This window comes from Populus nigra, chromosome 12, assembly GCF_951802175.1.
Source record: "Populus nigra chromosome 12, ddPopNigr1.1, whole genome shotgun sequence".
NCBI classification, from domain to species: Eukaryota; Viridiplantae; Streptophyta; class Magnoliopsida; order Malpighiales; family Salicaceae; genus Populus; species Populus nigra.
The window spans coordinates 14,538,993-14,604,282 of record NC_084863.1 but is presented as its reverse complement, the minus strand read 5'-3'; the positions used below and the strand labels follow the sequence as shown (position 1 = coordinate 14,604,282).

The window sequence follows — 65,290 nt, the reverse complement described above, 5'->3', positions numbered from 1 at the left end:
AAATCATTATCATCATAATTAAAAATAAATTAATTTGTTGCAATAGTTTGACTTCAATTGTTTTCCTTTGCAAAATAAAGAAAAAAAATCATTTTACTTTGAGTTTATCTTTTCTATGTATACACAAGAATGGAAATAATTAACCTCTCTAGTTGGGTTTAGGCTGCGTTTATTTTGTAACTGTTTTTATGTTTGCGGTGTAACAAACACAGTAAAGTGTTTGATAACAAACCAAATTGTGTTTTATATTGCGGGACCCATTAAAAAATTGAGTTTGAAACGTAGTTTTTATGAAGCAGTTTTTACATTTTTTAACTAAGTTTAATAAAACCTTGTTTGTTAGTTTGTTTGGAAGTGTTGTTGCAGTTGTTTTTCAAAGTGTTTTTCATGTTGAAATGCATCAAAATAATTTTTTTATTTTTTAAAAATTATTTTTGAAATCAGCGTATCAAAACGATCCAAAACATATAAAAAAATTTAATTTTTAGCAAAAAAAATTGATTTTTTTGGAAATGCGGGTTAGCCCGCGTTTCCAAATGCTCCTTGCGTTTCAAAAGCGCTTTTGAAAAAGTTTAAATTTTTTTTACTTTAAATTAATATGTTTTTTATGTTTTTGGATTATTTTTATGTGCTGATATCAAAAATAATTTTTTAAAAATAAAAAGTATTTTGATGCATTTTCAAATAAAAAACACTTTGAAAAACAACCGTATTAACCACACTTCCAAACACAATTACCAAATATTTTATATATGTTTTTTGCTATATATAAACCTCAACCATAATTTTTATCAAATACGTATCTAAATCCAACTAATCATATTTTTTTTGAAACTTTATTTTTTAAATCAAAGCCATAAAAACTACCTAAAACACATACATCCTCTTAGCGCACTTAATAAGGCTAATGTTCGTTTCTTAGCGGTTATATTTAGTATAGAGTACCAAACTACCAATATCTCTTTATTTAAGATAAACACTAATAATGCCTATCAAAAATAAATAAATAAACACTACTAATTTAATAATAAATGAAATATTCTCTTTTATATATGAGAATACACAAGTCCCTACCAAATTACTACACCAGAAAAAAGAATAAAGAGAAATATTATAGAGGATAACTCATGAATTCGAAAAGTTATACCTGTGGGGATCACTATGAAGAGGATGTGAAAGAAGTCTTATTAAAAAAAAAAAAGTGAACATGTGATTTGACTTTTTAGTTACAATTTATTTGTTGGAAAGAAATTTTTTTTTAAAAGATGATTTTTATAGAAAATAATTATTTTTTTTTATATTTGATAGTTCTATAAAAATTGAGTTAGAAAATAATTTTTAATATAAAATAATTTATTTATATTTTTTTCAAGTTTATTAAAAATATAAAAACTAAATCTAACAGAAAAAAAATTAGAGAATGATGAAATTGAAAATGTTAGCCATTTCATTTTGTTTTTGTTTTTATTTATTTTAAGTTTTGAAAAATATTTTCTAAAGAAAATAAAATTAATTTTTTTATATTTTTAAATTTAATTACTTTTTGACTAGAAAGTGAACTACTTTTCTTAATTTATCAAATAATGGAAAGTGGGAAAAGGACATATAATACAGTTGTTTTTCCGCTTTGGAAGTCCTGATATTAGGATGTTCAAATCAAATGAAGTTATGTTGTATATCAACTGCAAATTAATTAACACTAAATTATTTTGCTTTTTAATCCTTTTTTTTCTGCTTGGAATTTTTCTTGTTTTTATTTCTCAAAAAAGAAAAAAAAAGAACGAAAATCGTTGTTTTCTTTGTTAATGAAATTAAAAACCAAACATATTTAGATTTAAAGTCTAATAGTAAATAAATAAATAAGCAGGTTTAGGCCTCTGAAATATAAATATATATATATATATATATATATATATATATATATATTAAAATCATTTATTAAACATTACCCTCAAGCTTATATTTTTATGGAATTAACCAGTTATAACATCCTTTAATTAATGTAAATTTATATTTTTCTTTTTAATCGATTGTGAGGTAAAAAACTCCAATACTATTTCATAAGTATTCATTAATGTCAATTTTAAATAAGTCATGTGCGTGTGGGACTCTACGACCATAAATTTGTTCATGCATCTTTAGGAATAATCCTTGAGTGGAGCATCGCCTTCAACGATGCTATTATCATGAGCACGCTCTACTAATGGAGATTATTTCGTGCATTCTTCCATAAATGGAGATGTTATTTATTTTTTACGTCTAAAAAGTAAACTAAAAAAAAAATTAAATCTAGGTTATTGAGGTCAAATGTGGTGATGGAATATTGAACCCGAAATATTATTTATGTATGTGTATGATCATAGATGATAAACGATAATCCAAACAATTGAGAGATTGAGTTTTAACTTATATTTTTGGGTTTAATTTATATAAATTTTTAGTTGAGGTTTATTAATTTGACTTTATTTGTTGGGTTTGATTTAATTATTGTTGGGTATTTTATTTAGTGGGTCATAAGTCCAATCACTTGTTCTAGTTAAGGTTTTAGTATTTATATTCTACTTTTCTAAATATTAAATAGTTTTGATGATTAATGAAAATATTACAGACTTTGCATATTTCCAATCTTATTTCTTCTCTATTTTAGCTTTTTTTTTTCTCTAAAATTTCTTTCTCTTCTTACTTTAATTTTTTTTATTTATTGTCCCGCATCAAAATGAATGATCATGGGTTAACTATTTTTATTAAAATAATATTTTTTTTTAAATTTAACTAGATTAATCAAGTTATTAAAAATACAATTATATCTGTTAGATTTTAGTGATTCAATGTCTTTCATTATTTAATTTGAAATTTAGATCGCATAGACTTCAAATCATAAATTTTGCCGATTAAACCCCTTGTTTGACTAATTAGGGCACTTGATTAATTAATTAATACGACCAATACTTTTTTTCTTAGCTGTTGATTTAATGTAATGTCATCAATATCTCTCAATCAAAGATAGCCACTACTGATCTTAAAAAAAAAACAAAAATAAAAGATGAAATATTCATTTTTTTTTATGGTCTATAAAAATCAGATGAAATATACTCCTCCGTTTTTATTCGCTTTGAATTTTTTTTGTTTTCAATTAATTAATTATCATATAAATTATAGTTATTAAATTCAATTCAAAATCTGACTTTATTTATAATTTGAATAACTAAATCATATATCAATTCAAATTAATTATTTAATATAAAACTATGTTATTTTAGTTTTATTTGAAATTCTTGAAATTGACTTGGCTGAATTTCACACAAGTTCAAGTCATTCAGACTTAATTAAATTAATATCTAAAATAATTTAAAATAAAACTCAAGTTGAAGTTATCGATAAGTTAACCGTAAAGCTAACCCTATTTTAATAACTATAAGTTAAATTATGTATCTTATAATATTTTTAAAATAAAATAATTAAAAGCAGCCTCCACCTATATATATATATGTGATAAAATTCCACATTACATTTAATTCATAATTTCTAGTAATGGTTGTGGATGAAAATGCATGCGGAGCCATGAATCCATTATCCACCCATAAAGAAGCAAACAAAAAGTCAAATTAAAGACCCCACGCCATTATTCTATTAAGATTAAGCTTTTACATCTCTGTCTCTCTGTCACTATAAATCTCCCCACGCCGTGCTGGAAATCCACGAGTTGCTTTCTCCATGAATCATCATTTTCCTTTCATTGTTATAATTGAGTGTCTGCGAGGGTAATAATTTTTATTTTTGGGTTCATTTTAAAAATTTGTTTTGCATGAAAAGATATTTAATTAATAATTTTTTTATGATTTTGATGTATTAATATTAAAAAAATTAAAAATTATTTTGATATATTTTAAACTAAAATTATTTTTAAAAAACAACCAGCATCATACTACCTTAAATAAAAAAAATATTTTTATCCTTTTTTATGAATAAAAAAAGGAATGCAATCCTCCTTAAATAGAAAATTGATGTAATATTATTCAAAGCATAGCACTTAATTAATTACACTTTAGCCTTAACTTTGGTTAGATTCTCTTGCTAATACAGCCAGATTTGAATGATATGATGTGATCTACTCTGTCTTTTGCTAAAATAATGCCATTAATATTATAGCAAATAGTTCTAATTACTGCAAACCCAATTAGGGAAAAGCTAACCTTTTCTAATATACAAATGAGTTTTTATTTTTTAATGCTTTCCATGATAGCTAGGTTTAAGTGAAATTCCAACGTAGGTGTTTTTTTTTCTTCTCACTTTATTCCATAAATCAATAACTTGCCATGATCAAGATTTAAAATGAAATTTCTTATTTTTTTACTGCCATGAAGATTTTTTTCTTGATATAACTTTTCATAATTCAAAGTCCCAACCACTCCTATAATTTTTTTTTGACATGTTCTTAATAATGATCTTAAATTAATTTTAATAACTTTGCTTACAATTGATCAAGATTTCAAACTTGAATCTACTTGGAACGATGAACACATTTTATAAATGCCCCTCCCTTTAAAAAAAATTACATTGATGATTTTTTTAATATTATTGCTGAGTTTATATTTAAAATAAAAAATATTTTAATATATTTTTAAATAAAAAAATATTTTTAAAAAATATCATACACCATAATTGTCATTATCAAATAGATTAATTAATAGAGTCACGTAATATTATCTTAAGGATCAAATACTTTCTTGCATTAGTATAAGAGGAACACGTGCTAATAAATTAATTGAAATTAAAAAATAGAATGAATTATTTAATAGATAAAATAAAAGGTTTAGATATTGTTAGTAATTTGGAGTTAATTTGTCAACATATGAATAGGATAGTTAGCAAGATTCTTTAATGTTGACGTGATAAGGGTTGGCAGAAATGTTTTTTCACTTTAGGAAATTATTGAATTAGATAAAATCTAAGAGTAAAATAAGTTTTTTTTTTTTATTTTCATTACTTGAAAGCGGAAATTCCACCTCAAATTATTTTCAGATATTATTCTATATTCTTTGCTATATAACTTAAATATAAATTATTTTTTTATATGAAAAAAAAGCTTTTATTGATTTTTTTTATAACCAAGCTCTTGTTGATTGGCTAACTATTCAACATTTCTTGGTTAATTCTAAATAAAAAAGAAAATAAAAAGATCCTATCCTCCTTCCTACAAAAGCCAATGGACAAGTCCATCTAACTTTTTACAAAAATCCTCCCCTAAAAAAAATAAAATAAAAACTTCTCATGCTCCTAAGACCCTGAGAGAGAGAGAGAGAGATGAGAAGCGTTGATGATATAAATCTGGTATTCTGATGTCTTATCAATTATTGACTGAGGTCCATATTTCCCCCCCTCCCCTCTATCTCTCTCAAGAAACCAGTAGCTCTCTGTTCCTCGTCCAATTGGATATCTCTGACAGACAACACCCTACCTGATACACGCAGACCTCTCTAACACACATCAACATACTCTGTTTTGCTCATTTGTTTGTTTCTCTATTTTCCAGGCGCTCCTTCTCTATCTCAGCTTTTCTTTTCACTGAATGTTGATCCCTTTTTATCATTTTCTGTTATAAAGAGAAATCCATTCTTGGTTTTAGAGCTACCTTTTGCACGGAAATTATGGGTTTCTGTTAAAACAAAATAAAAAACAGAGTAGCATTTAAATTCTCATTTTCGGGTACTTTCTCTGCCTTTCTTTCCTTCAAAATCCAGTGTGTTTTCTTGCTGTTTTTGTAGATTTAACGTGTTTTTATACGTGGGCTTTGATTTAACTCGAAGAATTAACGTTTAGTTTTTCTGTTTGATTATCAAGACAGGTAATTTAGTTTCTTTAATATTGATCAAAGCAGAGTGTCTCTGTTTTCTAGTGTAAGGGTTGAGTTTACTTTAAGGAAAAAACAGGACAATATAAAACAAAGAAGTAATTACCACTTGAGAGAGAAGGTTTTAGTGTCCAACTTGAAGCATAAAACTCTTACCTGAATTTTCAGACTCCGGTGACCCGGAAAAGACTTGATCTTTTTTTATAACGTTGCCATTTCTTCCTTTTGTTGCCAGCAAAGAGTTTTTATTTATTTTTAGTTTCTGTGTGATAAAGATAAAGAAAAAAGAAAAAGGAAGTAATATTGTTTTTTTTCTTTGCCTTATATTTAGATGCCCAAACGTCAAAAATAGAATTCCCTAGCATTTCTGCTTCTTTCTTTGAATAGGGAAATCATATCCCTACAATCTCTCACTCTCTCTTCTCTTTCTTCCTTTCTCTCTATTACCTCTCCTCTGTTTTTGCTCACAGGGACAAGAGGAAAACGCTTTGACTCTGAAACTTCCTCTCTTTAAAATCATGTTTCTTGAAAAAGGGTCAATGCAATCAAACCTTGATTGCTTCCTTCATTGCACAACCCCACGAGTCCAATCTCAATTCCTCGCGAAGGTTTGTTTTTTTGCCTTTGATGAGTTCCTTCCCCCCCCCCCCCCCCCCCCCTCAAATTGAGCTGTGTTTGGTTGTTGACTAATCGTTTTGTTTGTGTTTATTTTGTGTTCTAGAGTGAGACTAGAAATCTAAACAGATTATGGCACCCATGGGAGAGAGACACAGTGGAGTATTTTACATTGGGTGATCTATGGAATTTTTATGATGAATGGAGTGCTTATGGGGCTGGAATTCCTATTGTTTTGAACAATGATGAAACTTTGGTTCAGTACTATGTGCCTTACCTTTCTGCAATCCAAATTTTCACAAGCAATTCTTCAGTCAACAGTTTCAGGTATCACTTTATTTTCTTGGTTTTATGTTCCTTTCGAAAAGAATGAAACGTATGTTATCAGATCATTGAAATGTTTCAAAATCCCAGATGCATTAGTTCATTATTTATTGAATTTTTTTGACCATCTGCTGTAACTAGTCCCCTTCTATTGTTGGAAGTTTGTAACTTACTAAATGGGATGATGAATTATGTGATAATTGAGTGTTCATCTTTAAGTTGATGAATCTGAGATAGTGTTTGGAATGGTTTTGATGGTGTTTTTAGGGAAGACACCGAGTCAGGTGATGGCGAAACGAGGGACTCCTTTAGCGATTCGTGGAGTAATGAGAGCGTGACTGACAAGGTATGTAGGTCGGATGGATGCTCATCAGAGGAAGGAGGGTCAGAGCAAGACAATCCTTGGCCTATAAATGATAGATTGGGGCGACTATATTTTGAGTACTTTGAGAGATCAACTCCTTATGGAAGAGTTCCTTTGATGGATAAGGTTAGTGTTTTTTTTTTTTTTTTGCTCTTGTGCTGATCTTACAGCTTGCTGCCTTTTTCAATCTAATGTTCTTTACTTCGATTAGCATTTTATTCAGCTTTATTTACCCAATATTCTTATGACTGATCAAGGCAAAGGAATAATCTATTGATTTGTTGAGAATCATTCCGCATCCTTTTCATGGGAGGCATCTAGTAAAGAGGCAATGCAACCTTTTGACTTTTGAACAAGAAACTATACAATTTCTTGAGCTGATAGACTCATATCTTACATTGTTAAGTTCATCATAGTGTTTCTTGAGCATATATTCACACGTTCAATCGATATTGTCTCTTTAACTTTATACTGTTGCCTGGAAGAGGAATCAAAGATACCATCAGTATAATGAGTTTTAAAATTTGGGTTGATTTTGACTATTAATGATATACTGATTCCTTCTCATTGTTTAGAAGCTTGTATTCCAATGACACCTTGTTGGCCTCTCTTGCTTACAGATTAATGGATTTGCTCGACAATTTCCGGGTTTAATGTCATTGAGAAGTGTAGATCTTTCACCAGCTAGTTGGATGGCTGTTGCTTGGTTGGTTTCTCAATCTCTCTCTTACATGAACTCACACCACAAGTAATCAAACTAATTAAGTTAATTAAAGCTTGCACAAAGGCATGATTTCCACATTTAACATGGTGCCTGGTTGCTTTTCCTGGTATTCAATTTCATGGCAAGATTCCTGATAAGCTTTAATGGATGATTCTTTTCTTATTCTTCAACCTGCTCATGTTAATGATAGCGAATCATTTATGGTCAACTATTTGCAGGTATCCAATCTATCACATTCCAATGGGAAGAACCATAAAGGACTTGTCCACATGTTTCTTGACCTACCACACCCTCTCATCATCTTTTCAAGGTACCTTTTGTAGCCCCTTTCTGATCTTTGTTTAAAAAGCAGTGCAAGTTGATCGATTAGCTTATTTTGTACGCGTTTTCGGTACACAGATATGGATGTAGAAGATGACATTGGGAGCCCAGAAAAGAAGCGAAAGGAAGGGGAAATCATCACTCTCCCTCCATTTGGTTTGGCCACTTACAAGATGCAAGGGAAGTTGTGGGTCTCAGGCAATGGCGGTCGGGACCAAGAGAGGCTAGTCTCACTTTTAAGTGTGGCAGATTCATGGCTAAAGCAACTAACGGTCCAGCACCATGACTTCGATTACTTCACGGGGATTAAGGGTGGCTAAAACCACAACTTAAAGATTTGATTTTTGGAACCTCCATTTGATATATAGGGATTGATTGATCACTAAAATCCTCCATTTTTTTGCTGGATTTCCTGCTTGATGGTATGGCATTGTGTCCGAGGAGTGAGGACTCTAGCTAGTTCTTTCTCATATAACCAAGCTCATCTTTTAGCTAGTCAGTGTTAATGTGGTTTGATCAGAAAATAGAGTATGTGAGTTGAGTCAATGCTCTGCTTTTCTTGCTGCTGTTTAAGTGGTTAAGGGACCTTCTGTGTAGAGTGATGGATGAGGTCCTTGAGGGATATAGGATTATAGGCTCATCAACTTTGATCTTCATTTGGATTGTGTAATCTTCTCTTGAATATTATGAAATCATTGGATATGAGGAAATTAATGATAATTTTGTAAGTTTAATAAGAGTAATTTTTAATTAAAAATATATTAAACTAATTTTTTTAGATTTTTTGTATTTTTAATATTAATATATCAAAATCATCTAAAAACACCTAAAATATATTATTTTATTATTTTCTTAAGTAATTTGAAAAGTAAGTTCAAGTGCAATAATAAAACAGTGTTTATTTTTGTGGTGGCACAATGCTTTTGAAGAAAAATATTTTTTTATTTTAAATTAATTTTTTTTAGATAATTTTAGTATGTTAATATCAAAAATAAATTTTAAAAAATTATTATATATATACATATAAACATTTTAAAAATATATCACAAACGATCTAACCACATACGAACATGTGTGTGAATGTGCTTTTATATTGTCAACTCTTTCTCTTGATCATCATTAATCTATGGTTTTTTTTCCATCAAGTATGACCTTATTGTGGTGTTTTCCATATCATATTCATGTCAGACGTGTTTATCATGAAATCTTAAAAAATTCATATAACTTTATACTGTTAAAAATATTTATTTTTTATTAAAATTATTTTATTAATTGATATGATAACACATGATTCATGGTTCATTAGTTAATATTTTTTTTTAATTATCATTAAATATGATAAAACTTTCATTCCTAAAAGCCTCTTCACATGGTAAATGTAAAATCATTAAATATTTTTTTTTCTGGAAAAAAAAACGAAGTTATCTTAGCGGTAATTACCGATTTATAATAAATATGAAATTCCATTCCAAGATTAGTTATAAAACCAGGGGGAAGCTAGTGTAATTTTGTGTGCTTGCATCGACTACAGCTTCCTCCTCCTCCTCCTTAATTAGGCATATATAGATCAATTATAACTCCCATTCCATGATTATGACTTCTGTAGTTGCAATTTCCAAAACCATCTAAAACACTTATGGCCCATAATCACATACCTGTACTAGTGACTTTGTGCATGCTTCTGTCTGCTGCCACTTAAGCTCACATAAGTGGACACCTAATCATGTTTGTTTGTCACTAAATTTTGAAAATTTTCTATTGGCTCAATGTATAGGATAATCGAAGACAAGGTTGGATTTAGTTAGATTCCTGCTCTTAGACTTTTAACATGGAATTTGGTAGGTAGATGTGTTTGTCTCTATTTGTTTTTGTGGCTGTGAGGTACAATTTGCATTTTAATTATTCCAATCATAAATTTAAAATTATTTAATTAATCAACACACTATAAATTGTTTCCATGCATTAAAATTTTTTTCATAAAATTTAAAAAAAAAACCATAACCACACGTTTAAACGTAATCAAGTTTCATTTAGAACTAAGATTAAGGGACCGTTTGGGAACGCGGCTGCGGCCGCGTTCCCAAAAAATTTGAAAATTTTTTGTTTTTTTTTTTTGCTAAAATTTAATATGGTTTGTACGTTTTGGATCGTTTTGATGTGCTGATGTCAAAAATGATTTTTAAAAAATGAAAAAACATCGTTGGCATGCATTTTGGCACGAAAAGTTATTTGAAAAGCACCCGCAACCACACTGCCAAACACGCTCTAAAGCTGTCGCGTTCCAACCTCAAACCCAATCCAGGCTTTGGTCTGAAAATGATTTTTTTGCTAAATGCCAGTTCCAAAACCTAACTTATGTTTTGATGGGTCCACAAACACATGGAATATTTAATCCATGCCAAATGTACTGTGAGTTTGCCATACTTGTCAAGGCATGTAAACACCAGAGATATGAATGACTGACAAATTGTAGCCTTCGTGTCCTTCAGGGCACGCTACTCAAATTCCCAGTGACCAAGAGTTACAAGTAAAGCAATTTAGAGATCACTAGGATTGCTTGTATTCTTGTTAAAAAATTGTATTAAGAGGTCGCCCTAATTATAGGAGAATCAATGGTGCTTGCGTTGTATCATCAAGTTTTCAAGCTAGTTTCTAGCTACTCTTTTTTAACAGAAAAAACAGAAACATTTAAAATAAAAAGTATATATATTTTCTATAAACATATTTGTTTTTATTTTTTCATTTCTATATTTTTTTCTGTATCTTTTATCCTGAGATGCTAACTAAATAGAACTCGAATCTCATAACTATTCACATACGCTAATAGTTTATTTCAATCTACATAAATTTAGGTATTCAAGCTTGAATACGAGGTTGTGGATGTAGTTACTTTTTAAACATATCGGAAATATGAATTTTCTTTATACATAATTCTTATTTTTTGAGTGACAAATGCAGCTAGGTGACGTTCAATCTCTCGAGGATAAAGGTCGACTTCCCCAATGCTTGCCTCACGAGAGTGGTTTTCAGCCTCACGACTAGTCAGATCATATTCATTGGGAATTACTGGTAATTAATATCATTTTCAAATACCTCATGTCCCATTTACACATGTCTGGACTCCATTCACAACCAAGAAGCTAGCTCGCTCCATGCCCACATGCACTTGCTACTCATGACTCGTCAAAAACAAGTGCTTTCCATTGACTTGTATGCTAGACGGATAGCTTCTATGTTATCCACTTTGTGATTACTAATTTGCTGTGTGAAATCATAGTTTCCTTTCACATCTTGTCTAGATAAATAGCATCAACTGATCTCAAAAGCGCAACCACCAAGCCTATGCTTATAAATAACAAGGGCTTTGGCCCCCTTGTAATGCCATCTGCCAACCACCACCAACACCATCACTAGCTTATACACATGGGTTTCTTCTACTGTCAAAAGATGGCATGGGCAGATTGGTTGTCTGTCACTTAAATTATATTTGGAAAACTAAGTCGTATAATGCATTGCCCATTATATACTTATACATCGTGCATAAATACCATAGTCCCACTTCAGCATGATGGCAATATCATGCAATGTATAGCGAATATTCTGAATAATAAAAACACTCTAACTACTTGTACATAAATCCTACAAAACTTATATACCTAATTATGAGAGTTCAAAGCTAAATAGGAAATACTAATTAAAATCTAAAAATAATAAGGAAAACAACTAAAATAGACAAAACAACAACTTTTGGGTTTAATTTTAAGAGATCTAATAATCCAATGAATCACAAAGTCGTTTCTCATATGAAAACTGCATGTAAAATCCCGTGAAAAAACTTGAGTCTGATTCAACGGTTGAATTTTTGATTTATGATTGGGGTTCCTTCCTACATGCCTTGTTAGGCTAATTCAGTGCCTTATGATTGGATGTACTCAATTTTTGTGGCTTTTGTGTGGTTGATTTGCATGCAGCAGCATCAATTGTAAAATCTTGATTGAACACTTCAGCTATGGATTGAAATATAATATTGAAAAGTTCAATTTGATAGGGTAACTACCTTCCTTCTTTATTTTACAGAATTGATCCGTATCTTTTTCCTACAAATTGGATCTTATCCCATTGATAATTCTCAAGTTGGATAAGAACAGTACTTAACAGTGTGGAAAAGCTGAAACACTTTTAAAACTTCAAATTGCCCCATAACTTAATGATGCAGCGGTGTCAATTCCATATTATATCTTTGGTGGATAATATTTTAAATCAAGGTGATTGAAGCTCTATTCTGTTGTTTTATTTTTTCTTTAATAATTAACCTGGATTCAAGCCATCAAATACTCATGTTGAAATATTTTCTTTCAATCAACACTTCTCATCCCAGCAGGCTAATTAGTGAGTGCTTTGAAAGTATGATAATGATTATTTTTTAAAATATTTTTTATTTGAAAATACATCATAGTAATATTTTTATTATTTTTAAAAATTATTTTTTAATATTAATACATTAAAACAATTTAAAAATATAAAAAATTAATTTTAAAAATTTTATTTTTTTAAATTTTACCCTATCTTTAATTGGATTTTGGGGGAAGGGTGGGCTCCAATCTCCAAATTTTAATTCTTCACCAAAAGCTAAAAAAAGTTTGATCGATGTCACATGTCACATGTTCTTACAGTTTTATTTGCTAAGAATCTTTCTTAGGTTAGGTATGTTTTGACACTGTAAGCAACCTTCTTTGTTGTCAGTCTTGCATGCGTCTTAATTACTTTTATTCATTATTATTCCTTAATTTGTGCATCTGTTTCATGCCAATTCAAGGAGTTTGAAAGCTAATAAAACTACCAAAGACAGTCAACAATATCTAGAGGTGTAAGAGATTTTGCATCATCTAAGACGTCATTAAGTACTCGCATTCTAGATATATAAAAGACTTTAGTATATTGTACGTATAATGTTTTTTTTTTCCTTTCCCAGAATGTCAAACTTGAATAAGTTTTTCTAAGAATCCTAATCACTTGACGGTTTTCGTTTTAGATCCATCTTGTCAAGGGCGATGCTAATTATCAAGATATATAATTCATAATTAATTTAGAACTTTATTCCACAAAGAATAGCATTACGCTTCTTATTTATCTTATTTTAGCTGGAAGCTATGGATAATATTCAAAATATTTGTTAAATTAGAGACTTTTTTACTCGATCAAGTTTAAATGATAAATTCCATGATTAAAACAGTGTTTAATTCATCAAATGAGAAGCTATGAAATCATGAAAAACTTCAAACTTGATTGGGTTTTTTACAGTTGTGTCCTGGACTGAAATGAGATGGGTTTAAGTGTGAACTTTTATCTTTCATCCTTATTGTTCCTAAAAAACAAGTTCTTTGTCAAAACAAAAACCATGTACGAGGAAAAAAACAACTTTTATCTTACTTTATGTAAAGTGGAGCATGGTGTTGCAGGTACGTTGGCATGTGATGTTACAGATAGCTCGTGGAGCATGAAAAGTGGTGAGTAGGGTTGCAGATATTTGGAATTACAGATAGCTCGTGGAGCATGAGGAGTGGAGTCACGCTATTGATTGAGATGTTGTTGCTGCCATTGATTTTGGTGCTCAAGTGTGGGTATAAAATGATTATTAACAATAAAAGCAGTGCTTGCTCTGTAAAAAAGAGAGAGTAAAGACAGAGAGAAAGGAGAGAGAAGGGTAGCCACTTGAGCTTGACCCAAGCGGCAGGGGTGAAATCCTCCAACCACTCAGACCTAACTGAAATCTCTTGAGCATATCAAACTCATAAAAATAATTTCAAATAAGTTGAAAACACATTAAAAAATATAATGTAAAATGAATAAAAACATATACTTATTTTGCATTATGAGAAATAAAGAATTAAATTCTTTATTTGTTATCCAACCCTCATCCATTCTTTCGGTCCCTCCACCAGTTCTGACTAAATCCTAAAAGATAAAGCAATCCATTGATCACAAACGCCCTGTAACAAATTAATAGTAAGATTGGGCTAGAGACCTCCATTACTGAGGCTTTGAGCTTTTAAGGAACGACTTAATTATAGTTTATGCACCTATCCCTCTTGTCTTCTTCTTCTTCTTCCTTTTCTTCTTTTGCTTTATTTGATGAGCTTTCATGCGTGGTTTCTCACTTCCACCAAGTGTAAGGTCCCAAATCTTTTGTGGGATTGGTAACTTTTCATCTCCATCAATTTGTATTTGTTTGGTTGCAAAATCTTTTTAGACTCTCAGTCTCTTTATCTTGATTCTTTTCTGAATCTTACCTACCAAAGTTCTTGATTGCTAGTTAAAATTTAACACAGTTTTAAAACGATATTATTTTTAAAAAAAAACTGACAATTTTTCATTGCTTAGGCTTAGACCAATGTTGTTGCTCTAGCTAGATTTAAGGTACTTTTTCCCGCAACATCATGCAATAACTTTGTTCTTGATTGCTATATGAATATGACTTCAACTCTCTAGCTTTTGACAACTTTTGACAAAACCGGCAACTGTTCAAAATGCATGAGTTTTGATCCAAAAAATTGTATCATAATCACGTAAACATGGGTTTCTTTGGACTTACGAAGCACCCTAGTTCTTTTCATTTCTTTTACGATGAAGTATGATAGGATTAACTTTCATACATGAAAATTAAATTTCTTCTATTAATCATATTTTAAACCACTCATCCACATATCTAAATTGGTTTATTTATAAAATATGTTTTTAGTTTTCCTCTTGAATTCCAAATAAAATAGTATTGGAAACAGACCCTCTAATAAACTGAACAACATGACAAAATCATTGTTATAAGACCCATCTGATAGGTTAATTTGGTGATTCGCTGCTCAAATCAGTTCAAAAAAATTATTAGTAGAAACTCTTTTCGTTTTTCCATTGAAGTTTCTTTCTCGGAGTCAAGCTCCAGATTTCTCATGTACTGTGTTCGCAAGTGATGCTTCATTGATAAATTATCCTCTTTTTAAAAATGAAGAAAATTTATTACACAGACCTACCTTACAATTCAGCTATGCACCAAATGCAATGAAAACGACTAGACACAAATGACAGCATTGATGGTGGTAGTTTGCAGCATTATAAAGGATGGTAGTTTGTTGTTAGTACTGGAAGAGTCGTTAATAAGATTTGTATTTTTGTTTTTATTATTTTGATATATTTTTAAATACTTTAAACCATAATAATTATTATATTTTTAAATATTTTTTAAAAATTATTTTTTAATTTTTATTTATAGTGCTTATGGTCTAATGATCTGAGTTACGAGTTTGAAAAATTAATGCGGGTTGATATCTATTTTATTTGCTCATTTTTCTTTAAAGATTGGTTTTATAATTTTCTTTAATTTTTTTTATATTGTGTTATCCAATCTCATAACCCGACTCAAATATTTTGCAAATCCCCCCGCACGTGTTTTATATAAAAATCTTGTTCATTTGTAATTGTTGCCTATTTATTTAAGGTCTAATTATTAAACTTAGATGGATCTATAACCCAAGTTATTTGTTATATATATATATATATAAAACACACTTGAATAAAAAATTAACCTTAATAAATAAATTTGATAAATATAACCGAGTAAATATTTCATGTTGTAAGAATAAACAATTTAATCTATATTTATCTCTTGATTTTTTTATTTTTTTAGTTATCATTAATAAATTTTTATTTAATTTATTTATATAGATAATTATCAAGTAATTTAATTATAATGCTTGCACACAGACTTTTTAATTTATAGAAAGAATTTTTTTATGTAAAATAAAGCATGCAAATCTATTTTTTTTATATAAAAAATTAAGACACACGACAAAGCGCGGACGGATTAAATGGCTAGTCTTGCGTATAAACAGGGAGTTTGAGAGCTGGGGAATACAGAGCCAAGTAAAGCCAAGGCAAGAACACTATTTTAGAGGAGAAAGAGAGGAGAGAAAGAGAGAGGAGAGAACCCAGGCTGTGTCATGTGCAGCAGCCGCAAGGGCAGTGATAGGAGAGAAAGAGAGAGGAGAGAACCCAGGCTGTGTCATGTGCAGCAGCCGCAAGGGCAGTGATAGGAGAGAAAGAGAGAGGAGAGAGAGAGAGGGGGTTGCCAATGGCCAAGGGAACAACATTTTCTTCATCCATGATAAAATTGTGATTCTCTTACATAACTACAATAGTTTCTTACACGCAAAGTCAACTTAAAAATCTTGACTAAATCACCCCCAGCAAACAAAGATGCAATAAACTACAATAAGCTAGAATATAACATATTTGTCAATTTTAGTTCTTATATAAATTGCTATATTAGTAATGCGATAAGTTAAATTAAATTCAACATTTGTATTTTTTATTATCTAAGAAGATTATTTTTATTACTACAATTAATTTATTACTACATATATATAAATATATATATATATATATATATATATGTTTTTTTATTTTCATATAAAAAAATACTTCGAAATATATTTTAAAGTTATGGAGTTCATATAGGGAGGACAAGAAGTAAAACCACAAATTTTAGATCATATAGAACTAAATCCATAATTATTTGAAATATTGGAAATATAAAATATCATAACTATAAGTGAAATTATTAGAAAAACAAAAGAAAATAAAGAAGGAAAAAAAGAGAGATAGAAGAACGGGTACTTGTCGCCCATGATTATTTCATCGGCTACAACCCAAAATAATAATAATAATAATAATAAAATGTTATTTAGAATCTGAGAATAATGATTTCCATAGATGAAAATGACACTTCTACTTTGCCTTTAGCTATAGTTTTTTTTTTTTTTTTAAAATGAAAATAGTTTCTAATTTTTATTAGTATTTTTTTGAAAAAAATTGTGTATTTTTCTATAAAAACAAGGAAATATCTCAAAAAGATTGCGAGCCATCCAATCATAATTTTAATGTGAGATCCAATATTGAATTTTATAAATCTAATGATTAATATGTATTTTTAAATTTTATTCTGACAACTTGTTTGGAGTCAATTCCATACTAGAATTGATTTGAATTCTTTTGTTTTGAATATATTTTAAAATTATGGAATTCATTTGACAAGAGTTAGTGTAAATACATTATTTATCTATGAACCTGGTGAAATCCCACCATCCACCAATACAAAAGTGAATAAATAAATAAATAAAAACAAAGACTTAGATTGGATGAATATATGCAAGTTGAAACTCAAGATGTGACTAGCATTCTCGTAACTATTAATTATTAAATCAGTCTAGCCTTGCTTAGTAAATAGAAACCGACCTTAGCTCAGTTGGTAGAGCGGAGGACTGTAGTGGGTGAAATCCTAATAGCCATCCTTAGGTCGCTGGTTCGAATCCGGCAGGTCGGAAATAGTGTTTTCTTATTTTTGTTCCTATAAAACTTGGTCTAATTGGATGCATAACAAGCTGGTCAAGGTTGGAGCCATTTCCCACATTTGTTTTCAATACGGCCCATTACCTTGCCCTGGTGGTTTAGTGTTTAGGCCCAACACACATAATATATATGTTGCAAGGTTCAAAACCCACACGGGCCATTTTCAATTTTTTTTTTTTTAATTTGAAACGTTACTCTTATCGTTAATGTTACACTCGAGGACCTTGTGACTTGCAACTTTACCTTACTGTTCAATGAATTGAATCTTAAATCAAGTAAGCTCCTTGACCAATTAGAAAAAAACTAATGAGGCACATTTTTCTATTTATTGTAATAGTATAATTATTAATTTTTCATTGGAAAAAAAAAGCAACTTTGGAGGTTATACTATCTTTTTATCCTAACACAAATGTCTTTAATATATTGTATGAGGTTATATTTGATATTTTCTATTTTAATGCACATACAATTATAAAATTAGCCTTCAAATAAATAATTCTAATGCTTTTGACTCAATAGAGTTTTTATCCTTTTAATTTTTTGAAATAGTTCAATTATTTTGATATCCTTGAAAACAAAAACAATACAATCTCTCGTAAGAGTTTTTTGATCATCTGACGTTGGTTTTGTTATAGATTTAGAGATTGCTCGGTGATATTATTATAATAATCATATATTAAATATTATTTTTAAAAACTTGATGGCACATGTTGATAGCCCCTGCATCATTCAAGCGGCACGTGTGGAGCTGTCCGACCACTAAACACCACCTTCTGTGGCGGTGTTCGGTAGACTGTAGCGTCCTGAACATGATGGTGCAGTGTATGCACCCAGGGGCGGAGCAAGAGAAAAAAATTAGGGAGGGCCAAATTCTAAATTAGGGGGGAAGAAAAAATTTTATTACTTTTATTAAATATTTATAAGGGAGGGGGCATTTTCTTGCAGGGGCCGGGGCCCCTGCCAGCCCCCCCTCCCTCCGCCACTGTATGCACCTAACGTGCCGCTGGTTTGGACATGCCGTTTTCTTCTTCTTCTCTTTCTTGAATTTTGCTCCATCTCTTGTGAAATTTTAAAATAGCCCTTGCAATTGTTTTTTCATTCACATTTGGTCACTATGCTTTTGATCACTGTTTTTTTTTTGTTGAATAAGTTATAAAATTATAAATGTTTTTGAATTTCACTCCCCTAAAATTTTTAATCTATAAATAATCTTTCAAATTATAAATATTTTTTTATTTCATTCTTCATTTTTAAATATATTAATAATCTATCAAATTACAAATGTTTTTTAATTTTACCTCCTATAATTTTTTGATTTTTCAAATTTGATTCTTAATATTTTAATTGCTATTTATTTTGTTTGATATTATTTTTCAAATGTATTTTTTTTCAAGTTTCATCCTCGGGTTTTTTCCCCTCAAAACAATAAGTGAATGAAAGATAAGAAAAAAAGATGGTGATAAATAGAACAAGTGCAAAGAATTTTTTTTTTAAAATGTTTCCAAAAAAGAAGAAGAAAAAAAGCAATTGCAAAAATAAAATAAAATTACAAAACAATTAATGAATACAGATACAAACAAAAAAAATAGTGATAAATAGATTAAGAGTAAAGAAAAGATTTTTTTATATAAAAAAATCACATATTTAATTACCATCACTACAGAGACTATCAGAGTGAAGAAATTAGAAAAACAATATGGATTTGTCATTTGTACTGTAAGTTTCCTTTTAATACAGTGTATAATTACATTAATGAGTCATAAATCTGATGATTAAACCTATGTGTATCAACACAAATATCTTTAAGATTCTCTCTGAAAGTTGACTTTAATTTATTGCTTTCATAGAATCAAGAAAATTACCAAATACACTTAATCTATAATTAAACTGAATTAATATTTGTAGTTTTTTTACTAAATTAAGTTGCATCCCTTTTCACTTAGATTTAGTTCTTAAATATGAGTAATAAATGAAGAATATGAAATTTGGCCACGTACTCTTTACTCCTTACCAACTGTGGCCTCACACCAAGAGTTCATGATCGCTTCTCAACTACTTGCTAAGATGCTATAATTGGTGACAGAAATTAAACTTAATTTAATCTTAATTCTTTCCCACAAGGAAAGGTTTAATTTTATTCCAATTTTCATTCTATAAACGCTATTAATTAAATAGAAACAAATTAAATTAAAAATTATATAAATCCTTCTTGGCCTGCTATCAATATCCTATGCTGTTCTCCGTTCTTAGACATAAGAATATCGGTTTTTTTTTTTTTTTGTCTTTTAGTATTTACTTAATTCTTCAGTTACCAAGGACACGATTTCTTCTTGCAATAAAGTCAAAAAAGAGACATATGGGAACCTTAGCAGCCCTTTTTTAGGGGGTTGACACGTGCTTTCGCATTACCTTCCATTTTAACAAACGACCAAGTACCACTCAACAATGGGGATGACAACCTCATCTTAAAAACGAGCGGATGCAAAACAGTCTCTCCTGCTGCTGCATTTTGTACACGTAAGTATAGGTAGATTTTTTTTTTTTATTAAAGTTTAACTTGGGTGTGCGGGTAGTTTGCGTGTTTCTTGATTAATCTCACGAGTTTTAAAGTTAATAACCAGGTAAACTTTCAGTGATTATCATATGAACAATCCCATAACTCGAACCTAAAACTATAAAGAAAAGAAATATTTTAATACCAAGCTTTTACTACTTGCCACTATTTAAATAGCAATTACAGGTAGATTTTGATTGTTATTGTGGTAGATTTTGCCATTACAGATTAAAAAATTATTTAAAAAATAATAAATAAATTACATTTAAGTTTATAATTAAAACAAAATATAGTGAACATACATGCTTCCACGTTAGCTGCCGTTTCTAACAACCAAGCACCTACCAATCTGCAATGGGGATGACGACATCATCAGAAACATGGGTGGATGCAAAAGCCTCTCCTGCTGCTGCCTTTCTGTACAAATAAATGTTAATTACCTTTCAGACAACCTCCTCCCTTCTTTATATCTGCTGTCCATTGTACGCACATTTATACCTCCAACCACCTAACCAACCACAGGAGTGAACTACTAAACGCCATCTCTCTCTGTGTCTCTCAATTACGCCTGACCATGTCCGATCATGTAGCAGTCTTCGCCTTCCCTTTCGGAACCCATGCCGCTCCATTACTCGCCATCATCCACCGCCTAGCCACTGCCTCTCCAAACACACACTTCTCCTTCTTCAGCACCCAACAATCCAACAGTTCCATCTTCTCCATTTACAAGAAAAAGATGAATATTATGCAGCCCAACATCAAAGCATACGAAGTGTGGGATAGTGCCCCCGAGGGCTACTTGTTTTCTGGGAATCCCCAAGAGCACATTGAGCTGTTCATGAAGTCAGCTCGTGAGAGCCTCAAGAAGGCCATGGAGGTAGCCGTGTCGGAGACGGGGAGAAAGGTGAGTTGTCTGGTGAGTGATGCCTTCTTTTGGTTCGCTTGTGAGATGGCGGAGGAGATTGGGGTGGGTTGGCTGCCGTTTTGGACTGCAGGACCTAACTCACTTTCTGCTCATGTTTACACTGATCTCATCAGGGAGACTTTTGGAGATGGAGGTACACAGTCACATAGTAATTATAATTTAATTAATTTTCTTGCCAAAATTTGTTAGATTAATATAAGGTTATATTTCATGATCTCACCTTATTTTTTTTAATTAATTTTTTTAATATAATATTAGAAATATCAAAATAAATCGCCTGCTTGTTCATATATCAATAACCCCATATTTTTATCGGGACAATTCTCTCTTTATTTTTTATCGAAACTTGGCATGGTCTATATCCCAAATCACCCGGATCTCTAGATTTAAAATAGTGATAATTTGTCACCTTAATTGTAGCCAAATTAAGAAAATTGGAAATAAGTACAAAAGCAAATGGATAATTAATAGTAATCTCAATTTCTTGGGAGAGATTAACAATGTCTTTGTGTAAATATAGGTATGGTAGGGCGCGAAGATGAAACGATAAGTTTAATTCAAGGAATGTCCAAGATTCGAATCTGTGATTTGCCAGAAGGTGTACTCTTTGGAAACACAGAATCATTCTTTTCAAACATGCTACATAAAATGGGAAAAGCGTTACCGCAAGCAGCTGCAGTCTTCATTAACTCCTTTGAAGAGCTAGATCCTGGCACAACAAAGGACTTGAAGTCTAGATTCAAAAAATTTCTCAACATTGGACCCTCCCATTTGATTTTATCACCACCACCCATGGAAGACACATATGGTTGCATGACATGGCTTGACAAGCAAAAACTTGCTTCGGTAGCATATGTTAGCTTTGGCTCCGTCACAACACCACCACCACATGAACTTGTGGCACTAGCTGAGGCCCTTGAAACAAGTGAGACGCCGTTTATTTGGTCACTTAAGGACAACTCAAAGGTACATTTGCCCCATGGATTCTTGGACAGAACCACCTCACAGGGACTTGTGGTACCATGGAGTCCTCAATTGGAAGTTTTGGCACATAGAGCAGTTGGGGTGTTTGTAACTCATTGTGGATGGAATTCATTGCTAGAGAGTATTGCCGGAGGAGTGCCTATGATTTGTAGGCCCTTTTTTGGCGATCAAAGGCTCAATGGACGCATGATAGAGGATGTGTGGGAGATTGGTCTCAAAGTTGAGGATGGAGTCTTTACAAAGCATGGGGTGTTAAATAGTTTGAATAAAATTCTTTCAAAAGACGGGGGGCAGAAAATGAGGGAGAATATAAGAGCACTTAAACAACTCGCAAAGAAAGCCATTGGACCAAATGGGAACTCTATCAATAATTTTATAGCTTTGTCAAATCTAGTGTTCAATACAAAAATCTAGTTAATATATAACTTTGTAAGAAATAGTATTTAATTTTGAGTTCGAGTGTCACATTTTCGAAGTTCAAGTAATAATTTATTTTCTCATATATTTCCCAAAGAAAAAAAGGGAAAAGTATCCTCCCATCACCTTTCACTTTTTAATTATGCTGATCCAAAAATATCCATATATATATATATATATATATATATATATATATATATATATATATATATCTTCTTTTACCTTCAATTTAGAATACCACCTTGATACTCCGTAGTTTAGCCTTCACATCATCTTTTTCCTTCAAAAGGCTTTTACAGTGGGCTCAAGCCCAGCTATTCTACAAAAGGTTTTTTAAAAAAGACACGAGTGACCACCTATTGAGATATAGTTGGCTCAAGCTTTGCTAATTGTATCTAAACACATTCCTCACAAATCTCTAGAGAGGGAAATAATACCCTATCATGTACATGTAATGGGGGTAGTGATCTTGAAGAGACTCTAGAGGTTCCTAGGGTCATTTTGTTGATATGCTCATTAGGAAGAGGCATCTGGGCAACGTACTCATCAGGTTGTTGGCGAGTCATGAATTCCAAGTCTGCGGCGAAAATGTTGCTAGGGACATCATTCTTAGGGGTATGAGGCAACCTCTCTCTCTCTCTCTCTCCCCCTTTCTCTCTCCTATGGGTCTTTGGTAAGGACAAGGGAGGGACTTTTACGAGACCTCCCCTTTTGAGCACCTCTAGTAGGAGAGCACCTCTAGTAGGGGAAGCAAATGGATCCCTACAAGAGGATCTTCTCTTCTCTCCACTAGAAAACAATGCCAATATGGCATCCCCTCAAACCTTGGGGCCTATTATAGAATGTATACTATATAGAAAATATTATAGGCACTACTCTAGTGTTGTATTCTCTACCTTGACTATTGTATATTGCCCTACACATATAAATAGAAAAGGATTGGCTAAACCAAAGGTCAAGCCTCCTAATTATTCTCAACTTGGTATCAAAGCCTTTTGCCATCAGAACTTTTCTCTTCCTCTCCACCTTGCAGCCGACCTTCTCTCTCCCTCTCCTAAATGGACTCTACTACTGCTGCCGCCGACTTCTCCCTCACCATTGATGGTGTAGCTAACACGACTAAAAGATTGATGTCTTCTCCCAAGTGCAGGAGTGTCGAAGTAATAAATAACCCGGTAAGACCGGGGTCGAACCACATGGAGGTTAACTATATAAATTATAAATAATAATAAGAACAATAACAACAACAAGTTCAAGAGAGCTTTGAGATGTGATATTGATGTAAGGATTAAACAAAGATAAAATAATAGTCAAGGTTAGAGGATCCACTAATGGTATTTCAAACAAGTATAGTATAAACTCCTTTTATTACTCAACTGGAAACCACACACAAAGAAGGTTCCAATCGTATTATAAATTGTTAACATGATTACATTAGTTATCTTATTCGAATAATGCTAATACTTGTAAATGTTGTCAGGCATTCATGATTATAACTTATGTTAACAACATATCAAGTTCCTTTCATATCACAGATGTTGGTTATACCTTACGGTTGGCCTATGAAAGTGCCAAGTATTTGTTGTACGAAGGGTTACACAACATAAATCTAGATTAACCATTTAACAAGCAAAGTATTAAATGTGAACAAGATAACAAATATAAAACATGCTAGCATCAAACATTAAGGTGCATGTTGAGTTTATATTATACTTATTCTTACACCCTTAGTGTAACCTTTTCACCTTGACATGATAAACTTAGTTAAACATAATGAAAGAGAGAAAAATAAACAAGGAAAGGAAATGAAAAGCATAAGCAAGAGATTAATATAAGCAAAACTTAAGCATTACAAAATATAAAGAGAGAGTAAGAGCATGATCTTGATCTGAACACCAAGATGCCTAAATACATGGCAAATGCCTCCTTTTATAGGCCAAAATTCAGAACTATTAATTTGTTGACTAATTGCTAAGTGGGTGGCCATATTTTGACTTAGTAACAATCCTTATCTTCTTGTCTGCCAAAAAGTCATTGATAACATCATAATTTGAACAGACTTAAATCGTGAAAGTTCTAAGAAATTGTCTTAGCTTTTTAGTAAAAAGAGTTGAGGTCATTTGGACTTCCAGAACTCGAGATATGGGTTGAACACTAAACAGTGTCTGAGCTGCAGAATAGATTTGGACTTCTCAGCTGTTGCTACAATTTGGACTTGAAAATGAACTTTTTGAATCTTGGAATCCTCATGAAAGTTTTAGGTCTATGTCTTAGCTTTCTATTCATATAAGACAGACTTAAATCATGATAAAAACTATGACAGCTGGCTTCCCAGCAAAGCTTCCATACAAAGTTTGGAAAGTTTACTTTTGCATGCCAAACTTCTTCTATATAAGTAGTTGAGAGATAGATGAGACAGAGAGAGATTGGGGATGTTTTTGGCTTTGATTTGGGATTATAATAGAAATCAACGAGAGATAAGGACAAAGTTTTCCTAGGGCAGATTGTGGGAATATGTGTTTGATTTTGGGTTAATAAAAATATTAATATTTTAAATTTTTTATATTATATTTAATTTTGGCTGAATCAATTTCAAATTTTTGAAATTGAAATTGAACTGGATAAGAATTTTTTGGATTTTATAATCACTTAATTTGATTTTTTTTCCGATTTAATTAATTTTTGAAGGTTTTTTTTTAACTGGTATGTAGTTATGTTGATTTTCATTATTTGAAACAAATGGAGACAAGAACGATGCATTTTAATATTTTGTTTCTTCGTGGTGCATTATCTGAGCCATTTTACCAATTATGAAGGCAATTTAAGAAGTGAAAGAAAATATGACCTGTAGGTTTTACTCGATCCAAATCTTGCAACGTGCATCAGTTACTCTTTTTTTACTTATCGTGACAGTTTAGCATGGTTGTTGAATTGGGATCAGTATAGCATTTTCTATCTTTATCTGTAAATTTATTAACTGAAATAGAGTGTAATTGTTGATCCAGTTTTTTTTGTTAAAAAAAGATCTCTGTCGATTTTTATGTAAATTTTATCAGCCTGTTAAATGATTATTTTTTGATTTTATTTTTTGGTGGGCAAGGATATGGCAGTGTTGGGATTCCCTGGTTAAGAATGGCTTCCTTGTAATTTTTGGATTATGCATTTTAGAAACCAGAAGCTTTGCTAAACAAAGCAGTTTCGACAGTTTTAGGTTTATGAATACTATGAAATGTGGATAACTTTTTGATGCGTTGTTAAATTGGAGATTTCTCTATCATATACTGTGAAATGTGGATAACTTTTATATTCCAGAATTGAGCAATACATGTGTGAAATCCCGGTATATTATAAATACGATGATGAATGACCGTGGAACATGATTATAAAGTCCCGATAAATCATAAATTAAATGATTGAAAACATTATTCAATGCTATTCTTGCTCATTATATGCTAATTTATTTTTTTAATTTCTTAACACTATTATTCTTACTCATTTTTATTTTTTTAATTTTAGATTGTTGAACCCATCATCATCACATTACTTATTTGCATTTAAAGTTGCCAAGTTTTTGGATTATGCATATTAGTTCTTCGGGTTTGTCAATGTAGCTTAAAATTTTTTATTAATTTTGAAAGATAACTTGATTTGTAGAAAAATTGCATGTTTATTAAATCTTGGCCTCTGTTTGCTAATAATGATTAATTTGTCTTTAAAGTGTTTTTAGTTTGTCAGTATTTCTTTGTTTAATATGATGATCTTAAATAATAAATTATTGATGAAATAAATATTTAATAGTTGGTTAAAAATATAATTATGACGTATATTTGCATGTAAACTTTATTTCTACAATATTACTTGACAATGAAAATGATTATATATTTTTTTTCAATAGAATGGTCTAGATCTCTGCCGCCAACACCGAGAAAAGAGAAATCAGCTTCATCTTTTTGTCCCGGTGACCCCTCCTTCGATTGAACTCTACTGCATGCTATTCACTTATCATGCATGATCCTCATCAAAGCAGGATATCACTAAACCACGAGGCCAGGAAAGTTGCACCATGGACAACCCTTTTTAGCAGCAGCCATGGCAGCAGAGTCGCCCAGACAACAGTCGCTCCACACCGAAACACCGACTCTCCTACTCCAGATTGCTGCCATGATTCCCTCTCCTCTAATATAGCCGCGGCACTGGTTTCAGCAACTTGATGTTCAAACACCATCAACAACTGAAGAAAAGAAGACTCAGAAAGAATGACAGAGAAAGATTGTATTATATTTCATGTTTTTTGTATTACATTCCATCACATATATATACACGAAGTGCATTGATTACAAGAATGATTTTAGCTACATCCCTGATATTTCTCCTAAGAATAATGCTGGAATCAACTCATAAATGGAAGAAGAATCATGACAGAAAAGGGAAGAAGGATCATATCAAATCATATAGATATATCTGCCAATACTCCCCCTCAAGCTGGATCAAGAAGATTGATTGATCCTAGCTTGGAAAGCATCAATTGAAATTGGGCAGATGGCAAGGCTTTAGTGAATAAGTCTGCAAGTTGATCCTGGCTCCTAGTATATTGAGTAACAATCATCTGTGACTGAACTTGCTCCCTAATATAATGACAATCAACTTCGATGTGTTTGGTTCGTTCATGAAATACTGGATTGGAAGCAATATGCATTGCGGCTTCATTATCGCAGCAAAGGGACGTAGGTTGAGGGTGAAAGACACCTAAATCAGTTAACAATGCTTTCAGCCATATAAGTTCAGATGCAGTGGAAGCCATGACGCGATATTCAGCTTCAACACTGGAACGAGCAACGACTAATTGTTTTTTACTTTTCCATGAAACTAGATTTCCTCCAACAAAGATACAATACCCCGTAGTAGATTAGTGATCAAGAGTATTTCCTACCCAATCTGCATCAGTGTAATCGAGTATCTGTGTGTGACCATGGTTTTGCATAAGAATTCCATGTCCAATAGTGCCCTTGAGATATCGAAGAATCTGTTTGACGATCATCATATGGGCTGCAGTAGGTGTGTGCATGAATTGACTGACAATACTAACCGAATGACTCAGATTTGGCCATGTGATGGTAAGATAGATAAGCTTGCCCACCAATTTTTGATAAAGTTGAGGTTGATCAAAAGAGTCCCAATCCAAAGTTAGTTGAAGTTTGCTATCCATAGGTGTCTTTACAGGTTTGCAGTCAAGCATATCAACTTCAAGCAACAAGTCTAGCACATATTTGCGTTGATTAAAAAAAATCCTTTGTGAGAAGTAGCCATCTCTATGCGAAGAAAATATTTAAGAATGCCAAGGTCTTTATTAGCAAATTGCTGATGAAGAATACCCTTAAGAGTGGTAATAGCTGCATGATTATTACCGCTAACAATAAGATCATCAACATAAATTAAAACCACCAACTTTTCATCAAGCTTGATACAAACAAATAGTGAGTGGTCAGCATTGCTTTTGGTGAACCCAAGTTCAGTAAGTACAGTGCTCAACTTAGCATACCAAACACGGGGAGATTGTTTCAAGCCATAGATAGATTTATGCAATTTGTAAACCAGTTTTAGATCATTACTCTGAGGATGGCCGAGTGGTAACTTCATATACACTTCTTCTTGGAGATTGCCATGTAAAAAGGCATTCTTCACGTCCATTTGAGATAAAAACCAACCATGATTTATAGCAACTTAGAGCAGAGTGCGAATGGTGTTCATCTTTGCAACCGGTACAAAAGTTTCCTTGTAGTCTATGCCATATGTTTGAGTGAAGCTTTGAGCGACTAATCTTGCTTTATGTCTTTCAATGGAACCATCTGTCTTGAATTTGATCTTGTATACCCAACGACTTCCAACAACCCTTTTATTCTTTGGAAGTGATACAATACTCCAAGTGTGATTGGCATCCAAAGCTTGAAGCTCCTTGTGCATAGCCTTCTGCCAAACAGTTTGATGACAGGCTTCATGAAAACTGCATGGTTCTGTTGCTTTGGTGATAGTGCTGAGATAAGCTCCATAAGATAAAGACAATCTATGATAGGCTAGAGCATTGGTTACAGGATGCTTCATTGTATACGTCACATAATCATGAAGCCTAGATGATGGTCTACGGTTACGAATAGGATTATGCCTGGAGGAGGAACGAAGGTGCTCCTGATGTTCAATCTGCAGATTAGCCCCCTCTGTTGTGGCTGGAATAGGATCAGTATGGATGTCCATTCCTGCATTACAGTAAAACTGTTCTGGGCAATATGCCTTGACTACTGGAGTTGGTAATAGAAATAAGGCTGATGAAGACTCTCCCTGATTGATGATCTCACTAAAAGAGGAATAATAAGATGTGTGTTCATCAAACCGAACATCCCTGGTAACAACAAGCTTATGAGTGGTGTGATTGTAACAATTATATCCCTTTTGTGTTGGAGAATAGCCCAAGAACATACATTTGACTGCTTTGTGATCCAATTTTTCACGCTGAGAGGATGGAATGTGCACATAACAAGAACAACTAAAGACTTTATGATGTGATAGAGATGGCTTCTTCCCTGTCAATAACTCAGCTGGAGAATTAAACGTTAGATTTTTACTAGGCAATCTGTTTACATGGTAGGCAGCTGTGAGTACCCCTTGAGACCAAAATATTTTGGGAACATGTGATTAGTACTTAAAAGTGCATTTTTATCAAGGTTTTATATCATCATTTTGCACTTGAAGTATCAATAACTCCTTAACTAAAGCATGTTTTATAATAACATATCTAATTATATAAGATACCTTTAATTTATGGTAAATGTTCATCTTAAATGCAGGCCTATCACATAAATGAAAGAATTGATTGATGAGTTGAAGTACTGAAATTGAAAGGACAAAGAGATGGCCAAACTTAGAAAAGAGATGCTGGTACAGTCCAAACTGGAATACTGTTCGGTAATTGGGTCATATCTGGAGCTGTAGATCTTGGATTTAGGTCCATTTTATATGGATGAAAAGATAAGACATAGGCCTACAACTTTCATGTGGAGCCCAAGATTTAACAAGGCCGTTTTCAAGTCCAAATTATAGCAACAAAGAAGAAGTCCGAATCTGTCTTGCAGCCCAAACACTGTTCAGTGTTCAGTCCATATCTCGAGTTCTAGAAGTCCAAATGATCTCAAATTGTTACCCTGGAAAGATGAGACAATTTCCTAGAACTTTCATGATTGAAGTCTGTTCAAATTATGACGTTATCAATGACATTTTTGGCAGACAAGAAGATAAGAATTGTCACCAAGTCAAGATATGGCCACTCATTCATCAATTAGTCAACAAATCAATAGTTCTGAATTTTAGCCTATAAAAGGAGGCATTTTCCATGTATTTAAGCATCTTGGTTTTCAGATTAAGATTATGCTCTTACTCTCTCTTTATATTTTGTAATGCTTAAGTTTTGCTTATATTAATCTCTTGCTTATGCATTTCATTTCCTTTCCTTGTTTATTTATGTTTCTTTCTTTCATTATGTTTAGTTAAGTTAATTATGTCAAGGTGAAAAGGGTACACTAATGGTGTAAGAATAAGTATAATATAAACTTAACATGGACCTTAATGTTGGATACTAACATGCTTTATATTTGTTATCTTGTTCACTTTTAATACTTTGCTTGTTAAATGGTTAATCTAGATTTATGTTGTATAACACTTGGTACAACAAATACTTGGCACTTTCATAGCCCATACTGTATGGTATAACCGACACCTGAGCTATGAAAGGAACTTGATTTGTTGTTAACATAAGTTATAATCATGAATGCCTGACAACATTTACAAGTATTAGCATTATTCGAATAAGATAACTAATGTAATCATGTTAACAATTTATAATCCGATTGGAACCTTCTTTGTGTGTGGTTTCCAGTTGAGTAATAAAAAGAGTTCATACTATACTTATTTGAAATACCATTAGTGGATCCTCTAACCTTGACAATTATTTTTATCCTTGTTTAATCCTTACATCAATATCACATCTCAAAGCTCTCTTTAACTTACTATTGTTGTTGTTGTTGTTGTTGTTGTTGTTGTATTATTGTTGTTTATAATTTATACAATTAACCTCCTTGTGGTTCGACCTCGGTCTTGCCGGGTTATTTATTACTTCGACACTCCTGCACTTGGGAGAAGACATCAATCTTTTGGTCGTGTCAACATGCATCTGAAACATCAATGATCTCGTTTTCTCTAATAAGTCTCAGTTCTTTCGCTCTGCTATCCCATTTTGTTGTGGAGTATGGACATAACTAGTTTAGTGAATAATGCCATGCATCCTTAAGTATTGTATCATGATATTAGACATATATTCAGAGCCATTATCTGATCGTAGAATTTTGATTTTGGATGAGAATTGAGTATGAACCAAATGATGAAAATCTTGAAATACAATGACAACTTCACTTTTTGATTTTAACAAATATAGCCAAGTAAAACGAGAGAAATCATCAACAAATGTAACAAAGTATTAATAACCATCAAAAGAATCAATGACAGGTCCCCAAACATCGGAATGAACTAAATCAAACGGTTTAACTGAATAAGATGTGGAAGAAGGAAATGGTAAATGAGTAGATTTTGACAAAGGGCAAACATCACAGTTTATTGATTTGCTATTCAAATTCGGAAACAGTTTTGCCAAAATAGGCTCTGAAGAATGTGCCAAACGCTGATGCCATAATTGTGGCTCTGAATCTAAACAATCAGTGACTTGAAAACTCTTGGGTATGCAAAAATCTTTAGAGAAGTAATAGAGAACTTGAAAGAAGAATCCTTCACCAATCGTCTTCCTAGTGACTAGATCCTGAGATACAAAGAAAACAACACAACAATTTAGTGATGTTGTAATTCTTCCAACAGAGAGTAGTTTAAATGGGAAGGAGGGAACATATAAGGCTGGAGATGCAATTATTTGAGAGAGTAATTTAATCTTCCCTTCCCCAAAAACTGGTGCATATTTACCATTGGCAACGGATATTTGAGATGATGGAGAAAAATTGTTAAAGTGAAGCAATTGATTACATTTGTTGGTTATGTGATTAGTGGCACCTGAATATATGATAAAAAAATCATGCACATTACTTACAATAAGAGCAGAAGAAAAGGCATTCAAAATACCTGGTATATCCGAAGCTGAGACATTTTTATTTGCAGCTAGAAATCCTGCAAACTGACCAATCAGTGCTGATGAATCTTTGTTCTCCTCTAAATCTCCTCCACTCTGTTTTGCACTCTGCTTTGCATGAAGATAGGATGCAAATTCATTGATGAGGTCGACTGGACTAGAAGTAAATGTTGATAATCTATTTGCAGACTAGTTGGTTACATAGTTCACAGAGTTGGCTTTATACCTTGATGGTTGAAAAGGCTTATGTCCTCCCTTGCTATCTCTTGAAAACTTTGGTTTTAGTTCAGGATGAAGATCTCAACATCGTTCAACTGAGTGTCCAAGATTGTTGCCATGGTTACATTTCAAATCAGATCTTCTACTCTTGTACCCTTTCTTTTCATAAAGTCTCTGATGGGATACAAAAGCTTGGGCTTCAAAGAAATCCGATTTGCTACTCAAGTTCATAACCTTTCTTCTAGTTTCCTCCCGTTGAATAGTCGCACACATTTGCAAAGGATGGTAATTCAGAGTTCATAAATATACAGCTACGAAGATCTTCATAGTCATGAGATAAATTAGCCAAAAGTTGGAAGATTTTATCTTCAACTTGTTTCATTAAGGTTGCAGCATCTATGGTGTGAGGTCGATAGATTGCCAATTCATTCCACATGTTTTTCATATTTCCAAGGTGTTGGACAAATGATTTTCCTTCCTGGTGCGAGCATGAAATATCTTTCTTCTTAAGCTGGAACACATGGGCAACATTATTCTGATTTCCATACATCTCTTTGACTGCATCCCATAAATCTGCAACAGATTCAGAATAGTTGAAGATTTCAGCGATGTGTGGTTTCATAATGTTGAGTAGCCATGACTGAACCATTTGATCGTTAGCAAACCATGATTTGTACTGGGGAGAGTTGATATCAGGAGTAACATTACTTTTGTCAATAAATTCGATTCTTGATCTTCCATCAAGCGCTAACGACACAGCCCTTGATCAAGGGAGATAATTGAATTCATTCAATTGAACAAAACATAGAAGTTGATTTGAATTCATATCAGGAAGATTTAAATCAGAATACAGACGTTGGTTGAATGACGAAGGCGCAATAAAACTTTCCATATTCTCCAATCCACGGGAAGCCATCTAAACAATTACTATATGAGACTGGTAAGTATGAACCAGCTTTGATAACATGAAGAAAAGAAGACTAAAAAAGAATGACAGAGAAAGATTGTATTATATTTCATGTTTTTCGTATTACATTCCATCACATATATATACATGAAGTGCATTGATTACAAGAATGATTCTAGCTACATCCCTGATATTTTTCCTAAGAATAATGCTGGAATCAACTCATAAATGGAAGAAGAATCATGACAGAAAAGGGAAGAAGGATCATATCAGATCATATAGATATATCTGCCAATAGCAACAAACGCCAGCAGTCCCTCTCAACAAGCTGCCACTGTGAGCGGCAAAAATCCTCTTCTTAGCAAGCTGCCATCGTGAGCAGCAGAAGGTTACCTTCTAGACCAGCGATAACAGGTTCTCCTCAGCCGCACTTTCCCCCAGCAAGTGGCAGAACCAGTAGAAGTCTTCATTTCCTTCCAGCAACCGGGAGCTAACACAAGCCAGCAGCTGCAGCAGATGGAACCCTTATGTCCTTTCCTCCCCTCCTAAAGCAGCAGCCACCGGCATCAGTTGCGCACCCCGCATGTCCAGCAGCAGCTTTCTCTTCGGTCCAGCACTTGTAGCAGCACTAGTGTCGCAGTGCAGCAACAACAAATAGCACCAGAAAGCTTTACCATGGTCCTCCTGTTTTCCATTAAAGCGACGTCTGGAAGCCGTCCTTCACGTCTGGAACCGCGAGCAGAGCCCGACCGTCTCCCTCAGCTTTGCCTCCAGCCACAGCCACGCCAGTGAGTTCTCTTCCTCTTTCACTGTTTCGCTAAAATTAATTAGCATGTTACTGTTGCTTGCATGCGTGAATTGCTCACGCATGCATGCAACAGTAGTAACACCGGGTCACTGGTTTGGACCAGTGACCCGACCCTTTCTTTTTTAGTTTTAAGACGGGCTACATAAATAAAAAGAAAATAAAAAAGAAAAAATAGTTTCCCTTTCTCTTAGTTCAAATTTTGCAGATTTATTCACTAGCGCTAGAGTCAGGAATACTGCACTTTTTTCGGTACACTATATTTACTAATGTCAGAGTTGGAAATGTTCTTAAATGAATATTCATTGACACCAGAGTTAGGAATATTATAGGAAGAATATAAGAGCAGAACAAAAACAAACATTTAGCAATTTAAGACAACCAGCAATGTAGCCTGTCTCAGGTAGAACGGTAAAGGGGTGATAATACCTTCCCTTTTACATAACTAGTCTCGTACCATAGAATCTCTATTGACCAGTTAGGGTTCCAGTGACCATAATATTAGGTGGCGACTTCTTGAATAAGACCTTGTCCCCTAAAAGGATAACATGTCGGATATTTGTTCCCTTTTTGTTTTCAAATGAGAGATTAATTTTTAATCGGTTGCCATGATGTCCGGGTGTGACATAAGGTTCAATTTTTTTTCTCTTTTCTTTAACACTGGCAATTATTTCTTAAAGAAAAAACCTTTTCTCAAAGAGATAATTTATCTTTCCATGAATCAATTCTAATTTAATTATCAAAGAGTCCTTAATATAGATAAAATGGAGCCTTTTGCAAGTAATGACGATGATCTATGACTTTACCACAAACCTCGTCACGAGGGAAACCTCTTTCCTCTAATAATTTATTCCATTCTTGATCAGTTCTCTCCTTCCCACCTGTGGCGTGTGCAAACATCACTAAATCCATTACCGTTGTTATCATTATATTATTTTCTACCATCAAAGATTGTGGTGGAGCAATATAGGAGAATGTGCTTCTAACTCATTAACTTAGAAGTTCAATTCTCACCATCGAAAATGTTCATTTTCTTCGTGTAATATTGCATATTGATTGTTAATAGATTCAAAGAGTCTGGTTCTTGGAATCGATCCAAGGCCAGGGGTGATAGGGTGCTGACCTAGCTCTGTGAGTGGTGGATCGAGTCTCAGTTCCGTAAAGACTAATCCAAAAATACCTCCTTTACTATAAAACATATATATAATCATCTAGTTTCTATAGATTACAACCACAAGCGACCATCATAATCAATAATATATTATAAAGCTTTAAGAATCTAGGAATACAGTTTAAGGAAAGGCGTTACATGGGTCGGATTATTATGCCTAATATTATTATTGACTGCTGCATCGCAGGCGTAGTTTACTTATTTAAGATATTATTATGACTATAACAAATTGATATTTCACTCTGGATCTGGATAAGCCTCGATAATAGATTCCAAAGCTGGGATCTTGATGATTTTATAGCGAGAGAAGCCTCCTTCCTCTAATAATTTCTTCCATTGTTGCTCAGTTCTCTCCTTCCCGCCAGTGGTCAGTGCAAACATCACTAAATCCATCACCATTCTTTTATCATCAAATTGATCACAATGATCATCTGTTGGTAGAACTATATCAACTATGATAAGCTTTCCATTTTTTTCAGGTATTGCTTTCTTGCAATTTCTCAAAATTTCAACGCATGATTCATCGGTCCAATCATGCAATATCCGCTGTAAAAATACAAAAAAGAAGGAATAAGTATATGTAAAATTAATTCTCAAGGAAAGGATATCTATCGTTGGTTTTTTTGATGAATTATCTATCGTTGTATTAATATGAGCCCCAATAAAATTTCTAATAGGGCACTGACCTGCATAAAAATTGCATCAGCATTAGGAATAGCCTCAAACATATTTCCTGCAACATGGGAAACTCCTTCATATTTTGGTGCTGTTGCTACAACATGTGGCAGATCGAAGTTTATTCCTTTGATGTGTGGGTAGGCCCTGACAATCTCTGCTACATGTCCTCCAATACCACCAGCAACATCCACCAATGATCTAATATTGTTGAAACCATCTTTGTAATGTGATAAAATTGCCATCATCGTCATATGTGATGTGCATGCCATGGCCTCATTGAAAATCCTATTGACCTCAGGATTTCTAGACGAAAAATCCCACAGTTCACAGCCATGAGCCTTCGAGAAAGCGGTTCCACCTTCTTTGATACATTGGCTCAAGCAATGCCACGCTGCTAGGTACCATGGACTGTGTTGCATGATTATTAAAGAAGCGACGCTTCGTTCAGAGTCATGCATTAGCAATCTTGATTTTTGATTCAGCCCGAAGAGTGTTTCTCCTCCATTTGATGGGGGGTGTGCAGTAAAAATTTCTTTTCTGACCAAATATCTCATGATACGAGCAAGATAAGAAATGTCCGGGCTAGGTGAGTTAATACCTGAAATCATGAAGGATACAAGAAAAAAAATCTCTATATTGACCAGCTACGATGTTAAAATTCAAGATATATGCCCTGATATCATGTTAAAAATTAAGCATTCATAATTTTTTTTAAAAAAAATACTTGAAGAAAGAAGGATAATTAAGAATAGTAGCTAGGTAAAGCTGTAAATTAGTAGTTTAATGCAGAGACTATCTCTTATTATTATATGTAAAGGCATGTTTTATTGATATATATAAAAGAATAACATTTATAGGTTATATAGTAGTATCTATGTTTTAATTATATACTAATCTTTAGCTAGAATCAAGGTTTATAGTTTACAATTATCTTCAGAACGAGCTTAAAATAAATAGTGATCTTGAACAAAACTATAACTTTGATTTTTTAAAATATTTAAGAAATATTTTGTTATTATTTTTTATGTATGTTTGACAAGTAGGATCTTCGACAATTCTCATTTAGTACTTGATAATTTTCATTTCATAAGATGTAATTAACAAATATGTTTTGTTTATTTTTTGAATTTTCTATTAAGTGGGGGCCTCAGACTGTTGCCCAAGTGGCCCTTAATTTAAGCTATTTCTGAGTTTCTTCAAAATATTAAATTCATATCCCTACAATATTTTATCATGAACTCTTAAAACCTATACTATTTAAATTTACCAAAATGACTTTGTAGTTTTCAACAGTAGAATAATATGCATAGTAATGCTAACAACTTAATTGCAAAGAAAAGGGTTGAAGGAAGAGTTGAAACCTGAAGCTATTTGGGACAGAGAGATTGGACGGCCGTGAGAATTTATTATTTCTGGCAGTCTAAGCTCCACCGCACATTTTAAAGCCATAGAATCAACAAAACCAAGCGAGAGTTGCGATATTTCAAATTGGCTTTTGAAAAATGCCTCTGCCTCTTGTGATGCCATTCTCAGCTTCTGTTTTCCCCAACAAGCCTAAGTTCACCCTCCAAAAGTTTGTGAGATAATAGTATAATTTATAGATGGGGCCGGCAGGTAAAATGCAATTTATTTTTTTTGGTTATGTTTGTAATAGATAAGTATAATTGTAGTCTTGCGTAATACATTGCTTGTTAGAAGTTGAATTAGGCTGCCATAAATTTGTGGGCATAGGCTATTTGTTGCCTAGCGGTATCTAATTTATTTAGAAAATTAAATGCACAATTAATTTTCAACATGTACTCCGGTATATTAAGTTTTTAAGCTTTAGAATAAAATCAACTATTAGGTTAATAGAATATTAATTAGGTGTTGAATTAGGCTGCCTAAAATTTGTGAGTACAGGCTATTTGTTGCCTAACGGTATCAAATTTATATAGAAAATTAATGTTAGATGTTGAGTAGTTCGCATCATGTAAATAAATGTCTTAGAGGAAGGCTAAGTTGGTGCCTAACGGTATTTGTTGCCCAACAGTATCAAATTTAAATGCACTACTCCTGTATATTAATGCTACCTATCTTCCTTAAATTTGGCATCTCTTACAAATCTCCATGAACTATTTGATGAAGTTCGCATGAAACTTTATAGAGATCGTGTTGTTTTTAAAACTGATTGATGAAATGGAAGGTTAGGATTGTTGGTACTGAGTAGCATGAACACTTGCACGATACTTTTGGGTACATACTGTTTGTTACTTGACGGAATCAAGTTTAGATAGAAAATTAACTAGATAATTAATTTTCAGCGTTCGATATGTATATAAAGTTTGTTTAGATTTATAACAATATAAACTTCTAACAAGTTATTAGAGGAATTATTAAAAGAAGTAACCGCCTCCTCTAATCATATATAAAGGGACATAACCCATATAAAAAATTATTAATGGTTGAATAATCATTGTCTCTCTCTCTTCTCTCATCTTGAACACTCTACATTACATTAACAAGATTTATAAAGACGTTCATACTGTGGAATATCACTTGGTTCTTGTAATTGAAGTGGCACTGAAGTAACAGATTCGGAAATCAAAAAGCGAATTCTAACAAGTAAGTTTTCCTTTCCAATCTATAAATAATGGCAGCCACGATTTTCAGCGTGTTTAACATACTAACTTATTATTGTTATTGACTCTCACCATGCAGCGATGTTAGATGTGGGTAGTTGTTACCGTTTGTTTCCACACATAAAACTCTTAAACTTGACACGACCAAAAGATTGATGTCTTTTCCAAGTGCAGGAGTGTCGAAGTAATAAATAACCCGGCAAGACCGGGATCGAACCACAGGGAGGTTAATTGTATAAATTATAAGCAACAATAATACAACAACAACAACAACAACAACAACAACAACAATAATACTAGTAGTAGTAATAGTAGTAATAGTAATAGTAATAGTAATAGTAATAGTAATAATACCAATAATTCTATTAATAATGATAATAATAAAGACAAAGAAGAAGAAGAAGTTGATGAGAACTTTGAGATGGAAGATTAACGTAAGGATTAAACAATGATAACAACAAATGTCAAGGTTAAAGGATCCACTAATAGTATTTCAAACAAGTATAGTATAAACTCTTATTATTCAATTGAAAACCACATACAAAGAAGGTTCCAATCAGAGTATAAATTGTCAACATGATTACATTAGTTGTCTTATTCGAATAATGCTAAAACTTGTAAATGTTGTCAGGCATTCATGATTATAACTTATGTTAACAACAAATCAAGTTCCTTTCATAGCTCAGGTGTCAGTTATACCATACAGTATGGGCTATGAAAGTGCCAAGTATTTGTTGTACCAAGTGTTATACAACATAAATCTAGATTAATCATTTAACAAACAAAGTATTAAAAGTGAACAAGATAACAAATATAAAGCATGTTAGTATCCAACATTAAGGTCCATGTTAAGTTTATATTATACTTATTGTTACACCATTAGTGTACCCTTTTTACCTTGACTTAATTAACTTAGCTACACATAATGAAAGAAAGAAACATAAATAAACAAGATAAGAACATAAATGAGAAAGAAGTTAACTAAGTAAAGAAAAGGAAATGAAAGGCATAAACAAGAGATTAATATAAACAAAACTTAAGTATTAAAAATGCGAGGGCTCAAAGTCGCGCTCGACAGGAAGCGAGGGCTCAAAAGCACGTTCGAAAGAGGTGAGGGCCCGAAGTGCACTCAAAAGAGAGGTAGGGTTATGAAACGTATTACCTTGGATGGTCAAGGGCTCGAAGGTGCACTTGAAAGGAGATGGGGGCTCGAAGTCGTGCTCGACAGGAAGCGAGGGCTCAAAGACACGTTCGAAAGAGGTGAGGGCTAGAAGGCGCACTCAAAAGAGAGGTAAGGTTAGGAAATGTACTACCTTGGATGGTCAAGGGCTCAAAAGCGCACTTGAAAGGTGATGAGGGCTCGAAAGTGCCCTAAAAATGATGATCGAAGGCTTGAAGGCGCACTCAAAGAAGGTGAAAAAACAAAGAGATTTTTCAGGTGGCCTAATTCTCATGGGCGGCCTGCCCAGGTCGAAAAATTCTCAAAAATGAAAAGTTTTCAAAAGCAATTTCAATCTTTGGCCATTTCAAGTTGGCCTTCCACTTGATGGATTCTGCCAGAATTTTCTCTCATGAAATTTGCCAAACTCATAGTTCAATCTCTCAAAGTTTAGATGATATGCATGCATCTTTACTTGATTTGAAATATAGGCCCCCATTTCTTCTTAGTCTTTTTGTTGCTTGACTGATAAGGACTTGCTATCTCTGATTTGGGTCATCTTTGTCGTTTGACTTCTAGCCCACTCGAGTTGGCCCATATAAGTCTATTTCCAGATTTGTTTGCACAACTCAACCTTTGTGTTGCCCATCGTGACCCACTTGCTTGCTAAAGATTTTCTGACTCGTCAAATAATTTGAGAGGACCACTCATTACTCCTCGTTTCACTGCTAGAAACATTCGGTGTCACTTGCTGAAAGGATCAAGCTGTCTTTTGTAAACCAAAATGCCCCCTTGTCTAGTTGAAGGAAATTACCATCTCTTTTTTCTAGAATTTTTCTTCTAAATGTTGCCCCCTTGTATTGGTCATTGCCCCCAAGTGTGCTATGTCAACTACTTAGACAAATAATGGTTTTAAAAGGCTCTTCTCTCATTTCTCTCCTTTTCAGTCTGGTGAAGGATATGGGTCAAGAATAAAGCTTGAAATCTTGATCTTGCATTTTGAAAACAAAAATTGTTTCAATGTGAGCCTAAAACAATTTGCTTTTGAAATCTTGCAACTCCTTGGTTATTTTCTTTCTTGTAAAAGAGATTATTTTCTCTTGTGTTTGGCAATGAGATCTTTGGTGGAAATACGTCATGAGATGACATTTTGTTTCAAAGTGAAGGGCTCGAGAAAAAGCTCGAGGTTTTGTATGAGTAAAATTTGTCTCTTTTTAAACATTCATTTTATCAGCATGAATAATAATGAGTAGTTTACTCTTGATGTCATGAATCTTATGAAAAAGTATTCTTTGCATTTTGAGAGCATTGTTTATTGTTCTAGGTTGCTTGCTTGCTGGATTAGAAAGGACTTCTATAAAGATGTAACGTAGGCTATGGTTCTTGGTTATGAAAGAAAATGATTCATAAGGCTCAAAGAGTGTTTCCGGGTTTCAAAGACCGAGGATCACTATCAACAGTTTGTCTCTTGACGTCATTCACATTTTCTTTTGCTGCTCTTATTTGATTTGCTGCTTCTTCTTTTTTATTGCTTTGCTAGGGCATACTCACTTTATCTTGAATGTCACTTTTTCTAGTGATTTGGGCATGCCCCCTAGCATTTGAATTTCTTGAGCTCTTATGTCTTTTTGGCTTTCTCATGATTTTTTCTCTTTTCTCATTTAAAATTTTCTCTTGGCCCCTAGTGTGGGGTGTGATCCTAGTCGAGATTTTTTTCATGAAAGAAAAACTATTCAGGCTCAAAAAGGGATCGCAAGGGATGTACTTATTTCAGAACATGAAAGGAATAACAAAGATGGCCTTTCCTAATTTCAAGCGCAAGCAGTTAAGATCAATAAACTTTGACCTCATCCAGTTTAATGGTTTGGTCTTTGCAAAGATGCATTTCATGGGTCATGAGCAACGAGTTTACTACATACCATTATTCATACATTTAAAAACACATGATTCAAGAATCATAGGGTAAGGGTTATTCATTTTTTTTCTTTTTTTTAATCCATAATTTAGTCACCTTAATGATGGAGTTGCTTGATTCACTTGTCATTCTACAAGTAGAATGTCAAAAATATGGTTTTTGAATAAACATCAAATTATTTTCGGAATCAAAATGCAAGATCAATTTTTTTCAAAACTCCAATAGGAAAACTAATTTTGGTAAAAGAGATGAATTGCGTCTATGAGATCGCGCAAGGCTTCAAAGATGTGTTTGTGAGTCTTTATAAGAAAACTCTCTCAGAAATATGAATAATGCTTGGTCGTAAACACGATTGAATGACAAACTCATTATCTTCATTAAAACTTTGGAAAAGAAGTTTAACAACAAAGAACTTATGACAACATCTTGGGCTTTGAATACTGCCATGATAACATATAAAACGGGCTAAACACTTAGCCATCATTGATTGAAATTTCTAGAATCATTCATTCTCATTGACAAATACATCTTTTCAACAGTCAATTGAAGTCATTTGTAGATCATTCTTGACCTAATATCACTGTAGCTTTATCTTCAAGATAGTTGATTTCTAGGAGTCGGTGTGAAGCAATTAGCTATAGGAACGACAAGTGCCTTGGAAACCACCTCCTTCAATGTCCTTTCCTTTTTCGGTGAAATCGTTCTTTTTAGTCGGATCAGCAATTTTACCTAACCCAATGGCTTGTTCATACATTTAAAAACACATGATTCAAGAGTCATGGGGTAAGGGTTGTCGCACCATCCTGAGAGCTCGACGTCGCGGCGACCCATCCTTCGTGGCGGGGATTGATGTTGGGGTCTTTCTGTTGTGAAAAAGGGAGTCGCCACCTAGTATTATAGTCACTAGGAAACCTAACTGGTCTTTCAGAGATTCTAAGGCAAGGGACTGGTTGCGTAAAGGGAAGGTTTTAGCACCCCTAGTACGCCCTACCTAAGGTAAGCTGCTTGATGTTTGATTTGCCTTATAAATGTTATGGTGTTGATGTTCTCTAATCCCATCAGTTTCTTAGGATAAGTCTGCTCTGATGAACGAAATCTATGGTGCTTTAAAACCTATTTTTTTCTTAGTATTTTAAACTTTCACAACTGGTAAACCGTGGAGTAAAAAATATTGAAATGTCCTTGATTATAATCAAGGCTTCTTTCAAGGATGTGTGCGGATTTATTATTCCTAGAAAATTATTTTGGATATTTACCACTACGGGTTTCTTTATCCAAATATTAACAGTGAATAATAACAAATTATCCCCAATAATATTTTGGATATTCATCCTTTAAGGATTTCTTTATCCAAACATTAGTGGTGAATAATAACAAATTATCCCCAATAATATTTTGGATATTCGTCCTTTAGGGATTTCTTTATCCAAACATTAGTGGTGAATAATAGATGAATTCCCCAAAAATAAGATTTTTATATTTTTTTTGGAATATTGGCCAATACCCTTTGGAGTTTTACAAACATGTTGTAAAATCCAGAAATGCAAGAAAAATGATTTTTGTTGTGTTTAAGAAATCCATACAAAAACACATTTTTGAAACTTCAAATATTTGTTTTCTAGATAAAAAAAAACGTAAAAAACAATGTTAGGGTATTGGCCGTATGCATGAAAACAAAACATTTTTTTTTTGAAAACTTAACAAAAACCGGGTATTTTAATACTGGATTTGTATTTTTTCGGTATAAAAATACAAACCAATATTAAACCTTTTTGACAAAAATATGTAGGAAAATCAACAATATTTTTCAAGGATTTTTTCAGAATTTTTTTATTTTTTTGATAGATATATATAAATAATATGAAAAAAACATTATAATAAATAATATATAATATTAGGTGGGTCGGCCTGGGCCCAAAAAGGGTTGGGCCGATCTTGGCCCAGAAGGGATTGGGCTGATCTCGGCCCAACAAAGTCTCATAATTTTGTCTGGGCCGGACCTGGCCCAGACAGCAGGGATGGGCCAAAATCAGTCTGGCCCAAAAAACACATGGCTGGGCCAGAAACAGTCTGGCTCTAAAAAAAACCAACAAGGGCCATAATCCTCTGGCCCAGCAACATGACTGATGGTGGGGGGGGGGAATTATTTTCCCTCCCCACTTCCTGCATGCAGAATGCTATTCATTTTGCATGCAGGAGATAAAAAAACTGCAAGAAACGACTGCAAGAAAACGCAAACAATGAAGGGGAAGAAGAGTTACTTGGCGTGCAGGAGATCGGGCGGTGCTGGTCTGGCTGCTTTGCTGGCGGTGCTGCGGTGGAGGAAGAAGGAGCAGATTCCTGCAGAGGAGAAGGCAAGCTCTCGGCTGGAGCTGTTGGTGTGACTGAGGAAGGAATTGCTACTTCGGTTGCTGCTGGGCGTCGCTGGAGGAAGGAGCTGCTACTTCGGTTGCTGCTGGGCGTCGCTGGAGGAAAGAGGACTGCTGTTGGAGGACGGCGTTGATGGTGTGGAGGAGGAGGAGACGCTGCTGAGAGGGAGATAAGGAAATGGGGGTAGCGGCCAGTTCTGGTTCGTTTTTTTTTTTAGTGAGGAGACGTTGCTGAGAGGGAGACAAGGAGGGCTGTGTCGGTTTTGGGAGGAAAATGGAGTGGGAGCAAAATGGCTGCTCTGGTTTGGCTTTGCAAGAGAGGGGGGCTGTCCCTCGTTGCTGGCTGCTGAGGGGAAGAAGAAAATCAAGCCGGCTGGGAGAGAGGAGAGGACGTGCTCTGTTCCTGGTAGTGTTGGTGTCGCGGCGGCTAGCTGTGACGGTGGTCGGTGGCTGAGGATGACGGTGTGCTTCCGGTGATTGCAGCGGTGGAGGCCGGCGTTGGAAGTAAAGGAAGAAATCTGCAGAAATTGGGCGAAAATGCTGGTTTTTTGGCTGACTTTGGACCCGATTTCCTCCTCCCCCAGGTCTTCAACAGAGATTCTATTTATAGGCGGTGTAAGAGGGCCATATTGTCTATATTGGGGAAAATTTTCAGCCCTTGATTCGACTCGAGGAATCCAAACCGTTGGTTCAAAGTGTGTACCTCGAGCTGCCAAATTTGGCAGCTCAAGGCTGTGAACTGCCCGAGGTGGCCACTTAGAGCCACTCAACGGAGCCATTTCTAAATTTGTCGACCCGACCGGACCATTCTCCGGGATAAAGGGGTTTCAGATGGACATGTTGGCGCATGTTTTGTCGGATTTGAAGGCCAGACGAGCCGGAAAATGCTCCTGGAAAGCAGCCACTCGGGCAACTTTTCGAGGAAGAAAGTGAACAGTAACAGGCGACGTGTCACCTGGTTTCCCTGCGCCGTTTTCAAATCAGTCCTCCAGTTTTTTTCAATTTCTTCAATTTGGCCCCGGATCAATCCACTACAGCCCCTCTTATTTACGCGCCTTTTCCAAATTGGTCCCTGGTTTCAGATTTTCTCAATTAAGTCCCTAATTGGCCATTAAACTTCAATATTTATGCAATTAAGCCCCTGATTGGACCTAATAAATTCCTAAAAATTATAATTTGGCCCTAGAACTTTAATTTCTTCTAATTAAAGCCCAAATTGACTTAAAAATCAATTTTTCTTGCAATCAAATCCTCTATAAATTGAAAAATAAAAATCCAATTAAGTCCATAAACATCCAAATTTGGGCTTTTCTCCTCAAAATTCAAATTTTCCTTCTCAACAGGGCTCTCATCCTTCAAGAATATACTGTCAAAAATCAAATCTTTGTATTTTTAACCTCCTTGACCAATTTTCCGACCATTTTCTGAGCGCTTCTACCTCTTGTTATTTTTCTAACCTCCTTTGGCTTTTTATTTTTATTTTTTATGGGGACCCAAAAATGGGTTACAACAGATGCCCTCTCTTTATAATGCTTACGGAGCAAGGGTTTTGCGCAGTAAGTTTTATAAAGATAAACCCAAAATGGAACTCCCGAAACTGATCTGGTCGAAGTTTGATTGATCTGAAACTTGTCTTTTACAGCAATCCTCCTCAGCCCCCAAAAACTATGATCAAAATTTAGTCATTTTGAGATCCCTTCTGGCCATCTCCTTTGAATTCTCACTTCAGTTTGATCAACATGGAATTCCATCCGAGATCCCTTCTAGCGGTCTCTAAAAAGTCATATTTGTAGTTTGTCCAACCTGAAATCCCATCTAGCGATTTCCTTAGCAAAAGCTAAAATCGGTATTATGGTTGGGTTAACCTGAGATCCCTTCTGGCGACCTCCTTAGCCAAAACCTATATTTGTAGCTTACTCACTTTGGAATCCCATCCGGTGATTCAAAACTAAACTCTGTGGGGTTGGGTTAACCTGAGATCCCATCTAGCGATCTCCGTTAACCATAACCAAAACAAAAAAAATGTGTGTGGTCTCATTATGATGGGTGACCTACCCGAGTGTAGAAGGGGAAGAGTGGTCTCATTCTTATGGGTGACCTACCCAAAGGGGAAGAATGGCCTCATTATTATGGGTGACCTACCCAAGTAAAAAAAAGATGGAGAATGGTCTCATTCTAATGGGTGACCTACCCAGAAAAAAAATGATGGTTTCATTGTGATGGGTGACCTACCCAAGTGGAAAAGGAAAGAGTGGTCTCATTCTTATGGGTGACCTACCCAGGGGGAAGAATGGCCTCATTATTATGGGTGACTTACCCAAGTAAAAAAAGATGGAGAATGGTCTCATTCTATTGGGTGACCTACCCAGAAACAAAATAATGGTCTCATTGTGATGGGTGACCTACCCAAGTGGAAAAGGAAAGAGTGGTCTCATTCTTATGGGTGACCTACCCAGGGGGAAGAATGGCCTCATTATTATGGGTGACCTACCCAAGTAAAAGAAGATGGAGAATGGTCTCATTCTAATGGGTGACCTACCCAGAAAAAAATGATGGTCTCATTATGATGGGTGACCTACCCAAGTGGAAAAGGAAAGAGTGGTCTCATTCTTATGGGTGACCTACCCAGGGGGAAGAATGGCCTCATTATTATGGGTGACCTACCCAAGTAAAAAAAGATGGAGAATGGTCTCATTCTAATGGGTGACCTACCCAGAAAAAAAAATGATGGTCTCATTATGATGAGTGACCTACCCAAGTGGAAAAGAAAAGAGCGGTCTCATTGTAATGGGTGACCTACCCAAGATAAAGGAAAGAGCGGTCTCATTGTAATGGGTGACCTACCCAAGATAAAGAAAAGAACGGTCTCATTGTAATGGGTGACCTACCCAGGTGGAAGAATGGTCTCATTGTAATGGGTGACCCACCCAGATAAAAAAACATGGAGAATTGGTCGCATTGTAATGGGTGACCTACCCAGAAAAATGTTGACAATGGCTCAAAGGCGCACTTGAAAGGAGGTAGGGTTAGAAAACACACGACCTAAGAAGTGAGGGCTCAAAGGCGCGCTCAAAAGGAGGTAGGGTTAGAAAACACACTACCTGAAATGTGGTGGCTCAAAGGCACACTCGGAATGAGGTAGGGTTAGAAAACGCACTACCTAAGAAGTGAGGGCTCAAAGGCACGCTCAAAATGAGGTAGGGTTAGAAAACGCACTACCTGAGAAATGGTGATGAAACACCAATCTGACACATGTTGAAAGCAATGCATTATGGTCAATATGCATGTATGTTTTTGTTACCTATCTTGGAAACATAGGTCCCCCTTTCGTTGTAAACTTCTTCGAGCTCTTGTTTCCATTTGTTTGTCCGACCTTTTCTCTTGAATCGGAATATGCTCTGCACACTATACTTCATATCCTCTTGGTGAAGAGATCTCTGGTTCCTTAAGGGGCCCTTTCTTGCTCCATTGAGTATTGTCCTTTATTATTATTTTAAAAGGAAAACTCAAAAGATTTGGTTTTGTTCATGAAAACTGAAACTTTCAATGTAATTGGCAATTCTCATAAAAGATGCTTTTTAGAAGTTTTATGGTATACCCCTTTGGGCTTTGGTTCACTATGGACCCCTATGTGCACTTCGTACACTTCTTGCCCCCAGTGTGGTGTGCATAAATATGCCAAGTTTTAGATTTGATTTGGTTCCCTCCAATTGATGGAGTCGTTTCCTTAGTCATGTGTAAGAAAAGAGTTTGTTTAAGTAAAAGATTTCAAATGCTATGAGATCATGCTTTTTATGAAGAAAGGTTTTTTACAGAGAAAATTCATGGCCAAACTTTATTTTATTGATTTGGGAGATTACGGAATACATCAAGCGTAATATTTCCTTACAGAGTCAGAATTCACTGGCCTAACTAGATCTTCTCCATCCATTCTAGATAACAGCAAAGCTCCTCCCGAGAATGCTTTCTTCACCACGTAAGGGCCCTCATAGTTCGGCGCCCATTTACTCTGATCTTCTCCTGGTAACGGTAATATTTTCTTCAGTACAAGATCTCCTTCGTGGAATCCTCGAGGTCGAACCTTTTTGTCGTATGATTTGGCCATCCTTCTTTGGTAAAGTTGATGATGACAGATTGCGGCTATCCTCTTTTCACTGATCAGATTCAGCTGTTCATATCTAACTTTTGCCCATTCTACCTCTTCCAGCTCAGAGTCTACCAGTACTCTCAATGAGGGGATTTCCACTTCTAAAGGCATAACCGCCTCCATTCCATATACCAACGTGTACAGGGTGGCTCCTGTTGAGGTTCGGATTGCGGTGCGAAACGCATGAAGGGCAAATGGCAACATCTCATGCCAATCCTTATAGGTGACTACCATCTTCTGAATAATCTTTTTGACATTCTTGTTAGCAGCTTCTACCGCACCATTCATCTTTGGTCTATACGGCGAAGAGTTGGAATGCTTGATTTTCCATTTAGCGCTAAGTTCTATTATCATCTTGCAATTGAAATTCTGGGCATTATCAGTGATAATCTTTTCTGGTGGACCATATCGACAAATCAAATCTCTCTCAATAAATTTCTTCACTACTTTTTGCGTCACATGAGCAAATGACCCGGCTTCTACCCATTTTGTAAAGTAGTCGATAGCCACGAGAATAAACCTATGACCATTGCTGGCTTTTGGGTTTACAGGTCCAATCACATCAATTCCCCACATCGCGAAAGGCCATGGAGATGTCAAGTTAAATAGAGGAGTTGGAGGGGCGTTGATTTTGTCACTGTATACTTAGCACTTATGATATTTTCGAACATAGTCGATGCAATCCTTTTCTAATGTCATCCAGAAGTAACCGGCTCTTTGTATCTTCCTAGCCATCACGTGTCCATTAGCATGGGTTGAGCAAATCCCTTCATGGACTTCTCGCAACGCGCTTTTTGCCTCAAATTCATCCAAACATCTCAATAAAGTCCTGTCGGATGATTTCTTATACAAAATCTCCCCATCAAGATAAAAATCCAATGCCAAACTGGATACTGCTTCTTATCAGGAGAGATTATCACCGCACCCGCTCCGCTACCACATACATTTACAGCACCATCAAAGTACATAATCCACCAATTTGATTTCTCTTCCTCGATTGCAAGCACATCTTCATCGGGAAATTCAAAGTCTAATGATTCATAATCTTCCATAGCATGGTCAGCCAGGTGATCGGCAATAATACTCCCTTTTATAGCTTTCCTTGTCATATATACTATATCATACTCAACCAATAGAACTTGCCATCTTGCAATTCGGCTCGATAAATAGGGCTTTTCACAAATGTACCTCAACGGGTCTAATTTGGAAATTAACCACGTAGTGTGATACAACATATACTGACGTAATCTCTTTGCAGCCCATGTCAGTGCGCAACACAGCTTCTCAATCACAGTATACCTAGACTCACATTCCGTGAACTTCTTGCTTAAGTAATAAATGGCCCTTTCCTTCCTTCCGGTTTCATCGTGTTGCCCAAGCACACATCCCATTGCTGTTTCTGTTACTGTTAGGTACAATATCAATGGCCTTTCTGGTACAGGAGGAACAAGCAGGGGTGGATTCAACAAGTACTGCTTGATTTTCTCAAAAGCCTCTTCGCACTCTTTATTCCAAATTCCAGGGTTCTTCTTCCTTAACAAACGAAAGATCGGGTCACAAGTCGTGGTTAATTGGGATATAAACCGAGAAATGTAATTCAACCTTCCTAAGAAACCTCTCACATCCTTCTCAGTCTTGGGAGGTGGCATAGATTGAATAGCCTTTACTTTGTTGGGATCCACTTCTATCCCTTTGTCACTCACCACAAATCCTAACAACTTCCCAAATTTCACCCTGAACGAACACTTCGCCGAGTTAAGTCTCAACTTATATTTCCTTAGTCTTTCAAACAATTTCTTCAATATTTGGACATGATTCTCTCCCTCTCTAGATTTAGCAATCATGTCATCCACGTATACTTCAATCTCTTTGTGCATCATGTCATGAAACAAAGTCACCATAGCCCTTTGGTAGGTGGCCCCAGCATTCTTTAAACCAAATGGCATGACTTTGTAGCAAAATATTCCCCATGGTGTTACAAAGGTTGTCTTCTCTTTATCCTCTTGCGCCATTTTTATCTGATTGTAGCCTGAAAATCCATCCATAAAGGAATATGTGGAGATGCGGGCTGCATTATCAACCAACATATCTATGTGTGGTAGAGGGAAATTATCTTTAGGGCCAGCCCGGTTTAAGTCCCTAAAGTCCACACAAACTCTGATTTTACCTTCCTTTTTAGGTACCACCACTATGTTTGACACCCATTGCGGATACTTGACTACTTCCAAAAAACCAGCGTTCCATTGTTTTTCAATTTCTGCTTTTACTTTGATTAAGACCTCCGGATGAGTTCTCCTCAACTTCTGCTTAATCGGTTTGCATCCTTCCACCAGTGGTATCCTATGTACTACGATATCCGTATCCAAACCAGGCATATCCTCGTAGGACCACGCAAAGATATCTACGTAAACTCGGAGCAGTGCAATCAATTCCTCCTTCTCTTCAGGGGTGATCAAAGTCCCTATTTTCAGCTCTCTCTTGATTTCTTCATTACCCACATTTATGGTTTCAAGTTCCTCTTTAGCGGGCCTCCAAGCCTGTTCATGCTGTTCTATTAATTTTGTGAATTCCCCTATGTTTTCCTCCTCCCATTCCTCATCTTCTACAGCTACTATGTATTCTTTAAAGTTTGGCCATTCATTCTCAATGTAAAGTGCAGGTGTTGTTGTGGAGGATCCGCTTTCAGGGTTCCAGAAAGCGGAAAGTGATGTGTAAATGCACAGTAAGACATCAAGATGAATTTTGAAAATGCATGATCTCATTAAAAGGAAAAGATTGGCTCAAAAACAAAAACAAAATCCAATTAACATCTTGAGCCTCGATTGTTAATGAAAAAAAAACAAAAAAAAGGCAAACAACATAGATAAAATTATAATCTAACAAATCATTGTTGATTACATTTTGAAAACCAATGGAGCTTCTTGGGTCTCCCAATTCTGGAACTTCTCTCCTTCGGCTAGCTTTCGAATGAAAGTCCTGTCGGTGACTTCTTCCAAAGTGTGGATGGTTAATTGTGGCAGCTCTTCATCCTTTCTTCCAGATTCAATTTTCTCAGCAATGTTCTTGACTCGGTCTTCCTCCAGAGTGTTTATATTCATTGAAAAAAACTTCTGAAAGAGGTTTCCGTGTCCCTTATCAGGTTGCATCACATATGCGACCTTTGGAAAAAAAATCCTAATTAGAGGGACGACTAGGCTTTCTTCTTCAGGCTTCCTTCAATCCTAGCCATTCTTTTCTCCCTTCTTGCACCAGCAGCTCGCTTGTAATCCTCTTTCTTGGGCTTATATCCAAGCCCAAACCTCTGTTCTGCAGCTTTCAGCTTGATTATATCAATACATTCAAGTTTTCCTTTCTCAATGACATATGGGCAAGGAATCTTGTGCTTCAAAAAGCTTTTAGCGGCCATTTTGGTGGCCTCCGAGAGTTCTGGTTTCCTCACCACAGTGTTCTCGGGTACCCACTCGGTATTCACAACTTCAAATGCATGAAGGTTTCCATCCTTACAATCTTCAGCTTCAATGAATGGAACCGCCACATTTCTTACCATTGATATAGTCTCCTCAGCCTTAACAGTAACCAGAACGCCATTGGCAATGTACTTCAAACATTGATGCAGCGAGGAGGTGACAGCTCCCGCAGAATGTATCCATGGCCTTCCTAACAACATACTATAGGAAGGGTGGATATCCATCACTTGAAGGGTTACTAGAAAGACTTATGGACCCACAGCTAGTTCGACCTCAATTGTCCCTATCACTTGCCTTGGTGAGCCATCGTACGCTCTAGCCGTCATCACACTGGGTTGCATGTGTGAGGGATCTACCGGCATTTCATCCAGCATATGCCTTGGTAACACATTAAGGGCCGAGCCGTTATCGATGAGAACCTTACCGATGAGACAATCTTTGCATCGGACCGTGACATACAAGGGCTTGTTATGTCCAGTTCCTTCAGCGTCAAGTTCATTTTCCGTGAAATATAAGTAATTGGCAGCATGGATCCTCCCTACTAGATGCTCCATAGTCTTTTGTTCAATATCTTGGGGTACGTAGGCCTCATTTAGTACTTTTTGCAAAGCATTACGATGCGGCTCGGAACTGAGTATTAATGACATGATGGAGATCTTGGCAGGGGTCTTCTTCAACTGATCCACTATACAGTACTCACTATGCTTCATCAATTTCAAAAACTCATTTGTTTCTTCCTCAGTCACAGGTTTATTCACCTCAAACTCTTTATCGAGGTCCAACACCTCCTTGCCCTTAGCCTTTATTTGTTTCTCTAGTTCTTCAGGTGTGAAACAACGGCCACTCCGAGTTAGTCCACTTATCTCAGTTCGGAACAGCGGCAAAGGAGTTTCAATATTCGAGGTATAACCATAATCTCCAGGCATCACTCCATAGTCTACTTTGTTTGCATATGAGGGCTTAGTTAATACCAATTTTGAGAGCCCATTAGCTGTTGATTGGACTCTACATTTCCCCTGATTCTCTATCATCTTGATCTCTTCATTATCTCTTGCAGCCTCAATCCTTAGCTCTCCTAAAGTCAGCATTCTCGCAACCTTTTGATGAAACTCAATGCATTCATCAATGTGATGCCCTTTCTTTTTATGGAATGGGCAAAAATCATTTTCCCTCACGTAATGTTCAGATGGTTTCTCTATATGTCCAGATTGTACCAACATCTCGTACAGCCTCGCCATGGTCACTTTTAGCACCTTCTCTTTGCTACCGACCTCCATAGTATTCACTCCACTACCACCTACAGCATGTTTGGGTAGAGGGTTTGAATTCACATTAGGTGAATCCTCGAAAGTGACCCATCCAACTTTGATCAGTTGCAACACCTTCCTTTTAAAAGCAAAGCAAACCTCGATGCTATGACCTGCGTGACCAGCATGGTATTCACAAGTCACCTCGGGGTTGTACCAGGCAGGGAAAGGTGGTTGCATAGGTGGTACGGGTAGGGGAGCTATCTGCCCAATACTCAACAGCTTGGCATACAACTCTTTTAAGGTTATTGGTAAAGGTGGTAATTGTTCTTCCGATGGTCGGTTGTCTCTTCTTTGGTAATTGCTTTGGTTATTTGCTGGGAATTTTGTTTGATTGGGTTGGTTTAGGATGGAGGGTTTGGCAAAATTGATACTGGTGACTTGGGTGGTAGGTGTTTGGTAGTTTTTGCTTCTCCCTTTGTATCCACCTTCTAGGTTATTCACCTCATTTTCTTTCTTTTTCCCAATGAAACCTCTCTTCTCTATAGGTTCTGCAATTCTCCCACTTCGGATTCCTTGTTCAATTCTCTCAGCAATCCGCACCACATCATAGAAATGTTGTGCTGAACTATCCATAAGGTGTTCATAGTATGGAGCCCTAAAAGTATTAGCAAACAGTGTCACCATCTTCGTCTCTATTAGTGGAGGTTGTACATTGATAGCTTGGTCACGCCACCTTTAAGCATAAACCCTTACGGACTCTTGATTTCCTTTCTCTATGGTAATTAGACTGGTCCTATCAAGAGCAATCTCAAGATTAAACTTGTATTGCTTTAAGAAAGCATCTGCCAAGTCTGTCCACTTCTTGATCCTAATATTGTCGAGCCTCATATACCAAATAAGGGCCGATCCTGTCAGGCTATCCTGGAAGAAGTAAATTAACATTTTATCATCGTGGATAACTTCTGCCATTTTGTTATAGTAAGAACGGAGATGGGTCTTTGGGCATTCCATCCCGGTATGCTTAACAAACTCTGGCACTCTGAACTTCTTTGGAATAACAATGTTAGGCACCAAACATACTTCAGCAGCCCTAACTGGGTGAAATAAATCATTTCCTTCAACTGCCCTTAGCCTCTCTTCTAGTGCAATCCACTTATCATACCCTTCATGATTAGAGAGTTTGACGTCATGTGGGTCCTCGTTTGTTAAATCCATTGTAATAGGGATTTGGATGGGCCGAGTGGGATTAGGATGCTGCTTATTTGGTGTATTTGCCCCCACGTTTATAGGTGCGACAGGAATTTGAGCTGTTGCTGGTGCTTCATCAGGTTGAGTAGATGTTCCCTCTCCATCTCTGGCTCTCAACATTTGCTCTAACATACTGGTTAGGTGCGCCACATCATTCCGAACTCCTTCAAGTTCTCTTTGGTACTGAGCTTCTGGTTGTGGCCTTTCTTTATTTTCCATTCTTTTTCTTTGTCGAGTGTTGTGGATTCTAGAAGGGGGACCTATGTTTCTTAATCTGCAGATGCGTGCATAGATGTATGAGAAAAATGCATTATTGAGAATGATTTGTATATTGGGTATGGATGCAACTTTCTTGTGAACGAATAATAGCCACCACCTTACAAACATAGGTTCTTGTCACATTGCTAGGGGTACTACCTTTCAAGTCGTTTGCTTGAATCATATTCACCAAGAGACAGATTTTGCATAAGAAGATGGGTCAACGCCCTTTTCATTAATGCTTGATAAGTTTATTACATTAATAAATAAAAAGGAAATACAAAATTTATTAATCCCTTTCCTCCACAAACTCTCTAGCCAAAGGTAGGAAGGCAAAACCACGGTTCTCAATCTTCCCTAGAAAGGCATCAGTTTCAGCTAGGCTTCGGCGATAGCGAATGATGTCCCCTCCCACATTCCGCGCATTAATTCTAATAATTCGAGCATGTGTAGCAGCTTCATCCATTTGCTCATCTGTCTTGGTCATTTTTTCTATGAGCAACATATTGGTTCTGTTCAAAGCAGTGTTGTTGGCGTCGATTTGATCCTTGTGTTTTTCCATTGCTGCTAGCTTCTCGTCCAAATTCTTCACCTTTTCACGTTCCTTGTCAAGCTTTGTCCTCATAACTTTTATCTCATTCTTCTTAACCGCTAATTCTGTTTCAACAACCTCAAAACCTTTCCTTTTAGTTTCTTCTTTTGCAATCACCATTAAACAGCTTTCTAACTCCATATATTTCTTGCTCAAATCCTCATACTTCCCAATCCTATCAATTCGAACTGGACTTGTGCAAATTTTTCTTGGAAATATTCTGCACTTCCTTGGCAATCGTTAAAGTCAATCTCCATTGCTTCAAGTTCAGAGCAACTTTGCATCCAATCCAAACTCATCCCTCTTAGCTCCTTCTCACTCCTTTCCCTAGCAATCTTCTCCTCACCCAACTTTAACTCAAGCTTTGTTATTCGCGCATCTCTAGATTGTATTTGCTCATCTAGAAATGCTCTCCTTTTATCTTCTTTTAGCATCATTTCTTCCAACATTGCCTTGTCTTTTCTGCTTTTGCTCAACTCTGTCCGAAGTTTTTCCACTTGTCTTCTCAACTCCTCTTCATTATTGACCCTTTTCCTTTTAAGAGACTCTTCTATAGTTTGAGTAGATTTGACCCCTACATAAGGCATGGCTGAAGATGCTAAATCTCTCCATCTTGCATATCCTTCACTTGCACTTGGATCCTTCAAACCTTCTATCTCAACCAAAACTAGATGCTTCCAATCTTGTTTGATGATCTCCAAAACTTCTTATGCAATGGGATCTTTGAACAAACCAAAGAATTGAGCAATTCCCATAGTCCTTGAACAAATTGCATGCCCCCAAGTTGCCTTACGACCAGGGCAGGAGCATAACTCACATAGCCTATAATCCCCACCAATGGTACCCAACGTCTCTGTCCACAACTCATTAGGACTTTCACTGTCGTTACCCATGGGGCTCTCCACTTGAAGTCACTATTAGGCAAACCTTCTAATTTGTCAACCCAACCTTGGTTGTCTAGATCTCCCCGTTCTTCTTCTTCTACTAACTTCAGGGGTCTTTGGGTGAACCACCAAAAATTATTGAAGATAGGTTTTTTTGTTTCGATATGGCTAACCATCCAGATATACAACAACTACGTGCAGCATCTCATTGCCCCTTTTCCGGTCCTCCTACAATGATTAAGCGTCAAGATGGTTTCAGCTAAAATAGCAGCCACTGGATTGATTTGCGTATTCTCATACTCTACATAAGTAGCAGCGGCCTCCAAGCTCACTAAACCCGTTTGGCTTGGGAACAACACAAGGCCAAATATGCCCAGGGCAATCAATCTCTCTTTTTCTAATCCCAACTTCTTTTCCAGTTCAATTTCTAGCATCCTCCATTTCAGACCGGTAGCATTCTTTTCCAAAAACTTTTCCAAGTTGGAGATTCTGAGTAGTTTTGACAGTTCGGGGATGATCTTGTCAGATCTCAAAGGCAAATAAACCTGATACAGATTGTTTGGAAACTCAGTCAACATCCCATATTCCTCCATAGTGGGACATAAGTCTATGCTTCCAAAAGAAAAACACCGGTAGTCTGGATCCCAAAAATGAACTATGGCTCGCGCAGCTGGGCTTAAAACTTCTACCCTTGCAATTTCCATCAAACGTCCGTATTTATTAAAAAATGCATCCTTATCCACATTTTGAAAATGAGTCGTTAACTTGTTCACCTCATTCATAATGCAATTCAGGTTCTTGATTGGTGACAGTTTCTTAGCATCGCTTCTAAGGCAGTCTCCTTCAGTCAATTGTGACAGTTCAGAATTTTTCCCATATTCTATGATGGAAAATGTAGCGATGGTGGCCATTTCGTTCACAAGTCCTGCAATTCAAAATGTCGGGGGTTAGACTTGTTTTGATGCAAAAGGTATTATGGATCATACACCCTAAGGACAGGTTCTAGTTCCTTTATGTGAGACATAGGGTAGGTTTACTACTTGGTCTCTAAACAAGGGTCTCTCGCTGTCCCAGTGATTGCCCTCGTAAAGGCAATATGGGGGTTCAACAGATAGTGGGATGGCACATGTACCAATCACTATTAGTCTAAACACTCAGCAAAGAGTTGGGGTTTACACAAACTTAAACCTTGACTCAAGTCATAAGGCAAGATGCTAGTCCCCCACCTAACTTGAAGTTTAATGTGTGTGCCCTCAAAAAGATAATAATCATAAAGTGATGAATGACTATATCATGTATGACAGAATGTAAAGATGCATGCTAAAGCTTTTAAACAAAGTATCATTCTTATAAGAAAACAACAACACATGGCATAACACAAACAAAATACCAAGCCTAGTCCTAGGGTCCCCAGTGGAGTCGCCATCCTGTCGCACCATCCCGAGAGCTCGACGTCGCGGCGACCCATCCTTCGTGGCGGGGATTGATGTTGGGGTCTTTCTGTTGTGAAAAAGGGAGTCGCCACCTAGTATTATAGTCACTAGGAAACCTAACTGGTCTTTCAGAGATTCTAAGGCAAGGGACTGGTTGCGTAAAGGGAAGGTTTTAGCACCCCTAGTACGCCCTACCTAAGGTAAGCTGCTTGGTGTTTGATTTGCCTTATAAATGTTATGGTGTTGATGTTCTCTAATCCCATCAGTTTCTTAGGATAAGTCTGCTCTGATGAACGAAATCTATGGTGCTTTAAAACCTATTTTTTTCTTAGTATTTTAAACTTTCACAACTGGTAAACCGTGGATTAAAAAATATTGAAATGTCCTTGATTATAATCAAGGCTTCTTTCAAGGATGTGTGCGGATTTATTATTCCTAGAAAATTATTTTGGATATTTACCACTACGGGTTTCTATATATAAATAATATGAAAAAAAACATTATAATAAATAATATATAATATTAGGTGGGCCGGCCTGGGCCCAAAAAGGGTTGGGCCGATCTCGGCCCAGAAGGGATTGGGCTGATCTCGGCCAAACAAAGTCTGGAGGAGGAGGAGACGCTGCTGAGAGGGAGATAAGGAAATGGGGGTAGCGGCCAGTTCTGGTTCGTTTTTTTTTTTAGTGAGGAGACGCTGCTGAGAGGGAGACAAGGAGGGCTGTGTCGGTTTTGGGAGGAAAATGGAGTGGGAGCAAAATGGCTGCTCTGGTTTGGCTTTGCAAGAGAGGGGGGCTGTCCCTCGTTGCTGGCTGCTGAGGGGAAGAAGAAAATCAAGCCGGCTGGGAGAGAGGAGAGGACGTGCTCTGTTCCTGGTAGTGTTGGTGTCGCGGCGGCTGGCTGTGACGGTGGTCGGTGGCTGAGGATGACGGTGTGCTTCCGGTGATTGCAGCGGTGGAGGCCGGCGTTGGAAGTAAAGGAAGAAATCTGCAGAAATTGGGCGAAAATGCTGGTTTTTTGGCTGACTTTGGACCCGATTTCCTCCTCCCCCAGGTCTTCAACAGAGATTCTATTTATAGGCGGTGTAAGAGGGCCATATTGTCTATATTGGGGAAAATTTTCAGCCCTTGATTCGACTCGAGGAATCCAAACCGTTGGTTCAAAGTGTGCACCTCGAGCTGCCAAATTTGGCAGCTCAAGGCTGTGAACTGCCCGAGGTGGCCACTTAGAGCCACTCAACGGAGCCGTTTCTAAATTTGTCGACCCGACCGGACCATTCTCCGGGATAAAGGGGTTTCAGGTGGACATGTTGGCGCATGTTTTGTCGGATTTGAAGGCCAGACAAGCCAGAAAATGCGCCTGGAAAGCAGCCACTCGGGCAGCTTTTCGAGGAAGAAAGTGAACAGTAACAGGCGACGTGTCACCTGGTTTCCCTGCGCCCTTTTCAAATCATTCCTCCAGTTTTTTTCAATTTCTTCAATTTGGCCCCGGATCAAATCCACTACAGCCCCTCTAATTTACGCGCCTTTTCCAAATTGGTCCCTGGTTTCGGATTTTCTCAATTAAGTCCCTAATTGGCCATTAAACTTCAATATCGCGCAAGGCTTCAAAGATGTGTTTGTGAGTCTTTATAAGAAAACTCTCTTTATAAGAAAACTCTCTTAGAAAAATGAATAATGCTTGGTCGTAAACATGATTGAATGACAAACTCATTATCTTCATTGAAACTTTGGAAAAGAAGTTCAACAACAAAGAACTTATGACAACATCTTAGGCTATGAATACTGCCATGATAACATATAAAAGGGGCTAAACACTTAGCTATCATTGATTGAAATTTCTAGAATCATTCATTCTCATTGACAAATACATCTTTTCAACAGTCAATTGAAGTCATTTGTAGATCATTCTTGACCTAATATCACTGTAGCTTTATCTTCAAGATAGTTGAGTTTTAGGAATCGGTGTGAAGCAATTAGCTATAGGAACGACAAGTGCCTTGGAAACCACCTCCTTTAATGTCCTTTCCTTTTTTGGTGAAACAGTTCTTTTTAGTCGGATCAACAATTTTACCTAACCCAATAGCTTGTTCAATCCTTTCAGCTATAACAACCAGATCAAAAAAATGTTGTGCAGAGCTTCTAACCAGGTATTCAAAGTAAAGAGCTTTAAAGGTGGTGGAAAATAAACTGATCATCTCTTTTTCCAACATGGGAGGGTTAACTTGTGCAGCTACCTCACTCCATCTTCTAGCGTATTTCCTTATGGACTCCTTGTTGTCCTTCTCTATAGCTTGCAAGCTTAACCGATCAGGACCCACATCTATATTGAACTTAAATTGTCTTATGAAGGCATCAACTAAATCTTTCATTTTTTAACCTTGGTATTATCCAATCGCATATACCAAGTAAAGGCAGTGCCACTTAAGCTGTCTTGAAAGAAATGAATCAACAATTTCTCATCATCATCCATCTCAGCCATTTTGTTGCAGTATGCATTGAGATGAGTTACAGGGTATTGGGTTCCTGTATATTTAATGAATTCTGGCACCCTAAACTTTTTAGAAGTGACTATGTTAGGTACCAAACACATATTGACAACTTTCACTAGGTCACACAAATGGTTTCCCTCAACTGCCCTTATCCTCTCTTCTAGGGCAGTCCATTTTTCCAAACTCTCTTCTTTCACCATCTTGCCCTTTTGAGATTCTTTCTCGGTAGAATCAATGGTAGACGAAATTCTTGAGGGGTATGCTGGCTGGAAATGCATAGCTTGTTGAAATTCAGATGACACCCTATTTGCCCCTAGATTTTGTGGATCGAAATGCGTTACATACATATCTTCATGTTGAGCTACAAGTGTTGCTTTCTGAATTTATCTCTCAAGGCCTGCTCGAGTAGACTAGTAAGCCTTGCGACTTCTTCTTTAAGATTATCCATCTCTTTTTGATGTTGGGCTTCCAACTGGGCTCTTTCTTTGTTTTCCATTTGTCTTTTTCTCGAATGAGTGTTATAGATGAGTTTCAATGGGGAACTTATATTTCAACCTGCTAAATGTAAATCGTGCAATTTATGCAAAAATATTGATAAATAATAATAATAATAAAAAATATGTATGAAATGCAAACTTGCCCTTCACGGGGTGACAATCCTAGTAAAAAGATCCTAATTGTTGAGTGCATCAAGGGGTTAGTCATTATCTAGTTTCAAAGGGTCTCTCGCATGCTCAGTGATCGTCCTTGAAAGATCGATATGAGGTTTATAGGTAGTGTGAAGATAGAGGCCCTGAGTAATATCAGTTCGACATATCAACCACTTCCAAGTAAACAATCAAGCGAGAGTTGGATGATTTCACGAGTCTTATCCAGGCTAAAGCCATTGGGGTACCGTTACTCCCCCACTTATCCTAGATTTTAAGGTGTGTGCTCTCAAAGTGATGCATGACAACATCAACAAAGATGCATGCTAAAGCAGTAAATGCAAGAAAAATAAACAAATAGACACAACAAACTAAATAGCAATAATAAGACAAAAGACAAAGCTTAATCCTAAGGTCCCCAGTGGAGTCGCCATTCTGTCACACCTGACATCGCGGCGGCCCATAAATAATTCTAGATTGTGGAAAAAGAACATATTTCTGGCATCTTGTTCTTTTAGGAGAAAATGTCTTGTTTGAGGAGTCACCACCTAGTATTATAGTCACTAGGAACCCTAACTGGTCAACAGAGATTCTATGGCTCGGCATTGGTTATGTAAAAAGGAAGATATTATCATCCCTTAAACGTTCTGCCTGAGGCAGACTGCATTGCTGGTTTTTGTCTTAAATTGCTAAACATTTATTCGCTTATGCTATGATGATTTGTTTATAATATTCTTGACTCTGGCGCCAGTGAGTATTCGAGCTCGAATAATTCCAACTCTGGCGTTGGTAAAAATTCGTAGCTACGAAAAAAAAATTAGATCAATATTTTTTATTTCCTACTTTAGCGCTAGTGAATAAATAAATAAAAATAAATTGATTTTTATGCATGCACATATATTTTTTTTATTTTTCTAGCTAAATAAAATAAAATACACCGAATAAAAATAATATAAATTTAAATCGGTATTTTTATTCCTGACTCTGGCGTCAGTGAATAAATCAATAAATTTACATTATTTTTATTCATGCATACACATCTTTTTATTTTTTCTTCCTTTTTTACTTTTCTGTTTTTTATTTTTTTTATTTTTTGAGCTGGGCCCAGCTCAGCCCACATGCCCGGTCACTGGCCCAAGCCAGTGACCCAGCTGGGCCCAAACCAACAGGAGGCATGCGTGGAGTGTCTCCACGCGTGCATGCACAGCGCGAAGGTCATTAATTACCTTCGCACAGGGCGATGCTCCTCACTTAAATGAAGCAAAGAAAACGAAAGGAAAAAAAATGGCTTACCTGGGCGCAGGGAAGCAGAGACGCGATGGAAACGATGGTGAAGCTTTGGCTGGCCGACACTACCTCCTCTCCTCTTCGTTTCTCTCTGTTTTTTTGGTAAGGTCAGTCGTTCGGGGTGAGGGAAGGCTAGTTTTCTGTTACAGGGTTCTGGGAAAGATCTTAAAAGTTCCTCTGGTTTGTTTGTGTCCTTCTCCTTCCCTGTGCTTCCCCTATTTCGTCTGTGCTCTTCCCCTGCTCGCTCCTGTGTTTTTTTTATGTGTTCGTCTCCTGGGTTCACCCCTGTTCTAAGTCTCTCTCTATATCTCTATGTCTAACTCTCCCTTGTATATGCCCGTTCTTTTTTCTAGTCTGTGAATTTGTGCTCTGAAGACGAGGGCGAATCTGGGGTACGCTGGCTTTTTCTACGGTTTTTTCTTCCTCTCCACTGTTTTTTTCTCTCTCCGTCTCTGTCTCTGTTCAGCCTCGGTTCTGCCCCCTTTTTTTTTTCCTCTACCCCCCTGCGCTCTCTCATCTTCTCTGGCTTTATAGCCAGAGAATGCCAAGCATCTCTACAATTGAAACGGCTTCAAAGCCATTACTGCAGAAACCGTTCCTGTGGAAGGAGACGAAGAAAGTGACGACTGATTTCTAGAAACGGCGCCGTTTGTGTGATGGGAATGACCATTTGCAATCTAGTCACTGAAGTTCTGAAATCGTGTAATCAAGCCCCTGGATAAATTGTAATTGGACCCCTGTATTTCGGGGCTTTTTACAAACTAATCCTTGGACTGTAATATGTTTGCAATCGTGCCCCCAATTAACCCCAAACTTTGCTATTTCTTCAATTAAGTCCCTGATTTTATTAATTTAATTAAATCCAAAGTCCAATTAAGTCTAAAACTTATCAATTCTCTAATTAAGCCCTTGATTGGATTAATTAAATTAATTCCAAGCTTAATTAAGTCTCAAAGCTTATCAATTCTCCAATTAAACCCTTGATTGGATTAATTAAATTAATTACAAGCTCAATTAGATTAATTCCAAAGTTTAATTAAACCCCAAAACTTCCAATCTTGTTGCTCTTAACTTAAATTTTAATTCATTCATTATTTATTTTATTTTACTTGTTTTTTCATTATCATTATTTTTTTCATCATTTGTTTTCTTTTCAGTAAATAAAATAATAATAATAATAATAATTAAAATAAAGTGGTCAAAAATTGGGTTATGACATTGTGGTTGAGATGGAAACTTACCTTTCTTTTGGAAACTGAGAGCAAATGTTAATTTTGCAAGAGTATCTTTAAAATCTGTCATGCTTTGAGCAAGTTGAGTGTTGATTGTCTCTTGCTTTTCAATGAATGCATGCAATGTTTCCTCAAGATTTCTTCTAGGAGGTGGAGCATAAGGAGGTGCATATCCATGAGAATTTTGGAAATTATGGTGTGCTTGAAACGGTGGCTGTAAAGTTTGTGCATTATTGTTATCACTCTTCCAATTAAAATTTGGGTGATTTCTCTAATCAGGGTTATATGTTTGTGAGTATGGGTTATGATTGGGCCTTTGGAAACTGTTTAAAGCATGAGCTTGTTCATGGAGACATTCCTTAAAAGAAGGCAAAGGTGGACAGTCATTGGTTGAATGTTTATTGGTTTCATAGATTTGACACACAATATCTTGAACATATTATAATTGACCATTCTTTTTCAATTCTAGTGCTTAGACTTTTCTAGCTAAAGATGCAAACTTAACTTGGAGGTCATGATCTTTTCTAAGGTTGTACATACCTCCACTAGATTTATGAGGTTGGGTTTTAATTGATGCTTCATAAGTTCCTATAGTGTCCCAATTTTGTGTATTTTCAGCTAGCAAGTCTAGGTACTCCATTGCTTCATTATAGATATCCTTAAAAGTTCCATTGCACATCAATTTAACCATTTGCCTATCTTTAGGAGTTAACCCTTCATAAAAATATAAAACCAATCTCCATGTTTCAAAATCATGATGAGGGCAAGTATTAAGCAAGTCTCGATACCTATCCCAACATTGGTAAAATGTTTCTCCTGGTTTTTGAGTGAAAGTGATTATTTGTCTTTTGAAAGAGTTTGTTCTGTGAGATGGAAAAAACTTCTTTAAAAATTATTGTTGCATTTCATTCCAAGCACGAATGGATCCAGGTCTCAAATTTTGTAGCCATGTTTTAGCTTTATCTTTTAATGAAAAAGGAAAAACTTTCAATCTAATAGTGTTCATGCTACAATTTGAGTCATTATAGGTGTTACAGATCTCCTCAAATTCCCTTAAATGCAAGTATTGATTTTCTAAATCTAAGCCATAAAAAGAAGGTAAAAGTTGAATAATGCCTAACTTAAAATTAAAATGAGATGCATCAGGGGGAAAAACTATGCATGAGGGTGCACTTGTTCTTGTGGGATTCATGTGGTCTCTAAGTGTTCTAACCCGAATATTCTCATTATTCTCATTATGAAGCGATTGGTTATCTTCTTCGGCCATATTTTCTGAAAATGATTGTCATAACCCAAAATTTGACCATTTTTATTTTAATTATTTTAATTACTGAAAAGGATAAAAAAATGATGATAAAAAAATAATAATAATGAAAAAACAAGTAAAATGAAGAATGAATTAAAATCTGGGTTAAGGCAACATGATTGATAAGTTTTGAGACTTAATTGAGTTTGAAAACTAATTTAATTAATTCAATTAAGGGTTTAATTGGAGAATTGATAAGTTTTGAGACTTAATTGAGTTTGGAATTAATTTATTTAATCTAAATAAGGGTTTAATTGGAGAATTGATAAGTTTTGAGACTTAATTGAGTTTGGAATTAATTTATTTAATCTAATTAAGGGTTTAATTGGAGAATTGATAAGTTTTGAGACTTAATTAAGCTTGAAAATTAATTTAATTAATCCAATCAAGGGTTTAATTGGATAATTGATAAGTTTTTAGACTTAATTAATAATTGGAGAATTGATAAGTTTTTGGACTTAATTAAGCTTGAAATTAATTTAATTAATCTAATCAGGGACTTAATCAAAGAAATATCAAAGTTTAGGGTTTAATTAGGGTCCAAATTGCAAAAATTAAAATCCAAGGACCAACTTGAAAATGGCGCAGAAATGTAAGGATCCAATTATATTTTAACCAGGGGTTTGATTGCAAAATAAGAAGAATTACAAGGACCAAAATCGCAGCCAGCAAAACGGGGTCGTTTTGCAACGACTGTTCACCGTCTCTTTACTCTACAACGGCTCTGCCATTAAAGGCAGAGACGTTTCGTACGTTGGCAGCCAACGCGGACGTTTTCTTCATTGAAGGCGTTGGTTACGGAGCATTTAAGGGGGGCAGCCGTTACCACCACCAAGGCTGCCGCTGGCTCTGTAAAGGCTGAGCAAAGGCGACCTCGCGAAGAGAAGAGAAAAAACGGAGCAAGACAGAGGGAAGATACCCAGCAAAACAGAGAGAAAGAAAATACACAGAGCAAAAAAAAAAAAAACAAAGAAAACGCAAACAAAGAAACCCAGAAAAACCAACATTAACATCACCGTCTCCTCAATCCCCCCTGCAAATCAGAAAAAAGAAGAACCCAAGCAGCAAGCCGTGACCTTCATCATCACAGAAACAAAAGGAAAATAGAAGGGGGCAGTCATACACAGACGAGAACGAAATCATCGTGCTGCAAGCCTCCTCGCGATCTCCAGAAGTAGGTAAGCCGTTCTCATTCTCTCTTCATTCTTGTTTGGAATTGTGCAAATGTAAGAACTGTGCGAAGGCAATTTAATTATTCGCACAGTTGCTGCACGCGTGCAGTTTAATTAACTCTGCCGGGCCACTGGTTTGGGCCAGTGGCCGGGCTGGCTGGGCTCTCTTTTAGGCTGAGCTGGGCCCGGCCCAAAAAATATAGATAATAATAAAAAATGAAAAGTGTAGAAAAAAATTTTATGTCTTAGAAACTTTTTTTTATCAATGTACTGGTGTAGAAATAAAAATTTCTCATGTTCTAAAAAAATGTTTTTTATTATTATTCACTGATATCAGGATTAAGAATAAAAAAAAATATTGTTTTTAGACTATGAATAT

At 35.5% G+C, this 65,290-nt stretch overlaps 4 protein-coding genes and 1 non-coding gene across 6 annotated transcripts; 3 read left to right on the top strand and 2 right to left on the bottom strand.

Moving 5' to 3' along the window:
• The first annotated feature begins 5,256 nt into the window (after positions 1 to 5,256).
• Positions 5,257 to 8,936, top strand: LOC133670235 (uncharacterized). 2 transcript variants are annotated; one of them, XM_062090755.1, is made up of 7 exons: positions 5,257 to 5,706; positions 6,322 to 6,459; positions 6,573 to 6,793; positions 7,058 to 7,280; positions 7,775 to 7,860; positions 8,097 to 8,188; positions 8,278 to 8,936. In XM_062090755.1, the coding sequence occupies exons 2-7, from the start codon at positions 6,370 to 6,372 to the stop codon at positions 8,517 to 8,519; spliced, it is 954 nt and encodes a 317-aa protein (XP_061946739.1). In that variant the 5' UTR covers positions 5,257 to 5,706; positions 6,322 to 6,369; the 3' UTR covers positions 8,520 to 8,936. The 2 variants fall into 2 exon arrangements, with proteins under 2 accessions (XP_061946739.1, XP_061946738.1); XM_062090754.1 differs by having other exon boundaries at positions 5,257 to 6,459.
• An 8,543-nt stretch (positions 8,937 to 17,479) lies between these two features.
• On the top strand, positions 17,480 to 17,572 carry TRNAY-GUA (transfer RNA tyrosine (anticodon GUA)). The gene is made up of 2 exons: positions 17,480 to 17,516; positions 17,537 to 17,572. It is a non-coding gene; the product is annotated as a tRNA-Tyr (tRNA).
• A 2,979-nt stretch (positions 17,573 to 20,551) lies between these two features.
• Positions 20,552 to 22,561, top strand: LOC133669340 (anthocyanidin 3-O-glucosyltransferase 7-like). Its single transcript, XM_062089434.1, has 2 exons — positions 20,552 to 21,210; positions 21,598 to 22,561. Exons 1-2 carry the CDS (start codon positions 20,727 to 20,729, stop codon positions 22,473 to 22,475), a joined length of 1,362 nt encoding a protein of 453 aa, XP_061945418.1. The 5' UTR covers positions 20,552 to 20,726; the 3' UTR covers positions 22,476 to 22,561.
• Positions 22,562 to 34,826: 12,265 nt separating this feature from the next.
• On the bottom strand, positions 34,827 to 36,969 carry LOC133669078 (xanthohumol 4-O-methyltransferase-like). Its single transcript, XM_062089088.1, has 3 exons — positions 36,798 to 36,969; positions 35,445 to 36,034; positions 34,827 to 35,304 (listed from the first exon to the last, which is right to left on the bottom strand). The coding sequence occupies exons 1-3, from the start codon at positions 36,961 to 36,963 to the stop codon at positions 34,996 to 34,998; spliced, it is 1,065 nt and encodes a 354-aa protein (XP_061945072.1). The 5' UTR covers positions 36,964 to 36,969; the 3' UTR covers positions 34,827 to 34,995.
• Positions 36,970 to 51,362: 14,393 nt separating this feature from the next.
• On the bottom strand, positions 51,363 to 53,048 carry LOC133669034 (uncharacterized). The gene has a single exon (XM_062089045.1). It carries the CDS (start codon positions 53,046 to 53,048, stop codon positions 51,363 to 51,365), a length of 1,686 nt encoding a protein of 561 aa, XP_061945029.1.
• Between the last annotated feature and the right edge of the window lie 12,242 nt (positions 53,049 to 65,290).

Coding starts and splice junctions, on each gene's coding strand:
- LOC133670235 (XM_062090755.1), top strand. CDS start 6,370: ATGTTTCTTGAAAAAGGGTCAATGCAATCAAACCTTGATTGCTTCCTT. Junction 7,861..8,096: donor AGTTGGATGGCTGTTGCTTG/GTTGGTTTCTCA, acceptor AACTATTTGCAG/GTATCCAATCTATCACATTC. Junction 8,189..8,277: donor CCTCTCATCATCTTTTCAAG/GTACCTTTTGTA, acceptor TTCGGTACACAG/ATATGGATGTAGAAGATGAC.
- LOC133669340 (XM_062089434.1), top strand. CDS start 20,727: ATGTCCGATCATGTAGCAGTCTTCGCCTTCCCTTTCGGAACCCATGCC. Junction 21,211..21,597: donor GGAGACTTTTGGAGATGGAG/GTACACAGTCAC, acceptor GTGTAAATATAG/GTATGGTAGGGCGCGAAGAT.
- LOC133669078 (XM_062089088.1), bottom strand. CDS start 36,963: ATGGCATCACAAGAGGCAGAGGCATTTTTCAAAAGCCAATTTGAAATA. Junction 36,035..36,797: donor TCTGTCCCAAATAGCTTCAG/GTTTCAACTCTT, acceptor TCATGATTTCAG/GTATTAACTCACCTAGCCCG. Junction 35,305..35,444: donor CTGATGCAATTTTTATGCAG/GTCAGTGCCCTA, acceptor GTATTTTTACAG/CGGATATTGCATGATTGGAC.
- LOC133669034 (XM_062089045.1), bottom strand. CDS start 53,048: ATGGTGACACTGTTTGCTAATACTTTTAGGGCTCCATACTATGAACAC.